The 71527-nt window shown below is 44.5% G+C and overlaps 2 protein-coding genes across 3 annotated transcripts; one reads left to right on the top strand and one right to left on the bottom strand.

The window, feature by feature from the left end:
* The first annotated feature begins 23527 nt into the window (after positions 1 to 23527).
* MPEG1 (macrophage expressed 1) lies at positions 23528 to 28391 on the top strand. The gene is made up of 2 exons (XM_055270437.2): positions 23528 to 23659; positions 23929 to 28391. Exon 2 carries the CDS (start codon positions 23989 to 23991, stop codon positions 26137 to 26139), a length of 2151 nt encoding a protein of 716 aa, XP_055126412.1. The 5' UTR covers positions 23528 to 23659; positions 23929 to 23988; the 3' UTR covers positions 26140 to 28391.
* Positions 28313 to 63987, bottom strand: DTX4 (deltex E3 ubiquitin ligase 4). Of its 2 annotated transcripts, XM_055270574.2 has the most exons (9): positions 63491 to 63987; positions 53826 to 54549; positions 48122 to 48183; positions 47594 to 47755; positions 45755 to 45816; positions 44675 to 44827; positions 41545 to 41706; positions 37141 to 37230; positions 28313 to 32230 (listed from the first exon to the last, which is right to left on the bottom strand). In XM_055270574.2, exons 1-9 carry the CDS (start codon positions 63699 to 63701, stop codon positions 31997 to 31999), a joined length of 1860 nt encoding a protein of 619 aa, XP_055126549.2. In that variant the 5' UTR covers positions 63702 to 63987; the 3' UTR covers positions 28313 to 31996. The 2 variants fall into 2 exon arrangements, with proteins under 2 accessions (XP_055126549.2, XP_055126644.2); XM_055270669.2 differs by lacking the exon at positions 47594 to 47755.
* Positions 63988 to 71527: the final 7540 nt, after the last annotated feature.

Here is a 71527-nt window from a genome sequence, read left to right as displayed (position 1 = left end):
GTCGTAGATAGCTCTTATTATTTTGAGATACGTCCCATCAATACCTAATTTATTGAGAGTTTTTAGCATGAAGGGTTGTTGAATTTTGTCAAAGGCCTTTTCTGCATCTATTGAGATAATCATGTGGTTTTTGTCTTTGGTTCTGTTTATATGCTGGATTACATTTATTGATTTGCGTATGTTGAACCAGCCTTGCATCCCAGGGATGAAGCCCACTTGATCATGGTGGATAAGCTTTTTGATGTGCTGCTGGATTCTGTTTGCCAGTATTTTATTGAGGATTTTTGCATCAATGTTCATCAAGGATATTGGTCTGAAATTTTCTTTTTTGGTTATGTCTCTGCCAGGTTTTGGTATCAGGACGATGCTGGCTTCATAAAATGTGTTAGGGAGGATTCCCTCTTTTTCTATCGATTGGAATAGTTTCAGAAGGAATGGTACCAGTTCCTCCTTGTACCTCTGGTAGAATTCAGCTGTGAATCCATCAGGTCCTGGACTCTTTTTGGTTGGTAAGCTATTGATTATTGCCACAATTTCAGAACCTGTTATTGGTCTATTCAGAGATTCAACTTCTTCCTGGTTTAGTCTTGGGAGGGTGTATTTGTCGAGCAATTTATCCATTTCTTCTAGATTTTCTAGTTTATTTGCATAGAGGTGTTTGTAGTATTCTCTGATGGTAGATTGTATTTCTGTGGGATCGGTGGTGATATCCCCCTTTTCGTTTTTTATTGCATCTATTTGATTCTTCTCTCTTTTCTTCTTTATTAGTCTTGCTAGCGGTCCATCAATTTTGTTGATCTTTTCAAAAAACCAGCTCCTGGATTCATTAATTTTTTGAGGGGTTTTTTTGTGTCTCTATTTCCTTCAGTTCTGCTCTGATTTTAGTTATTTCTAGCCTTCTGCTAGCTTTTGAATGTGTTTGCTCTTGGTTTTCTAGTTCTTTTAATTGTGATGTTAGGGTGTCAATTTTGGATCTTTCCTGCTTTCTCTTGTGGGCATTTAGTGCTATAAATTTCCCTCTACACACTGCTTTGAATGTGTCCCAGAGATTCTGGTATGTTGTGTCTCTGTTCTCGTTGGTTTCAAAGAACATCTTTATTTCTGCCTTCATTTCATTATGTACCCAATAGTCATTCAGGAGCAGGTTGTTCAGTTTCCATGTAGTTGAGCGGTTTTGACTGAGTTTCTTAATCCTGAGTTCTAGTTTGATTGCACTGTGGTCTGAGAGACAGTTTGTTATAATTTCTGTTCTTTTACATTTGCTGAGGAGAGCTTTACTTCCAACTATGTGGTCAATTTTGGAATAGGTGTGGTGTGGTGCTGAAAAAAATGTATATTCTGTTGACTTGGGGTGGAGAGTTCTGTAGATGTCTATTATGTCCACTTTATGTAGAGCTGAGTTCAATTCCTGGATATCCTTGTTAACTTTCTGTCTCGTTGATCTGTCTAATGCTGACAGTGGGGTGTTAAAATCTCCCATTATTATTGTGTGGGAGTTTAAGTCCCTTTGTAGGTCACTGAGGACTTGCTTTATGAATCTGGGTGCTCCTGTGTTGGGTGCATATATATTTAGGACAGTTAGCTCTTCTTGTTGAATTGATCCCTTTAGCATTTTGTAATGGCCTTCTTTGTCTCTTTTGATCTTTGTTGGTTTTAAGTCTATTTTATCAGAGATTAGGATTGCAACCCCTGCCTTTTTTTGTTTTCCAGTTGCTTGATAGATCTTCCTCCATCCCTTTATTTTGAGTCTATGTGTGTCTCTGCACATGAGATGGGTTTCCTGAATACAGCACACTGATGGGTCCTGACTCCTTATCCAGTTTGCCAGTCTGTGTCTTTTGATTGGAGCATTTAGCCCATTTACATTTAATGTTAATATTGTTATGTGTGAATCTGATCCTGTCATTATGATGTTAGTTGGTTATTTTGCTCATTAGTTGCTATAGTTTCTTCCTAGCCTCGATAGTCTTTACAATTTGGCATGTTTTTTTTTTTTTTTTTTTTTTTTTTTTTTTTTTTTTGAGACGGAGTCTCGCTCTGTCACCCAGGCTGGAGTGCAGTGGCTCAATCTCGGCTCACTGCAAGCTCCGCCTCGCGGGTTCACGCCATTCTCCTGCCTCAGCCTCTCCGAGTAGCTGGGACTACAGGCACCCACCACGACGCCCGGCTAATTTTTTGTATTTTTAGTAGAGACGGGGTTTCACCATGGTCTCGATCTCCTGACCTCGTGATTCGCCCGCCTCGGCCTCCCAAAGTGCTGGGATTACAAGCTTGAGCCACCGCGCCCGGCCTACAATTTGGCATGTTTTTGCAGTGGCTGGTACCGGTTGTTCCTTTCCATGTTTAGTGCTTCCTTCAGGAGCTCTTTTAGGGCTGGCCTGGTGGTGACAAAATCACTCAGCGTTTGCTTGTCTGTAAAGTATTTTATTTCTCCTTCACTTATGAAGCTTAGTTTGGCGGGATAGGAAATTCTGGGTTGAAAATTCTTTTCTTTAAGAATGTTGAATATCGGCCCCCACTCTCTTCTGGCTTGTAGAGTTTCTGCTGAGAGATCAGCTGTTAGTCTGATGGGCTTCCCTTTGTGGGTAACCCGACCTTTCTCTCTGGCTGCCCTTAACATTTTTTCCTTCATTTCAACTTTGGTGAATCTGACAATTATGTGTCTTGGAGTTGCCCTTCTCGAGGAGTATCTTTGTGGCGTTCTCTGTATTTCCTGAATCTGAATGCTGGCCTGCCTTGCTAGATTGGGGAAGTTCTCCTGGATAATATCTTGCAGAGTGTTTTCCAACTTGGTTCCATTCTCCCCATCATTTTCAGGTACAGCAATCAGACGTAGGTTTGGTCTTTTCACATAGTCTCAAATTTCTTGGAGGCTTTGTTCATTTCTTTTTATTCTTTTTTCTCTAAACTTCCCTTCTCTCTTCATTTCATTCATTTCATCTTCCATCAGCGATACCCTTTCTTCCAGTTGATCGCATCTGCTACTGAGGCTTCTGCAATCTTCGCGTAGTTCTCGAAACTTGGCTTTCAGCTCCATCAGCTCCTTTAAGGCCTTCTCTCCATTGGTTATTCTAGTTATCCATTCTTCTAATTTTTTTTCAAAATTTTTAATTTCTTTGCTATTGTTTTGAATTTCCTCTCGTAGCTCAGAGTAGTTTGATCGTCTGAAGCCTTCTTCTCTCAACTCATCAAAGTCATCCTCCATCCAGCTTTATTCCATTGCTGGTGAGGAGCTGCGTTCCTTTGGAGGAGGAGAGGTGCTCTGTTTTTTAGAGTTTCCGGTTTTTTTGCTCTGTTTTTTCCCCATCTTTGTGGTTTTATCTACTTTTCGTCTTTGATGATGGTGATGTACAGATGGGTTTTTGGTATGGATGTCCTTTCTGTTTGTTAGTTTTCCTTCTACCAGACAGGACCCTCAGCTGCAGGTCTGTTGAAGTTTACTAGAGGTTCACTCCAGACCCTGTTTGGCTGGGTGTCAGCAGCGGTGGCTGCAGAACAGCAGATTTTCGTGAGACCACAAATTCAGCTGTCTGATAGTTCCTCTGAAAGTTTTGTCTCAGAGGAGTACCCGGTTGAATGAGGTGTCAGTCTGTCCCTACTGGGGGGATGCCTCCCAGTTAGGCTGCTCAGAGGTGAGGGACCCAGTTTAGGAGGCAGTCTGTCCGTTCTCAGATCTTCAGCTGCGTGCTGGGAGAACCATTACTCTCTTCAAAGCTGTCAGTCAGACAGGGACATTTAAGTCTGTGGAGGTTCTTGCTGAGTTTTTGTTTGTCTGTGCCCTGCCCCCAGAGGTGGAGCCTACAGAGGCAGGCAGGCCTCCTTGAGCTGTGGTGGGCTCCACCCAGTTCGAGCTTCCTGGCTGCTTTGTTTACCTAAGCAAGCCTGGGCAATGGCGGGCGCCCCTCCCCCAGCCTCGCTGCGGCCTTGCAGCTTGATCTCAGACTGCTGTGCTAGCAATCAGCGAGACTCCGTGGGCATAGGATTCTCCGAGCCAGGTGCGGGACACAATCTCCTAGTGTGCCGTTTTCCAGGCCCGTTGGAAAAGCGCAGTATTAGGATGGGACTGACCCGATATTCCAGGTGCCGTCTGTTTCCCCTTTCTTTGACTAGGAAAGGGAACTCCCTGACCCCTTGCACTTCCCGAGTGAGGCAATGCCTCGCCCTGCTTCGGCTCGCACACAGTGCGCTTCACCGACTGTCCTGCACCCACTGTTAGGCACTCCCTAGTGAGATGAAACTGGTACCTTAAGCAGAAATGCAGAAATCACCCATCTTCTGTGTCGCTGGGGCTGGGAGCTGGAGACCGGAGCTGTTCCTATTCGGCCATCTTCAAGAATCCACTTTTCTCAGATTTGTTAATTTTTTGAAGGGTTTTTCATGCCTCTATCTCCTTCAGTTTGCCCTGAGCTTGGTTATTTCTTGTCTTCTTCTAGCTCTGGAGTTTATTTGCTCTTGGTTCTCTAGCTCTTTTAGTTATGATGTTAGGGTGTTGATCTGAAATCTCTCTAGCTTTTTGATGTGGGCATTTAGTGATCTAAATTTGCCTCTTAACACTGCTTTAGCTGCATCCCAGAGATTCTGGTACATTGTCTCTTTGTTCTCATTAGTTTCAAAGTACTTCTTGATTTCTGCCTTAATTTCATTATTTACCCAGAAGTCATTCAAGAGCAGATTCAATTTCTATATTGTTGTTTGGTTTTGAGAGGGTTTCTTAATCTTGAGTTCTAATTTGATTGTACTGTGGTCTGAGAGACTGTTTCTTATGATTTCAGTTCTCTTGCCTTTGCTGAGGAGTATTTTACTTCCAATTATGTGATCACTTTTAGAGTAAGTGCCATGTGGCACCAAGAAAAATGTATATTCTGTTGTTTTGGGGTGGAAAGTTCTATAGCTATCTATCAGGTCCACTTGGTCCAGAGCTGAATTTAAATCCTGAATATCTTTGCTAATTTTATGTCTTGATAATCTAGTACAGACAATGGAGTATTGAAGTCTCCCACTATTATTGTGTGGGGGTCTAAGTCTCTTCTCAGTTCTTTAAGAACTTGTTTTATGAATCAGGGTGCTCCTGTATTGAGTGCATATATATTTAGGATAGTTAGCTTTTCCTGTTGAATTGAACACTTTACCATTATGTAATGCCCTTCTGTGTCTTTTTTGACCTTTGTTGGTTTAAAGTCTATTTTGTCAGGAACTAGGATTGCAACTCCTGCTTTTTTCTGCTTTCCATTTGCTTGGTAAATTTTCCTCCATTCCTTTATTTTTAGCCTATGTTTGTCTTTGCACATGATGTGTGTCTCTTGAATACAGCACACCAATGGGTTTTGTCTTTTTATCCAGCTTGCGATTCTGTGTCTTTTAATTGGGGGCATTTAGCCCATTTACATTTAAAGTTAGTGCTTTTATGTGCAAATTTGATCTTGTCCTCATGATGCTTGCTGGTTAATTTTGCAGACTTGTTAATGCAGTTGCTTCATAGTTTCATTGGTCTGTGTATTTCAGTATCTTTTTGTAGTGGCTGGTATTTTTCTCCCTGCCAACCATGTTTAGTGCTTCATCCAGGAGCTCTTGCAAGGCAAGCCTGGTGGTGATGAAATCCCTCAGCATTTATTTGCCTAAAAATGATTTTATTTCTTTTTCACTTATGAAGCTTAGTTTGGTCACATATGAAATTCCAGGTTGAAAATTATTTTCTTTAGGAATGTTGAATGGCCCCCAATTTCTTCTGGCTTGTGGGTTTCTGCTGAGAGGTCTGCTGTTAGTCTGATGGGCTTACCTTTCTAAGTGTAAGCCTTTCTCTCTGGCTGCCCTTAATATTTTTTTCTTCATTTTGACCTTGGATAATCTGAAGATTATGCGTCTTGGGGTTGATCTTGTGGAGTATCGTATTGGGGTTCTCTGGATTTCTTGAATTTGAATGTTGGCCTGTCTTGCTAGGTTGGGGAAGTTCTCCTGGATGATATCCTGAAGTGCATTTTCCAATTTGGTTCCATTCTCCCTGTTTCTTTCAGGTATTCCAATCAGTCATAGGTCTGGTTTTTTAATGTAGTCTTGTAGTTCTCAGACATTTTGTTAGATCCTGTTTTTTTTCTTTTTCTCTAATCTTGTCTGACTGCCTTATTTCAGCAAGATAGTGCTCAAGATCTGTTATTCTTTCTTCCATTTGGTTGATTTGGTTGTTGATACTTGTGTTTGCATCATGAAGTTCTCTTGCTGTTTTTTTTTTTTTTTAGCTCCATCAGGTTATTAATGTTCCTCTGTAAACTGATTATTCTAGATAACAGCTCCTGTAATGTTTTATCATGGTTCTTATCTTCTTTGCATTGGATTAGAACATAATCCTTTATCTCAGCAAAATTTGTTATTACCCACTTTCTGGCACCTGCTTCTGTCAATTCATCCTTCTCAGCTTCAGCCTCATTCACTTGCTGGAGAAGTGTCACCAATCATTTGGAGGAGAAGAGGCATTCTGCCTTTTGGAATTTTCGGGAACTTTGCACTGGTTTTTCCTCACCTTCATGGATTTATCTACCTTTGATCTTTGAGGCTGTTGATCTTTGTATGGGGTTTTTGTGGGGTCTTTTTTGTTTGATGTTGTTGCTTTATGTTAGTTTGTTTTTCTTGTAACAGTCAGGCCCCTCTTCTGCAGGTCTGCTGCAGTGTGCTAGGGGTCCACTGCAGACCTTGTTCACCTGAGTATCACCAGTGGAAGCTGCAAAACAGTAAAAATTCCTGACTTTTCCTTTTTCTGGAAGCTTCATCCCAGTGGGGCACCAACCTGATGCCAGCCAGAACCCTCCTGTATGACGTTTCTGGTGACCCCTGTTGGGAGGTCTCACCCAGTCAGGAGGCACGGGATCAGAGCCCTGCTTATGAAAGTAGACTGGCTGTACCTTAGCAGAGTTGGTGCACGGTGCTGGGGGAATCCCCCTTGTCCAAATTACCCAAACTCTTCAGAGCCAGCAGGCAGGAAAGATTAAGTCTGCTGAACCTGAGACTGTGGCCGTCCCTTCCCCCAGGTTCTCTGTCCCAGGGAGATGTGAATTCTGTCTGTAAACCCCTGGATGGAGTTGCTGGAATTCCTGTAGGGAGGCCCTGCTTGGTAAGGAGGGATGATGGATCCGGGTCCCACCTAAAGAAGCAGCCTGGCCACGATCTGTCACAGCCACTGTGCTGTGCTGTAGGGTGTACCACCCAGTCCAGACCACCCAGTGTCCCTAGCACTGATAGGGGAAAACTGCCTGTCATAGCAGTCACCCCTCACCCTGGGAACTCAGTCATCTGAGGCAGACTCCAGGCTACTGTGCTGGCCAGCAAAAATTCCAAACCAATGGATCTCAGCTTGCAGCTTTTTTTTTTGTATTTTTAGTAGAGACGGGGTTTCACTCTGTTAGCCAGGATGGTCTCGATCTCCTGACCTCGTGATCTGCCCGCCTCGGCCCCCCAAAGTGCTAGGATTACAGGCGTGAGCCACCACACCCCGCCATGAATTTCTTAATGGAGAAATTTTGTAAATTTTTTTCATAAATGACCATAAAACAAGGAGGAAACCAAAATGTTAAAACATAAACAGAATTGAATTAATAATGAATAAGTCATGCTTTCCAAAGTTAATGATAGCAAGGAGGCTCTATCCAGCTTACAGCCCCTGTCTACACTTAGTGAAAGGACTGACCAGCTGTGCTATAGGCTCTAGCAAAGGAAAACAGTCTTGAGCGTCCATGTACCAAGTATCAGGGGTTGGGGGAGCAGTTAATAAAGAGAGGGATGGATGTTTTAAAGTCTACCCCTGGATTAAGCCACGTAAGAAGAGACTGCCACACAGCATTGCATCAGAATCCACAAAGAATGATTTATACTGAAAAACTCTAGAAGAAATAGACTCTCTGACAACTGTCTTCTTCACTACAATTTTCCTGTATTCATCCTATTAACAATCTGTACTGTATCATTGAACATGGAAACATAAACTCTTTCCACATTGTCCACTAAGAAGTTTTGAGTGAAATTTGTGGGACATCTGTAGCAAGAAGTTTAGTCACTCTGGGAGCACTTTTTTTTTTTTTTTTTTTTGAGACGGAGTCTTGCACAGTTGCCTGAGCTGAAGTGCAGTGGCACGATCTCGGCTCACTGCAACCTCTGCCTCCCAAGTTCAAGCTATTCTCCTGCCTCAGCCTCCTAAGTAGCTGGAATTACAGTCACCTGCCACCACACCCGGCTAATTTTTTGTATTTTTTAGCAGAGATGGGGTTTCACTATGTTGGCCAGGCTGGTCTCAAACTCCCGACCTCATGATCCATCCGCCTCGGCCTCCCAAAGTGCTAGGATTACAGGAGTGAGCCACCGCGCCCAGCCTTTTATTCTATTTTTTTTTTTTTTTTTTTTTTTTTTTTTAGATGGAGTCTCGCTCTGTCGCCCAGGCTAGAGTGCAGTGGCGCAATCTCGGCTCACTGCAAGCTCTGCCTTCCGGATTCACGCCACTCTCCTGCCTCAGCCTCTCCGAGTAGCTGGGACTACAGGCGCCCGCCACCATGCCCGCTAATTTTTTTGTATTTTTAGTAGAGATGGGGTTTCACTGTGTTAGCCAGGATGGTCTCGATCTCCTGACCTCGTGATCCGCCCACCTCGACCTCCCAAAGTGCTGGGATTACAAGCATGAGCCACCGTGCCCAGCCCCTTTTATTCTTATTACTGGCTCTTCTCTGCATCTCTGTTTTTGCTTTTATCATTCTTTAATTTTTTTTTTTTTTTTTTTTTTGAGATGGAGTCTCGCTCTGTCGCCCAGGTTGGAGTGCAGTGGCGCGATCTCGGCTCACTGCAAGCTCCGCCTCCCGGGTTCATGCCATTCTCCTGCCTCAGCCTCCTGAGTAGCTGAGACTACAGGTGCCTGCCACTACACCTGGCTAATTTTTTTGTATTTTTAGTAGAGACGAAATTTCACCGTGTTATCCAAGATGTTCTGGATCTTCTGACCTCATGATCTGCCCGCCTCGGCCTCCCAAAGTGCTGGGATTACAGGCCTGAGCCACTGAGCCTAGCCTAAATTTTTTATTTTGTATATTTTATATATCTTTGCAGGAAGCTTGCTTAAACATTTTGGAGCAAAGTAGAATATAATGAAGTCCAAGATTTTGCTTTACCCAGAAAGATGATGCATTAGAAAGAGAATGTGTCATGGTTCTTTTGGTAACAAATATCAGAAATGTCAATCCACTGCCACCAGAAGAAAAGAAATAACAAATGCCCACTTTAGAAAGTCAATTAGGATAGGAATTCGAAGAATTGTGCTTGGTTTCTTGCTCAAATTGTGTGTCTTTTTAGATAAAGTAGACATCCCACTGTCTTCATGTATATAATGGAAATATTAATAGCTGTTCTTCCATCATATAAATTACCTGTACAAGTTTGAGTAAGGGTCAAACTAAATAATGTAAGTAAAATAAATTTTGTGAACTATGAAATCAATGAAACTTCTAATACATGTAAAGTGAACCCTCAAGTGTGTTTTGAATCTCTCTACATTTTGTGGTTTCTTGGATCCAATTAAAATAAGAAGGAAAATCATTTTTTAAAAGAAACCACAGAACAGCATCATAACCTAATTTTTGGTAACTCATCCATGTAATGTGGAACCGCCCCCTTTCTATCAGGATGATGACTTTAGTACTTCTATTTATGATCATTTTAACAGGACCACAACTCCCTTTATGTGACAAAAACTGCTAAAACTGCAGGGAAAGATAGACTGCTAAAAATCTGAAAACCTATGGGGATAACTCCTAATGAAGATGGTCTCTAATATCTGCTCAAAAATACTAAGTCCTTTAACCCGTCCCTAAATCAAAGCATAAAATCAAATTGTAAGGGAGCAAATGAATACCCTCTTCCCTTTACCAATTGCTCAATGGCAGTTTAAGAGATTTTGACAAACACTTCGACAAATACTTTTACCTTCAATGAAACCAACACATTCTCCTACCTATAGAGATGTGGAGTAGAGTCAGGAACAAAAGAATAAAACAATAGTAAAACACACATGTTTTACTACTTTTCCATGTGCTGAGATATAAATAACATATCGTACTACTGTTCTCACTGACAGTTTGCTGAGGAAGAGAATATACCAGGTGAAGGTGATTATTATTTGAAATGGAAAACTACATACAGTGATAGTCAACAATACAGTATGGGCTCAATAAACAATGTGGAATGAGTTGGCAGATCTTAGAGGACATTCCAGGCAGCTTTTCATGTTTATTTTTACTGTCAAGTATTAGCACTGTTATTTGTAAAGAATCACAGGAAATCCTACCATCCACCCTTCTGAGGGCACTAAAGGGCCTATGTGTTTGAAGCTTTGACCATCGCCTTTCAATAATGATTGTGGTCAGCTGAAAAATAAGCCCTCCTCTCCCAAAGATGTCTACATTCTAACCCCCAGAGCTTGTGAATGTGTTACCTTATGTTCTATAAAGGAGTTGGTCATGAGGACATGATGACAGAAGCAGAAGTTTGGAATGATATGGAGAAGGGGCCACGAGCTAAGAACACAAAAGCTGAAAGAGGCAAGAAAACATACTTTCCTCTGAAGCCTCCAGTGGGAATGCAGCTCTGAAGACACCTTAATTTTAGACTTCTGACCTCCAGCACACTGTTGTGTGTCAGACTTTTCTTACCTGGCTTAATCCAGGGGTAAACTTTAAAACATCCATCCCTCTCCTTATTAACTGCTCCCCCAATCCCTGATACTTGGAAAATAAATTTGTGATAATTTGTTGAGACAGCCATAGGAACCTACTGCAATGATACACAAAATGATTCCAACCCACCCCCATGGAATATCCTGAGGGATCTTATAAAAGAGAAATTGTATCATTTTACTCTCCTGAATAAAACCTTTTATTAACTGATGAAGTCCCCAATTCTTATCATATACAATGTACAATAAAATCCACTCCTATACCTGTCTCTCCAGCCTCTGCTCAAACCACAGCCACCTCTGTAATCTGTAGTCATCCTAGACTTCCCAACATTATCTCCATTCCCTTTCAGTATGTCTCAGTCTCCGTCTCTCTATCTGTGATATGGTTTGGACATGTGTCTCTTCCAAATCTCCCTTTGAAATGGGATTCCCAATGTTGGAGGTAGGACCTGGTGGGAGGTGACTGGATCATAGGGGTGAATCCCTCATGAATGGAAGAGCACCATCCCCTTGGTGATAAGTGAGTTCTTGCCCAGGTAGTTCACCTGAGAGCTGGTTGTTTGAAAGAGTTTGGGACATCCACCTTCTCTCTCTCTCTCTCTTGCTCCCACTCTCGCCATGTGATGTGTGATGCACCTGCTCCCCGTTTGCATTCTGCCACGATTCAAAGCTTCCTGAGTCCTCTCCAGGAGCAGATGCTGGTGCTGTGCTTTGTATAAAGCCTGCAGAACTGTGAGCCAATTAAACCTATTTTCTTTACAAATTACCCAGCCTCAAGTGTTCCTTTACAGCCATGCAAAACGGACTAAAACAATCTGTCTCTGTCTCTGCCTTTCTATCTCTCTGTCTCTATTTATGACTCACTCTGTCTCTCTATCTCTGTCTCCCTGTCTCTGTATCTCTATCCATGGTCTATCTCTCTGTTTCTTTTTTCTCTCTCTCTTTCTGTTTCTCTGTCTCTATGTCTATCTCTTTGTCTTTCTGTTTCTGTATATATCTCTGTCTCTATCTCTATATATGTGTCTATTTCTGTCTCTGTCTCTGTCATTCCTCTCTGTTCTTCTATGTCGCTATCTTTCTCTCTGACTCTGTTTTTGTCTCTTCTTTCTCTGTCTGTCTCTCTCTTTGTGTCTGTTTCTGTTTCTCTCTGTATCTCTGTCTGTCTCTCTCTCTCTCTGGTTCTCTGTCTCTGTCTCCATGTGTGGCTCTCTTTGTCTCTGAATCTCCATCTCCCTCTCCGTCTGTCTTGGAGGGCCATGCTGATCCCCAGGGCTACATTGAGTTCCCTGCTATGTTCTCTCAGCATCTTGAACTTCTCTTTCACATAGTGCATCGTGTTCAATGTCTGTCCTTGAATGACTCTATAATCTTCATGACAAAGCAACTGGTGCCTGACTCAGTATTTGCTCAACAAATTTGGGGAAGAGTACATTATTAATTTGACTGTACCTCACAACATTTTTAGAGCTATCCGTGATCTCCTAGTGACTACTCTACCCACTCTCCTCTGTTTACAAGCAAATAACTGGAGCTCCCAGTGGGGAAATAATTTGCTAATGTCTCACAGCTGGTTAATGAAAGCACTCTTTTCTGGCCCAGCAATCTTTCCACTTATCACACAACAGCTGAGTGTTGCTTGTTGACAACTTACCCAAGAGGAGGTGAAAGGTTCTAGAAGGAAGAAGGCAGTACGGTCTGAAAACCCTTGCTCCACTGTTTGGCGACTCTAATTTCCTGTTTTCAAGGAAATCATGCTACTTCAGCTCTATCCCATGAATCCGGTGGCTTGGGAAACTTCTTCTTCTCATCATAATTATCATGCCTCAAATGGAAGAAACCATAAGAGAATATACGGACTGGCAGTTTTCAGATTGTGTTCCAGGTATCCCAGGCCTGCTCTGAGAGGTGCGGAGGAAGTGAACCTCTGGGCTTTGGCACCCTGCTTCCTGCTCAACGGAGGGAGCTCCTCTTTTATATGTTTTATATTTTTGGTTTCCATGTAAGCTTACATGGGAAAAGAAAGGCTCTACAGCAGAATAATGCTTATAATCCACAAATTTAATATAATCCTCTAATTTTGTAAGTGAGAAAATGAAAGCCCAGAGACAGGAGGCCATTTGCAAGATGGTGGCAGAGCTAGGATTCACGCCGACTGCTCCTGACTCCTCATGTGCTGACCATAACCTTTCCTCTCCATGAAGAATTCCTTCATATTATCTCACCCACCATGAAAGTAAAGGAGAAGAACATTGCAGAGATCTGGCTCTTGTTAACATCCCACTGCCAGTGAAGTTAGTCTCCAGACCTTACTCCACCCTAAGACCTCAACTCTCTTTGTCTTTTTCTCTCCCCACGTCACTGATGCAATCACCAGCTGCTCTTTTGCCCTCTCCTGACTCTCAGGGAAAGTTCTGTTGTCATCACTTGGTGAAATAGCAGTTCTTCATCTTTATTCTAGTGGTTCAGGGAGAGGGAAGGCAGATTACGTTTGCAGCCTGAGCTCTCCCTATGGAAAGAAAGTTGTTACTTCCAGAACAAAAGGGTTTTAGACTTCTGTGAAAGTATTATTTTATTCAGGGCAGGGGTGTGACAGCAGGAAAGTTTGTTTCCCACAGCCCTGAAACCACAATACATGCATGGCCACCTGTTATATCTATGAAAAAGTTAACCATTACAAAATAATTATAACAAAAGAGAACTTGGCTGGGTGAGCTGATGCATGGAAACCCCGCCATGCATACACTCAGGTATAGACACATTTCTTCAAACACAAAGATTCAAGCTCAAAACCAAGAAAGGGAAATACCTGAAGGCCAAAAAGAGAGAACGCAAAATTAGAGCAGTAAGTGGGAGTTGAAGCCCTGCGGCTAAGGAGCTTGCTGGGCCTTACACAGACTTAATGGCAGAGTCTTGGGGCTTTAAGGGCTTTGGGTGGGGATCCAGGCTGCTGGTCCTGTGTACAGTGTTCAAGGCGGTGATGGAACTGTCTTGGGAGTCAAGAAGCCTTATGACCACATAGATGTGACGTTTTTGTTCACATTTATCCCAAACCAAGAAATTACCATAAACACAGGTTCGGCATAAGGCCTCATATACTCAGCATATTCAGTATAAGTTTATTCAGTATATGGAGTCTAAGGCCTCATATACTGGTAGAGTAGGCCTCAGCAGAGGCAAAGCTAAAACCATCTTGGAGGGACAGTTCTATAAACCAGAGCAAACCAGCTTCCCACAGCAAACAACCCCAGAGGAAATGCAGCTCAAGACTCATAAGTTACAAACCACACAAGGAAGCAAGTCATAAGGGGGAAGTATCAGCAGAAACAAAACACGGGAAAATTTCCACACCATGACCTGGATTCAACAAGATATTCTTTTTTTTTTTCAAGTAAAACATCATGGTCATAATTTTTAGTTGAAGAAGTTTGTTATCACTGGATTGCAGAATCCTAGACCGTGTGTCATTCAGATGCTGGAGAGAATCTCAAGCTTTTTTATTTTCCAGATGGGGAAACAGAGACTCAGAGAGGGGAAGTGACTTGTCTAAAGTCACCCTTAGGTTAGTGGGAGAATAAGGAATAGAATCAAAGTTGCCAGGTTTCTAGCCCTGTGCTACTTTTTCTGTCCCATGAGGCCCTAATTTCTCAAGGTAAAAATTAAAAATCTAGCTTCAAGAGAGGACCAATGGAAAAGAGAGACAGAAAGACCTATCAAGGATCCAGGAAAAGCTGGAGTGAGGACCCTAGTTCTAATTAGCAAAGCTCCTATTTGGCTCTCTGATAACTAGAAATTTTAAATAAATGTCTCCTGTCTTGTATTTGCGTTATGCTGACCTGGTTCTCTTTCCTAGTTTTCCCCTACTTAGTCCTTCTCTTGCTGTTGGCATAATGAAAGTGTTATTACAATTGAGGCAAGTCAGGTTCTGTGATAGTTTCTCCTTCCTTCCCAACCTCTGCCCCACCCGGCTTCTATATCTATGTAGGAGGGTTAGGAACAGGGAGAGGGGTAAGACCAGGTGCATTTAGGACAGCCTCATTAGCTGCAGATATCAGGCAAAGATGGCAAGCAAGGTGGGTATGGAACTGGCTATGGGTTCAGCCTTGCAGGGTCAGAGCCTTGAAGACCAGATCAGATGTAAATAAGGCCAAAGCTTTTGGCATAGAGGAGCACTGTCTTTAGGCTTTGTAATTGATTCATTATATAAGACATCAGGTTTACACCATCCCAGGTTTACCAAGGATATAACTTCAGACCAGAAAACCAATTCTTTTATAGTAAGAAACACAAATAGCACAAACTGGACCCAGGGTAACTGTTCAAAAATATTGAAGTAAATTGAGATAAAAATTTCATAATAATGTTACTTAAGCTTGAGTATTCCATCTCAATGAGTCATGGCCTACTTTTCCAGGGAAACGTTTGAGAAACACTGTCAGATTTGTCTGTTTTATTCACGTCTTTATTCATTCAATATAAGCAAACTATGTATCAAACACTGCTACATTCCAAGAAGAGAATGATAAACCAATGACACAGTCCTCTGCCATTAAAGAGCTTACATTCACTAGAGGAGAGAGTCAAACAAAAAGTCAATTGAAATACAGACTAATAATGCAAGGGGTGCTATTGGAGCATGTAAGAGGAAGATTCTGGTATTATTTAATACCCTATCATTTAATAACACTTTATTGGGAGGTGCAATCCAAGGGCAGCAAATGTGAGGGAGCAAGGGAGATAAGGTAGAGAAGGAGAGGAAGCAAATCTAAAGGGGTGTATTACTGAGCTGATCACAGCTCAGTGAAAAACACAGGTGGTTAATATCTTTAACCAGACCATATGTAACCACCAGGGCTCGGGACAGTCCGTTGGAGGAAGAAAGGAGAGGAAATTGTCTGCTGGATCTCTCCTGTATCTCAGCTCTAATTCATCAATGTTCACTGCCCTGTGGAATTAAGTCCTCTTAACTTCTGGGCTGTGCGGCACCTCTGGCCAGCCACTGGAGAAGCCAGATGCCACACGTGATGACTTGGTGCTTCAGTGGAGTCCAGATATGATGAGAGGAACCAGAATCTCTTTGAGGTCCTTCATGTTTAGGGTCTTCAGATAAAGTACAGGCTGCTCAGTTAAAATTGAATTTTCGATAAACAATGAATAATTTTTTTATTCCCCAAGTATTACATGAGACATTTTATACTAAAAAACATATTCATTGTTTATGTGAAATTCAAATTTAATTGGGTGTCCTGAATTTGTATTTGTTAAATCTAGCAACCCTACTCTTGCTGGACTTGCATAGGAACCACTGGAGAGGGGGAGACGATGCCAGAGCCCAGGCCTCTTCCTGGGAGAGAGGCAAGTAGTTTTGGAGGTGAGGGGATGGAGGACAACCTGGGAATCTACACAGAGGGAGTAGCCAAGGGCTTGCGAAGCTTGTGCTGCTGATGGAATCTAGGGAGGCACATAAATTGTTATCTTACAACAGAGGCCTATGGATTCAACAATGGATTCTAGGAAGAAATCATGTTTAAACTGAAATATGAGGACAAGCAGAAATTAGCCTGGAGAATTTAGGAAGTAGCCCAATCTAGATAAACAGCATGCACTGCCCAGGCGCTAGAGAGAGCACTTCAGGTTTGAGTCACTGTCCCCACCCATCTTTTTGCCTGCCCCTGAAAAGATAGCTCTTCAATTGAGGTTGCCTTTACAACCCTTCCTAATGCTCACTGCAAAATTTTCTTACATATTTAATTGTCCCTAAGTTTGTAAATATTTCCCACTTATGTTAGGTTGAAATTGAGGAAAGCCTCATAGCTCTCCCAGGAAATTGGGCATCTCCTGCCTCACAGTTATCATGTAGGGCAGGACTCTCCTGGGTCATATAAGACCTCTTCAGAAAAAAATCCCCACATTGAGGGATTGTGGAAATATTGAAATATTTTCTTCTTGAAAGTCAACTGGTGCTTCTTCAAGCACATTAATTGCCCTATTCATATTGATCTCTGACCTGAAAACCACTGAAATTCTCCAGTAACAAAAAAAATAATTGACCCAACAGGAGGCCTCTGGAACCCTTGCATTGTGGTCCTCATTCATTCCAATTAGTCAGTAAACAAGATAGATACAGTCACATCCTCACAGGACCTCTAGGCTCATGGCCATCTAAAGCTACCATCTTATTATGCTTGGATACGATATACAGCATCACTGCCAAGACAGTCACAGCATAGAAGAAGAATGCGATCAGCCACCAGAAGATCAAACAGACCATCTGAGATCAGTTGAAGCAGGAGGGTTTTAAGATCAGAACTGTCTTCACAGGAGCTAGGGAGCCGCCATGCTCTGGATGCATCCAAGCAGAGGTTGGATGACCACTTTGTCAGACTTTATTGGACGATGTTAAATCATTTGCTGGCAGGACACGTCCTTTTCAATTATGGGATTCTATAATTCTATCATTCTAAATTGAGGGTCAGTAAACTACAGACTATAGTCCAAATCCAGCCTTAACTTATTTTTAAAAAGATTGATTGGAACACACTCATGCTCATTGATTTTCCTATCACCTACTTTTGTACTACAGTGGCAGAGCTAAGTAGTTTCCACAGAGACCATTTGATTGCAAAGCCCAGAATATTTACTAGCTTCTCATTTATAGAAAAAAGTTTGGCAACCCCATTGTAAAGCACTCCTAAAATGAATTTTTTGATAAAGCAACCAATCACTTCTCATTTACCTACATCATTAATTCAGATGACATTGCAACCACATTGTTTTTCTTAAAGAGATTCATACCTTTGTTTAGGATATTAGTAAACAATAGTCAGGTGGTCTGTCTGAGTCAATATGACTTCTCATACTGTCAAATCCATAATTGGGGAAGAAAGTCAAGCTTCTGAGATGCTCTAACATGCCTTTCCCCCCACTCCTATCCTGAAGACTGTACAGCAAGCAAAGCTGAGAGCTGGTATACATTGAGCTCCTGCCTGCACCATGTTGAGATTTACATGGATGATTGTAGTCAGTCCTCTTAGCAGCTTCATCTACAGTATAGAGGAAGCTCATATTGTTTGTGTTTCACGGTTGGTAAGATGAGGGATTAGGGAAACTCCAGGACTTGCACAAAGTCATCTATTGAGCCAGAATGTTGCCTGTATCTCAATTCTGAAACCTCTATTTTCCATCTATATTTGTCAGTCTAGCAGTTGAGATATTTGAGTGACTAGCAAAGCAAGAACAAAGCTTAGGGACTGAATAGACTCACAGTCCAGGCTTTGCTCTTAATCTCATATTAAGATTACCAATAAATAGAAGAGGCAATGTGAACATTTCAATAGAGGACCCAAAGCTCCAAATTCTTTATAATTCTGTGATAGAAGAATCACCTCATGTAAATTGCTTGTTTTCACCTTAACTTATTCATGGTTATTTCAGGCACAAAGAAAAATGGTGGCAATTTTGCTTTGCTTCTTCTCAAAGTTTATCTGAATATCCCAGCATAAAAGAAGAAAAGATTGAATGTGAGACTGGTTTTATGTTACCTAATAATGAAACAACTTTAGAAATATGAAGTCTGACAGCAGTTAATCCAGAGAGACTGAATGCAACTCCATAACTCCATCACTGCTTTTATTCACATCTTCCTTAAGAAAGAAGTTACATGAGAGAGAAGAAGTGGAGACAGAGAAATGAAGATATAAGAGAAATTCCACTGTGTTTCCAGTCCTGTGTGTGCAAAGCTCTTCATACTAAACTGTTTTCAGCTGAACGATAATGCAAGAGGTACTTTTTATGTTAGGCTAATGTTATTTGGAAGCCTGAAGGCAGATGGGCAGGGGAAGTGAGTTGGTCCTAACGCTCAATCTTTGTAGAGCGTAGCTTGGAGGATAGATGGAGAGGAAACAGTGGCTCTCAGGGCTTACTCTGCCTCCTAGACCCTTCAAATGACCAATAACAGATGCTCAAGGAGTATTTATTTAATGGATTGATGAATTAGGCTTTCACTAGAATGTCCTAGAGAACTGTGTTGATAACGATGTTGAGGCAACCTCAGGGCTCAGTGGAAATCAAGGGTATGACTGCTCAGTGGTGTCTGCCATGACATGGAATAGGAGTGTGGAAGCCTACAGGCTAAAAAGGCTAAGCTTTTGCCACATGAGGGTGTCCTTCTTATTTTTCTTTTCTTTTCTTTTTCTTTTTCTTTTCTTGTCTCCCCTCCCCTCCCTTCCCCTCCCCTCCCCTTCCCTTCCCCTCCCCTCCCCTTCCTTTCCCTTCCCTTTTGCTTTCTTGCTTTTTTTTTCAGTGTCTCACTATGTTAACCAGGCTGGCCTTGAACTCCTGGGCTCAAGGGATCCTCCTGCTTCAGCTTCTTGAATAGCTGAGACTACACGCTCACACCCTCAAACCAGCTCCTCTTTAGTCCAGTGGAAGTACCACCTCAAATCACTGACATGTGTCCTCCAAATCTAAATTTGCAAATGCCAAAGAGAAAAAAAAGAGGAGAAAGGGAATAACTGATGATGAGAATATGGATCAAGAAAAGCGGAAGAGAGAGGAAGAAAAAGAGTGCTAATAGAGAACAGAAATGAAATGGCTTAGGCCATCAAATTCTGGCCTAGCTTTTAATGGGAATATGCAACATTTCACATGGGCCTTCTGTTTTCACCCTCCAGATTAAAAGGAGTCATGAAATCACTATGTTCTTAGTTTTGTGGTCAGATCACCAAATGATCCTGGTGGAAAGAAGAGCCTCTGAGGGGAAGAAGCTGACAACGCAACTCTTAAAACATCAGACTAGGAATCAACTGTTCAGAAAGGAAAATACTGCCACTTTGTTCACTGATACTTTCCAGATTTTCCATAACAAAGTTTACTCCAAAGTCTATAAAAGCCATAGTTCTCTGATCTACTTAGTGATTATTTAACTATCAGTTTTCACACTGGTCTCCTAGATTCCCGCTGAAAGGGAATTGTCCCAGCAAATACAACTAGACTTTCCTCCCCATTTTAGACCACAGGTGAAATGCAGAAGTAGGAAACACCTGGACTAGTTCCAAGCCCACACAGAAGCGAACCTCAGACATGAATCATGGTTTGGCTCTGAATGAGATGGTGTCAGAAGGTTGCACGGGATCAAACAGAGAAAGAAAGCAGATGTGGGACTTCCTTCTTGCCTCTTTTTGGAGGAAGTGAAATCGCCCTTCAGCAATGCAGATGCAAAGTTTTTGTAGATGAGATGCCTCTCTCTTTTAGAGATCAGTGTTAGCCACAGGCCATTATTCCCCAAGTGTGGCCATCTGGGGAGGTTATGTGACTGCATATGTATTCTAGTACAAGAAAAAGCAAAGGAAATTTCTGGTGAACAGAATAAAGCAGAAAAGTTGTGGGTAAAGCGCACTGGTCACCACTTCCTCATATGTGACTCTTATGAGCAGTTCTTCTGCTCCTGGTATGTAAAATTAAGTTAAGCCAAATTTCCCATCATTTGCACTTCTTTCACTGTTTCCCAGAGAATTGGAAAGAGAACTTCCTTGAGCACAGCAGTCACAGAATCCATAGGCTTTGGGTCATTTCAGGAATATAACAATTCCAGAACTAAGGTTTTTTGTTTGTTTGTTTGTTTGACAGTCTTACTCTGTCTCGCAGGCTGGAGTGCAGTGGCACGATCTTGGCTCACTGCAACCTCGGCCTCTTAGGTTCAAGCAATTCTCCTGCCTCAGCCTCCTGAGTAGCTGGGATTACAGTTGTGTGTCACCACCACATCTGGCTAATTTTTTTGTATTTTTAGTAGAGATGTGGTTTCTCCATGTTGGCCAGGCTGGTCTTGAACTCCCGGCCTCAAGTGATCCATCCACCTCGGATTCCCAAAGTGCTGGGATTACAGGCGTGAGCCACCCTGCATGGCCTGTTTCTTTTGTTTTTTACATGGTTGTGCATTGGTTATTTTCCTGAGCACAAAAGTGATGATTACCCAATACCCATCATTATTTGGTACTTAATAGGGTTTGAATACAAATTTCTCAAGTTAATAAATACATGCTCATTGTTGAAAACTCAAAAAACACAGAAAAGAGGAAAAAATTAAAATAATTTAGAAAAACCTCTCAACTAGATGTAATTACTGTCTATGCATTGGCGTACATCCCTCTAGTTATGTACATAGTTGGGGTCATGCTGAATGTTTATCATTCTTTTTTTTCGTAACATTATTGTCAGAGACATTTGAACCAGAATAACTCCATCTTGAATAGGGGCTGGGTAAAAGAAGGCTGAGACCTGCTGGGCTGCATTCCCAGAGGGTTAAGTATTCTAAATCACGGCATGAGAGGAGATCGGCATAAGATACAGATACAGATCACAAAGATCTTGCTGATAAAACAGCATGCAATAAAGAAGGCAGCCCAAACCCACCAAAACTAAGATGGCCACAAGAGTGAACCCTGGTCATCCTCATTGTTCATTATACACTAATTATAGTGCATTCGCATGCTAAAAGATATTTCCACCAGTGCCATGACTGCCAATTCCAGAAGTTACCCTGTATAGTCTAAAAAGGAGAGGAACCCTCAGTTCTGAGAATTGCCCACCTCTTTCCCAGAAAACTCATGATTAATCCACCCCTTGTTTAGCATATAATTAAGAAGTAACAATAAGTATCCTTAATCAAGCAGCACATACTTCTGCTCTGCCTGTGGAGTAGCCATTCTTCTGTTTCTTTACTTCTCTTATAAACTTAACTTTCACTTTACTCTGTGGACTTGCCCTGGTCCTTCTTGCACAAAGTCCAAGAACTGTCTCTTGAGGTCTGCATTGGGAACCCTTTCCAGTAACATTATGGCATAAGAATTTCTCATGTTATTAAAATAGTTTTAAATAATTGTGATGGCTATAAACTATTTTGTCTTATGGGTACAACGTAATTTTACCCTTGTTGGCTCTTTCCGCTATTTTCAATTTTTTTTTCCTATGATAAAATGAAGACAAAGGCTATAGAACAAATAAAAAATACAGTGACTAGAGGTCTGGAGACATAGGAACACCTGAATATAGAATTGTCTGTATTAACCTTGCTTGTATTCTCATTTCAGGAGAGTGAGCTCTCAACAGGGTCTACTAAAGAGAAAGCAGAGGGTAACAAATTGTCAGCTTGTCTCCAAAGCAGTGTGAGAGTATTCTAATTTTGATGAACCATCCCAGAAATAGTTTGAAGAGAAGTATGTAGGTATTTCAAGAGACTTATTGGAAGTAATCAAGGGCATTCAACTCTCATTTTTCTAATTCTGGGATCATGTTGCTGAGGTATAAATTTATGGCTAACTGATTTATAAATTAACTAGAACATCCTGTGCAAAGGTTTGGTCCTCTAGCCAAATACAGACTAGGCACTGGTTCATAAATTAATCCCTCTTGGGTGGCTGGTGTCAGTTCCCAGAAGCATGATAACTGTGGCACAAATAGACCCAGAATGGCCAGGCGTGGTGGTGCATGACTGCAGTCCCAGATTCCTGGGAAGCTGATGTGGGAGGATTGCTTGAATCCATGAGTTCTGGGCTATGCCAATTGGGTGTCTGCACTAAGTTCAGCATCAATATGGTGACCTCCTTGGAGCAAATCACCAGGTTGCCTAAGGAGGGCTAAATGGGTCCAGGCTGGAAATGCAGCAGGTCAAAACTCCCATGCTGATTAGTAGTGGGACCATGCCTGTGAATAGCTACTGCACTCAAGCCTGGGCAATAAGCAAGACCCTGTCTTGGAGAAAAAATAGACCCAGAATGCAGTATTTCTAGATTTACAGAACGCCATCATGGTTTTGATAATAACTTGTGAAGCCCAGCCTGGGAAGCAAGGTAACTAGCCTCATTCTTTCTAAAAACACTTCTTAGCTGCATTAATAACCAACAGAGGAATTCAATTCCTTGGAACCTTCCTTCCAGGATGCATACAGGTGATGGTGTAGTGATACCTGTGAATTGCAACATGACTTTTTCAGTCTCAGTACTGCATCTAGTTTATGGTATAATCTTGGGAATGTTAAGGATGCAATTGGGAGCTTCATTAAGTCCTCTGGATTCCCTGGCTACCACTAAGTGTACTAAGACACAGCCTAATTGTCCCAAAGAATTAGCAGAGTTGGGTTTCAATCAAGCCTGGCACCATTGTTTTAAATTATGGGCTCTAATACAGCTGGCATTGGAACTTGAAAAGAAACTCATGTAATTATATTCTTCTAATGATATAGCAAATGAATTTTTGCTTTTAGAAAAGATATTGGGTAATGAAGAGCCACATTCTTTTTTATGCACCTAAACTGATTACACACACTTAGCAATGGAACAAAAAATTAAAGGTATAACAGATACCAACTTCAAGGAAACTGGACACACACAGAGGATATATAAATGTGTGTACACATACACATATATTCCTTGGCCCCTGTCTGCTGTTGATAAATCAAAATCTAGATAATAGTGTGGTTTTGTCTTGAACATTTCTATCTGAATGAAAACAACACAGTGTAGGGGTTCCTTGCCCTAACTTTGAGTGCTTAGGACAATACAAATTGGGGTTTCCCAGCATATTGCAACCAAATCCTCTTCAGGCCCTGTCAGTTGTGCTCCAGACAATGCCATCCCCAAAGACAGAATTGCTATGGCTCATAACAGTGAAACCCACAGGACAAGTGTCCAAGAATTTCACTCCTTTCTTTTGTGGAAACAGTCTCCACCCTCAAGCAAAGGGGAAACCCAGGGTTGGCCTTGACTAACAGCTTGCACAGGTATGGTGGAGCCAGGGTGTTTCAGTAAGGATGGTGTGGTCATTTGCCTCTGCATTTATAGTAAAAGGAAACTGACATTGGAGTCCCAAGAGACAGCAGTCAGGGAAAATATGAAACATCAAGTCCAAGAAAATGAGCAAAAAGCAAAGCCAAACTTTCTGGTGGAGGAAGCAGTAGGATGTGGGGTCAGGATTTTTTTCTAAGTGCACACCCCTGCAGCAGAGTAACCAGCCAGAGCTGGGGGAAAACTAGGATAGTTACCTGTTAGGCACGTAGGGCTGTGTTTGCATGTTTAGTATGGCATAAATTCTTCAAAGACCTGATGGTCTTTAATATTCCAACCAACTCTCGTTTCCCCATTTTGTAATTAAATTAGCTTAAAGAGGAACTGGTAGCTTTTAGAGAACTGATGAGTTTTCTGCTTCATCATTTGCTTTTGTTTTCTCCATTTTAGTTTGCCTAAAGCTTGCTGGCTGCTGTGTAGGACTGGTGAGTGGCTGGGGTTGTCTGAGCCATGAACAGCTTCAGGGCCACCATCCTTCTCTGGGCAGTGGCAGCATGGGCTAAATCAGGCAAGCCTTTGGGAGAGACGGATGAAGTTGGAGTTCAAAAATGCAAGAATGCCTTGAAACTACCTGTCCTGGAAGTCCTACCTGGAGGGGGCTGGGACAATCTGCGGAATGTGGACATGGGACGAGTTATGGAATTGACTTACACCAACTGCAGGACAACTGAGGATGGACAGTATATCATCCCTGATGAAATCTTCACCATTCCCCAGAAACAGAGCAACCTGGAGATGAACTCAGAAATCCTGGAATCCTGGGCAAATTACCAGAGCAGCACCTCCTACTCCATCAACACAGAACTCTCTCTTTTTTCCAAAGTCAATGGCAAGTTTTCCACTGAGTTCCAGAGGATGAAGACCCTCCAAGTGAAGGACCAAGCTATAACTACCCGAGTTCAGGTAAGAAACCTCATCTACACAGTCAAAATCAACCCTACTTTAGAGCTAAGCTCAGGTTTTAGGAAGGAGCTCCTTGACATCTCTGACCGTCTAGAGAACAACCAGACAAGGATGGCCACCTACCTGGCAGAACTCCTAGTCCTCAACTATGGCACCCACGTCATCACCAGTGTGGATGCTGGGGCTGCTCTTATTCAGGAGGACCACATCAGGGCCTCCTTCCTCCAGGACAGCCAGAGCAGTCATAGTACCGTGACCGCCTCTGCTGGACTTGCCTTCCAAAACACCGTGAACTTCAAATTTGAGGAAAACTATACCTCGCAGAATGTCCTCACCAAGAGCTACCTCTCAAACCGAACCAACTCCAGGGTGCAGAGCATCGGAGGGGTTCCTTTTTACCCAGGCATCACCCTCCAGTCCTGGCAGCAGGGTATCACCAACCACCTGGTGGCCATCGACCGCTCTGGCCTGCCGCTGCATTTCTTCATCAACCCCAACATGCTGCCTGACTTGCCAGGCCCCCTGGTGAAGAAGGTGTCAAAGACGGTGGAAACTGCTGTGAAGCGCTATTACACATTCAACACCTACCCTGGCTGCACAGATCTCAATTCTCCCAACTTCAACTTTCAGGCCAACACTGATGATGGCTCCTGCGAGGGGAAAATGACCAACTTCTCTTTCGGTGGGGTTTATCAGGAATGCACGCAGCTCTCAGGGAATAGGGATGTCCTCCTCTGCCAAAAGTTGGAGCAGAAGAATCCACTCACTGGTGATTTCTCCTGCCCCTCTGGCTACTCCCCGGTGCACCTGTTATCCCAGATCCACGAGGAGGGTTACAACCACCTGGAGTGTCATCGAAAGTGCACCCTCCTCGTCTTCTGTAAGACAGTGTGTGAAGATGTGTTCCAGGTGGCAAAGGCTGAATTTAGGGCTTTTTGGTGTGTGGCCAGTAGCCAAGTACCTGAAAACTCAGGACTGCTTTTTGGGGGCCTCTTCAGCAGCAAGAGCATAAACCCCATGACAAATGCGCAGTCATGCCCAGCCGGCTACTTTCCACTGAGACTCTTTGAAAACCTCAAGGTATGTGTTTCTCAGGACTATGAGTTGGGAAGCAGGTTTGCGGTCCCCTTTGGCGGGTTCTTTAGCTGCACAGTTGGGAACTCCCTGGTAGATCCTGCTATATCCAGAGATTTAGGGGCACCATCTCTGAAAAAGTGCCCCGGGGGCTTCAGCCAGCACCTAGCCCTCATCAGCGATGGATGCCAAGTGTCCTATTGCGTCAAATCCGGGCTCTTTACAGGAGGGTCCCTGCCCCCTGCCAGGCTCCCACCTTTCACCCGGCCACCCCTCATGAGTCAGGCTGCCACCAATACTGTCATAGTGACCAATTCTGAGAATGCGAGATCCTGGATTAAAGACTCCCAGACCCACCAGTGGAGGCTGGGAGAGCCGATAGAGCTGCGGAGGGCCATGAATGTCATCCATGGGGATGGTGGTGGTCTGTCAGGAGGGGCTGCAGCTGGAGTCACAGTGGGGGTCACCACCATTCTGGCTGTTGTTATCACCCTGGCCATCTACGGCACCCGGAAGTTCAAGAAGAAAGCATATCAGGCAATTGAGGAAAGGCAGAGTTTGGTTCCAGGCACTGCAGCAACTGGAGACACCACTTACCAAGAGCAGGGGCAGAGTCCAGCTTAAATCTCTCCCCAAAAATGGTTTCTCTCATCTCCAGTGTGATCATTGCTGGCCACTCTGTTTTCCTAAGCATTGAAATGGCAAGTGCAACCAAAAGTAGGTATATTTGTGACTTCTTGTTTTACGTCTCTGGGCCAGGAAATTCATATTGTTATATGGATAAGGGTGGGATTGGGGAGAGGGAACAGTTGGGACTAGAAGCAAAAGCGATTCTGGGACTAAAATAGAAAGCAGATGTCCTTTCCCAATGTGTGTTGCTGTCTTCACCTGAATGCATTTGTGTAAAAATAGCGGAGGGAGAATGTGAACATTTGTATTTGGAAGCTATGAATTTACTCTGAAGTTTGCAGTTGTTTCCAATTTGTGAGCTCTAAGAGTTTCTGCCTGTAAGAACTACTCGCCCTTTATTTTGATTTTTAAAAAGCTGTCTGAATTTCACACTCTTAGAGCCTGGAAGAGCCCTGAAAAGACATAAGTCTTGCCTGGCTACTGCTTTTTAACTTTGAGGGCTCTATGTTGACAGACTGTTATCTCCTCGGGGTGACCTCAAACATCTGAAAAGAAAGATGTTGCCTGTGCCAATTCCACTTTTTCCAGCTGCCCCATGATGAACACTCCCTTATACCAGACCACTCTTGGACTTCTGACTAGTGTCATCAAGTCCTCAGAAAAGATTTTAAGTTATAAACTTCTATTAGTGGGTCAAAGAGGAAGGGATGATTTGGAGACAAGGAGTAATGAAAGATGGGTAAAAGCTGAAAAAGATTCTGGTGCTAAGTACTACCCCTTCATCTTCCATGGATGGTCATTACCTTTCCTGTACTCCTGTTCTATGAACACACACACACACACACACACACCCCACATTTCAATAAGTCTTCATTGTTCTAGGTCCTTACCTTTCCTGTCCCCGTTATATGAACACACACACACACACACACACATACACACACACACACACACACTTCAATGTCTGCATTGTTCTAGGTCCTTACCTTTCCTGTCCTCCTGTTATATGAACACACACACACCACATTTCAGTGTCTGCATTGTGCTGGGGGTAAAAAAGGCAAGAAGTAAGACCATATTTGAGTATTACTTACTCTGTAGAATCAAAACAGAATAGTTAACACCAATTATGCAAGCTACTTTTTTTTCCAGCAGAAAGGGAGCTGACATGATCAAATCCACATTTTCAAATGAACTGAAAAAGGCATCCAGCACACTTATAACACATTTATTTCAGTTCCAGGATGAGAGCCCTGGGGCATCTAGCAGGATGCATAATTGTCATCTGGCAAGTGTTGCAACTTTGCTCAATTTTAATACCAATCTCTCCTGATTGTAATTACCTCCACTACTTTCATGATCCCCCTACAATATTTTTTTAAATGATATATTTATTCACTGAATCAAATGTCATTAATGAGTTATCTTCTGTGGAGGATGACTGTTCCCTTTGTTAATGTTCACAATCAAAATCTTGGGCTGAGAAGAGGCCCTTCACCCAAGGAGTTTGAAGCATCACAGCGTGTGGGAAGGTGGGAACCAGGATACCCATTCATTTCCAACTGAGACACAGAGAAGTGAGTCACAGAATTTGAGCCCTGCTCTCTTGGCTGCCCAGCCAGAGACACTGATTTCTATAACCTCTTCACTTGATCCTGCCTCTTAAGCATTAAAACATTCTCCTAAACCTCTAAGTGTTTTGTGGGTTCTGGGTGTTTTGTACGTTTTAGCCAAGCTAACCACTTGTCTGCAAATACTGACTTTCCTATGAATTCTTAGAAGATTATTGAGTCAGAAAGGCAAAATATAGCCCCAAATTCCCAGGATTTTAATGCACTAACTGCGTATTGAAATGAAAAGTTCCTTACAAACTTATATTCCTAATAACAAAATTGCACATAAATATGCAGTAAAATATGAACTAAGTAACTCTCTGTCCAACAGCTCATGCATATGAAGTTAGAACATGGGAGTTTGCAGGTTGCATTCATCAAGTTGTTTTGCAGAGTCAGATCCCTGATGGAAGAGCTCACAGGCTCTGCCTTCCAAGTCCTGGGTCCCTAACTGGTGACCTTAGGCTGGGGTCTGTGGGGAGACCAACCCTGGCTTCCAAGAAAACCACATTCCATGGACTATCAGAAATAGACACAGATTTGGGTGACAAAGGTGGCTCTGTATTTGCATTTTATTTTTGTGTTCTTGTCAGTTTGGGGATGATTAATATTAAACATTTATTTGAGAAACAACAGACTGTAAATGATTTAAACACACACTATATTGCAGTCAGGCAAAGAGACCTTTAAAAGTGAATATTCGTGATTCTAAAAGTGCTTTTTCTCCCACACGTTCACTTACTCATTTTCCCAGCCATGTGGTCTGTTCCTTTAGGCAAACAAAGAGTGTAGCCAGGTCAAATGTGTGGGTGGGTAATATGTGGAAAATTTGTTTTTAAGTGGTTGGGGAGGGACTTCCCCCACCCAGTGGCAGGGCTTGTGGTTGCTTACAGACTCAGGGAGGTAACCCAAATCCCTCACAGATAGGTGTACTAACCTACAAACAGCAGAAGGCCAACAACAGCAACAATTTTGTGGTTGTTCATTTGCCATTTATTGTTCTGCACAGACACCTCATGAGCACCAGGTGGCGATGTCCTCTCACGGAGCAACACCAAAGACTTCAAAAACATTCCAGTTACAAACAGAACAATTCACTTAGCACATTCACCTGCCTCTCCCAGAACCCCCAATCTAATGCTGGGGACCACAGAGAAGGAAAGGGGTCAGGGGTCCTTTTTTGTACCAGTGAGCCTTCCCTCAGTTTTCTCATGCACACAACAGTGCAATACCAAGACGAGTACTTTTGACCAAGTATAAAACCACAGAGAAGACCAAAATGTACAAAAATGGGAAGAGAATGAAAACACAAAGGCACACGCAGCCACAAATACACAATTAACCTTTTAGGGGATGAGCATCTGACGAGGTTTGTCTCCAATCCAATTTGCCATCCCTGGAGACTCTTGAAGGGAGAAACTAGGCTGCTGGTGCTAAGACCATGAAAGGGAAGGGATGGAATCCCCTACTTGGGCCAGGAGAGCACAGCAGGACTTCTGGCGGGAAAACACCCTGTGTCAAGGTAGTGGATGCACAGGGCTCGGCTGGCAGGGTTCTCACTGAAACCCAGACCACACCTTTCCAGGTTGGCACAAGAGAAAGGGCAGAGGAATGTTCCCTGCCTTGCCGGGCACAGTGTTAGAAAGGAAATTCAAGATCCCTACTGTCCAGAAAGCCACACAAGAACAGCACGAGGATGAGGTAGCCCCTACTGGGCATCTGCAGAGAGGACAAGCAATGGGGCACAGACACAATCAAAAGCCCAGGGAAAAAGGCTTGAAGGTATGAAGTCGACCTCTCCAAGTGGTATTGCCACGGGCACAGCGGCTCCCTTTCCATTTTGAGTCCTCTTCCTTCTCCTCCTGGCCACCCCCTTCCCCACCTTTACCTTCTTCTCCCTGACGTGGGGAAACTGATCTCTCCCCAATGCCTAATTCCATTGTGAAAGTCTGTCTTCTTTCCTTCCCCACCTCCTACTGCCTCATTGTGTCTTTCTTCCCGTGGACACTCAGCCTATTTCTGCACCCTTGTGGCCAAGAAGCTCAGCAGATACTCGACCAGTGTGTGAAGGCAGAGACGGCATGAGGCTCTCCAAGTAATCTCTGGTACATGGTAACCTGACAAAGGGCACGGGTGCGACATTAAACACCGCAGGGATGTCTCTTCCATTTAGTTCAGGTGTTTCCTTCCTAACTATGGCAGGAAATTGCCCTGTGGTGCAGTAACCTTGGAATCAGTCTCCTGGTCTGCTGGTGAGATACAATGGCTGCCTGGCGACAGGAGACGCAGGGTCAAGGATGGCAGAACAATTCCTTCCATCAGAGCTCCCTCTGGTGGAGCTGATCAACATCCCTGTAGCCATTTGGAAAGGGAGCAAAGGCTCAGCACCAGCACATCCACAGAAATGGGTGACAGGCAGGTGAATCGACTGACAGGCAGGTGAATCGACTATCGACCCCAATGTCAAAATGGCTGGAGGCCTAACAGCAAGCAGCTATGGGGCTGGCTTTTATGAAAGAATGGCCTCCGGTTCCCATCTAAGTACCATTTTTGAAGGCTCTCTTGTTTCCATTTTTCTAGCATCAAAAACCTTCCAAATATTATGAAATATATATGCATATATATATATATATATATATGTCAAACCTCCAAACATGAGGTATATAAATTCAAATTAGTATCCAGAGGAACTTCCCCCAAACACACAGTTCAAAGAACCCACTTTCAAAGGGGGAATTGGGTTTCCCTTCTTGATCCCCCCTGTTCTCCTCCCTGGCCCCCAATTCATTCCTTACTGGGAGCCAAAGGCAATAAGAATGTTCAGGAGGAGATAGGGTCTTGGGACACAACCAAGATGCAGATTGGACCAGACCATATCGTGATCCCAACCCCATTAGGAATGAGCTAAAGAAATTCTCTCCCTACTGTAAGTCAATCTATAACAGATGAGGGAGATGAGGGACCCAGCAGCTCTGCGCTCTGATTAGCAAATTTGCATGGAAACAGATTGAAGCCTTCATAGAAACAAGACTGGATGGAGATGAGCTCTGATCCAATCTTGAAAAGAAATATAAAAGGATGAGTCCAGCCCTCACCTCATTGCATCTCCCCAGGCACAGTTCTGTCTCCATTGGGGTTTCAGTTAACTACGGGATAGGTTGGCAACAGGTGAGGAATGCCAAAGGACCACAGCCTGGCTGTTGGAGCCCCATCAGAACTTGGGTTTGGCATCTTGCAAAACAGAGTGCAGGGACATGACGGGCCTTCCCATCAAGCTGGCCCAGCAATGCACACACGCCCACACACACACACGCATGCACAGACACAGAGGGCACAGAGCCCAGCATGGGCTCCACTCACAGTGACTTGATGAAACTCATGGAATCTTCGAGCTGGTCTAGAATGAGTTGGGAGGAAGGCTGTGGGCTCCTCTCCCTGAGGACAGTTCAGATGCTCAGTGGGATGCAGGCTCTGGTTTGATCAGAGAGGGGCTAGAAACAGCATCATGGGATGCCACCCCAAAGAGGAACCCCAGAGTCCATCCATCCACATGAGAGAACCAGATGCCTCTTTGGACAGGTCAGAGCTGTGAGGAGGAGAGGAGGGCCCAGAGAAGCCAAGGACTGTGATGAGAGCAGAATGTGCTCCCAGAGGCTTTTCCTTCTCTGACTCTCTTGGGAAGAAGTGCTTCCTCGCTCTACACCAAGGCATCAGTTTCTGATGTCACAGCAGTTTAGTGGTTCACCCCTTTGCCCACCCCCCAACCTTACACAGTGAGAGCTCCCTGCCTCCAGCAGAAGGAGAATAGCAGAAACTCCAGTCTCAAAGCAGAGTGGAAGTAGCAAGAAGCCGGCTGAGGCAAGAAACCCTGGCTTCCCAAAGCCAGGATATGGAGTGCCTAGGCACTGCCCACACCCCAGGTGTGCTGACCATGCCCCTACTTGGGAGGTGGGGTAGGGAGGGGATTCTTGCCTACCCAGCACCAAAAACTCCATGGGAACAGACCCAGGATGGCCCTCATCCCATCTCCCTTTGTGTTGGATGAGATTTATGAATGATGTCGCTATATTCAGTCTGGCTCCCACTGTGGTTGGGAGGGATGAGGGATGGACACAGGGCAGGAGGGGAGGATAGAAAGTTGGGAGGGCAGGACACCAACTTCTTCTACATCGACTCACTCTCCTCACTTCCTGTCCTGCAGTCTCCACGGGCCCTCCCACCTCAAAGCTCTTCTGGCCTCAGTCCTTCTCCTGGGCAGTGCTGTCCTCAGAGATACCCTGGGCAGCCAGTTCAGCCAGCACATTATCCAGGTAATTGGCATCTGGGTAGCCATGGCCAGTGAGATTAGAGCCAAACTCTGTCTTGTGGTGGACCTCATTCCAGATGACGGTGTCTGACTCGCCCGTGGTGCTGGAGGTGCCAATGGCAAAAATGAGGCGGCGATCCCAGGCCACGAGCAGCAGCTTCAGGACCTAGAGGGACAAAAGTGGGACATGAAAGGCAGATATTATTTGGCGGTCAAAGACTATCCCTTGGATGGTAGAGAATCCTCCCAAGGGCCCCATCCCTTCCTGCATCATGATAACCTAAGCAGCCCAGAGGAAAGAAAGAGATTTGGACTTGGAGTTTGGGAGCTACAGGCTGAGTTCTGGCTCTGTCACTGAATAACTGTGTGACCTTGGAGAAGTTATTGCACCTCTCTGAACATTAATTTTCTTATTTATGAAATGGCAATGGTACAATCTGGCTCTAAATGTTGTGAACATCTTACTGGACACTCCGTGAAATGTATTTTCACAACAGTGCCTACAACGCATTAATTGATAAATGTTATCTGCCAACATAACGGCTGCATTTTGAAAGATAGGATCTAGGAGTTGAAGGCGCTTATGATCTGAGAACTTCTGAAGTTCTGCCCTTCATTACCGCCACCACTACCTCAATGTAGTATTAATTTATCCAAAGCTGAAGCTGTGCAATATTTTTCTAGTGACATCTTGGAGCACTCTGACTTTCTTGAGGTGAGAAAACTGAGGCTCAAAGAAAGTTTGGGGGCCTGCAGAATGTTCTAAATCAGTTAAAGTTAAAAAAAAAAAAAGTTTGTTGAGCAAGACTAGTGGCTAATGCCCTGTTCCAGGCCTTGGTCAGAGTAGTGTCCAGCATGAAGAAAAAGCATCCAATGAAAATGTCTTGGGTTGAAAACTGAACTACTGTAAACATGGTATGAGCTGGAGGAGAGGAAACCATAATAGTATTAGTAATAAAAGCAGACATTAGAAATATGAGCTGCTATTTCCTTAGTGTTTACTTTCTCAGTGTTGGGCATTGGGACATATAATCATTACAGTAATCAGATGATACAGGTATGGCCACGTGCCACACATAGTGACATTTTGGTCAATGACTGAACACATATGCAATGGTGATCTCACGAGATTACAAAAGAGCTGAGAAATTCCTATTGCCCTGTACTTAACTATACTGCACTGTTAATCGTTATTGTAGAGTGCACTCCTACTTATTTACAAAAAGAAAAGTTAACCGTAAAACAGCCTCAGGCAGTTTCTTCAGAAGGTATTCCAGAAGAAGGCATTGTTATCATAAGAGATGACAGTTCCATTCCTGTTATTATCCCCAAGGCCTTCCAGCGGGATAAGATACGGAGGTGGAAGACAGTGATGCTGATGATTCTGCCCTTAGTATGTCAAGGCTAATGTATATGTTCGTGTGTTCATTTTAAACAAAAAGTTTCAGAAGTAAAAAAAAAAAGTTTTAAAAATAAAAAAGCTTATAGAATAAGGATTAAAGAAAATATTTTTCTACAGCTGTACAATGTGTTTGTGTTTTAAGCTATGTTGTTACAAACAAGTCAAAAGTTAAAAAAGTTAAAAGGTTTTTAAATGGAGAAGTCACAATAAGCTAAGGTTAGGTTATGATTGAAGAAAGAAAAGTAGTTTTAATAAATTTAGTGTAGTTTAAGTGTACAGTGTTTATAAAGTCTTTAGTAGTGTACAGCAATGTCCTAGGCCTTCACATTCACTCACGGATTCACCCAAAACTACTTCCAGTCCTGCAAGTACCATTCACGGTAAGTGCCCTATACAGATATACCACTTTTATCTTTTATACTGTGTTTTTACTATACCTCTTCAATGTTTAGATTCACAAATACTTACCATTATACAACTACCTATAGTATTCAATAAAATAACATGGTGTACAGGTTTGTAGCCTAGGAACAATAGGCTATACCATATTGCCTAGCTGTGTAATGGGCTATTCCATCTAGTTTTGTGTAAGTACACCCTGTGATGTTTGTATGATGATGAAGCTGTCTAATAAGCTGTCTAATAATAATGATATCCCTGTCATTAAATGACAGAAAACTGGACTCTCATTATCCCTTTCAAGGAAACAAAGGCTCAAAAGGTAAAAGACTTGCTAGTAAGTGGCTGGGGGCGGTGGGGTTAAGGGATTGATTTCAGGACTGCCTGACTCCATAGCCCATGGTCTGAATCACCATTTTGTTGACTTTCAGATGGGTATCAGTCTAGAATTCATGGAGGAGGTTGCTTCTGAGCTGAGTAGTAAAGGAAGGGAAGGATTTGGGGCATATCAATAGAGAAGGATGTATAGACATAGTAAACAAATATAAACCCAAGGCACAGATAAATTACAATTGCTGTCACTATGCTGTGCATTTTACAAATGATATTTTCATTTAATTTTTCCAACATCCTGTCCATACAGATGGAAATCATCACCACTATTTTACAGATTAGGAAACTGAGACTTTAAGACATGAAGCCAACTAGTTCCCACAGCTAGTAAACGGCAGAAATGGGACTTGAACCCAGGCTGGTCTGGCTTCAAAGCCCATCCTCTAATTATACTTCAATCTACAATGAAGCCCAAGGTTAGGGTCCTGGAACAGCAGATGTGAAGGATAAGGATGAGAAACTGGTGTGAGGAGAAGGTTTAACTCACACTGTAGTAGGTCTTACATGTCAAGCTGAGAAGACTGCACTTTGTTGTTTCTTCGTTTTCTTTCTTTCACACACAAAAAGCTTGATTCTAGAAACTGAGATAACTAACCTTGTAGCAGGTAAAAGATGATCTAGTTGGCAGTGGCAGGGTTAGAAGAGGAGTCTAGTGGTTTGGAAGGCAGTGAGTGCAGGGAGGAATGAGCTAAACAGATGTGGTGGATAAGAACAGGAGTCCAAGAAGGTTAATGTGCCCATCTGGGTACCAGGGACTCTGAGTATGTCATTAACATAAAAAGGGGAGGCCTGGAAGAAAAGCAGCTCTTGGCAACAGGATACTAGTTTTAACTGCAGGACTTTACAGTGGAGATATTTTACCAACAGTTGGGATGTAGCTCCAGGGCTCAAGCACATAAATCTGGCTCTTCAAGGTAAACAGTATCAGGGATGGTCCTGACCCCTAATCTGGGGACACTGCACTCTCACCTCAGTGTGGTTGATTTTCCTATTCTTCCAAAATACCTGCTTCCCACCTGTAGGGGAAGACCATATCCATACCGTTTGACATGAAACCCAAAGTGCCTCCCTGTAGAAAGGTCACTGTCCCACCCCTTATCTGGCTTGCCCAGGACTTGCTGGGGCCTGTGAAGGGTGAGTGGAAGTAACAAGCATCCAGGAGCTCTAAATGCGATTACACACTTCCGCTTGGGTTCTCTGTTTGTCCTCTGCCCCCTTCCATGGGGAGGACATGGGCCACTGAAGGGCTGCTCCTTCCACCTGGCCTCCAGAACAGGAAGCCACATGGAGCTGACTGAAGCTGCTGCTATGGTCTGAATATGTGTCCTTACCAAATTGCTATGTTGAAATCCTCACCCCCAAGGTGACAGTATTAGAAGGTGGGTCCTTGGAGAGGTGATTAGGTAATGACGGCAGAACCCTAACGGATGGCATTAGTGCCCTTATAAAAGAGGCCCCAGAGAAACCCCTTGCCCCTTCTACCATGTGGGGACACAGTGAGAAGGCACCATTTACGAACCAGGATGGGTTCACGTGAACGAGTCCTAGCCAGACACTAAACCTGCCTGCGCCTTGATCTTGGACTTCTCAGGCTCCCGAATTGTGAGACATAAGTGTCTATTGTTTATAAGCTACCCCATCTATGGCACTGTGTTATAGCAGCCAGAACAGACTAAGACACTGACCCACAGCAACAGCATAGCCATAGCTGCTGACATGCAAAGTGTATGACAAATAAATACTTGTTGAAGTAAGCTGCGGAAATTTGGAGAGAAAGCTCACTAAAATACATCTTGTCCAATATTCCCCCCAGTACTCCCTTTAGATCAATGGTTCCTACTCCTTTTGAGATCGGGAAAGATTTTGAAAATCCAATGATTTTCTGGCCTCATCCATAGAAATACAAACATAAATTTTTTATTCTAATTTTAGAATTCATAGAACCACTGAAGCCTAATCATGAATCACTAGGAATCCAGAAACCAATGATTGTTTTCTCTGCCCTTTTGGGAAAAAGTCAAATAATATGAAAGTATATAAAAAGAAAATAATCTACATATTAAGATCCCTATCCCAGACCAGTGTTTCTCAAGCTTCAATGTGTTGTCAGATCAGCTACGCATCTCGTTACGATGAAGTGGCTTCTGGTTCTGCATTTCTATCAAGCTTCTATATGGTGCCACTGGTGCTGGTCCCAGGACCAGCGTTTAAGCAGCAGGGCTCTAGACACAGGATCTTAAAATAGATGAATTATTGCCACTAATACCCGAGAGAGGAAACAAACTGATATGGTTTGGCTGTGTCCCCACCCAAACCTCATCTTGAATTGTAGTTCCCATAATTCCCACATGCTGTGGTAGGGACCCAGTGGGAGATAATTGAATCATGGGAGCAGTTTCCCCCATACTGTTCTCGTGGTAGTGAATAAGTGTCACAAGATCTGATGGTTTTATAAGGGGTTTCCCCTTTCACTTGGCTCTCATTCTTTCTTGACTGCCACCATGTAAGAGTTGCCTTTCATCTTCTGCCATGATTGTGAGGACTTCCCAGCCACGTGGAACTGTGAGTCAATTAAACCTCTTTCCTTCATAAATTACCCAGTTTTATTTGTGTCTTTATTAGCAGCATGAGAACAGGCTAATATACAAACTAAATGTCCCACTCCCACCCAACTGCAAAAAAAAAAAAAAAATTCTAATTGTAGCCACCCCACCTATGGTTGACTCAAATTTGACCTTGTTACTGTGTGCATCTAGAGTTAAAAGAGACACAGTTCTCTTTGGTCTGTGCATTGTAAGAAGCAAAACTTTGGGCCTTGACATAGAAGTAAACTGCCCGATCTATTCTAAAACCTAGTTCTATGTGGAAACCTCCAGTCTTACTTTTCTCCCTTTCTCGCTGTCTGGAAGGTAACAGTGTCGTGGGAAGCCTCGGGCGCTGAAACTCTTCCCAGGATTCGGGTGTTCTGGTCCCTGAAAACAGAAAGCAAGCAAGCAAATGGCATTTTTCAAAATATTTCTGACAAGAGCGGGGTTAGGCTGTGACTAATTTCAATAATAATGACAATAATAATTCCCATAGAGCCTCAACAGAGAACGGACCCAAAAAGCACTGTGACTGGTCATTTAACATGTGTTTCTGTGTCCTTAGACCTGGGTTTGGATGCAGAGCTGCTACCTCCCACTATATTAGCTGGAACCCTGTCTTGGGGCTTTTGTTCCCCGTCTCTCTAACAGGAATGAAGCAGAGTCCTTCCCTTATGGGGCTATTATAAATGTTAAGTGAGCGGTGCCTGATGAGTAGTAAGAGCTCAGTAAATGTTTAACATCATTGTCCGTCATCTTCATCATCTATTGTCTTACAAAAGAAGAAATCTGCAGTGCAGAGAAGATACGTGGCTTCTGTAATATTAGCGGCTCTGCTAAAATTGAAGCCCAGGTTTCCTGAGGCACACTCTGGATTTTCAACTACTCAGGATAAAGAAAGTGCCTCCAAGCTATGAGCTATGCCAACAGAATTTTCTGAATGATTCTTGTGGATTTTCTCCTTTGTCCTCATGGGTTTTTGTTTGTTTTCTTCTTTAACAATAGGAATTGGGATAGTCAGGACTAAAAATCTTCTAACAGCATTTCAACTATCGCCACCCAATACCCTATTAAGTAGGCAGTCTCAGGCCACTTGGCGAGAAAAAAACTGAAGCATGATTGAGTGAGAACAGGTTTTCTAATCAGTGCCCAGAATGTGTCCACAGGCCCCTTTGAGAAGCTCATGAAAAGCGGCAAATTTTCTCCTGGTAACAATGACCAAATCCCCTCCTCCGCATACAAAGGTTTGTCTATAATTTCTGAGTATCCCTGACCCCCTGAAGGATGGAACCCTCTTTAAAAACTCCTTCTAGATTCAACCAGTATAAAACTGATACTTCCATGCAGCTCTTGGCACAAGTTCTCACATAGATGATCAGCAAATATGTCCTGCCTGAATAAATGAATGAGTGCGGAAGAAAAAATGAATGAAAAAACTGCAAGAAAAAAACCCAGATTTTTCTTTTTCACTTATTATGGACCATGGTTCCAAAATGATAAGAAATTCTGTGGCTTTCCATTTTCTTAAATAGTTAACATGATTCAAGATCACCTATGGTTTGACATGGTAAATGCAGTGGGGTCTCAGAGAAGGGAGGGGTCACCGTGAGCTGAAAGAAGCAACGCCTTCTCGGAGATGCAGAATCCAACATTTATTAATTTGACATTCATAGGAAATCACTACAAATTTACAACCTTCCCATGGCCCCGGCTGTTTCTAAATCAAGTTGCCTGACTGAAAGGCCAATTCTAACCATGGCTCTGACTGCTCCTGATCTGCCTTCGACTGCCGCTTGTGTGGCCAACTCAGACGCCTGCCTGGCACTGACCCAACACGGCTGTGCCCTCCCAGCTCGTTGCTAAGTGGAGCAGTCACGACTCTGCCTCAGCCCAACCCAGAGTTTCTCCCCAAGGGAATGGTTCTCTGCAGTGAATGCAGAGCTTGAAGGTCTCGACTCCTCACAGAAACACATGCCTGTGTGGTCCCCGGAAACTTGACTGACATGGCACTGAGTGTCCTGTTACTTACACTCAGGGATGAATGTAGATCCTAACAGTGGAGAGCTGCATTTCCCTTGATATGAGCTTGGGTTTTTCAGGAGGAGCCACCGCGGCACCCATCAAGGCAGCGTGCGCCACCTCTATCCCCCAGTGTGGGCTCTCTGCTTTTTAATCCTGGAGGAAATGGTAGCCCCACGTTTGTCTTTGCAAGCTTCAGTCTGTTCTACTGCTCACCAGAACATCGGCTGTTTCTCCCAAGTCCTGTTTTTTCATTCATGTCTGTATCACCTTGACTCACTGCCTCTGAGACACTCCAGAAGTCTCACCTGACCCCATATCCAACCATATCTCTCTCTTCCTTATCCCGGCCTTCCCTTGTTCGAGCCCCATTCCTAGGGCCTGGACTGTGGCAGTTTGTCTTTTAATTGGTCTTCTTTCCTCTGGCCATCCCCAACTCTTTGGCCTGACTAGCCTTCCTAGAGCATAATTCCATTCACACAATGGTCCATATTCCTAACTGCATATCCAATAACTGATGATTAAAATCCAGGACCCCTGCCCTGGTATTCAACGCCTTCTATGATCTGGCTGCAACCTCCCTCACGGCCTAGTCTTCTCCCTCCACCTCCTTCATGCTTCCTCCCTCTACTTCCTTGCGAGTCTTGAGCCCCAAATTAAACCCTTCCTTCTTGCCCTTTGATACTCAAATTTTTCCTCTACAACCCTCTTACCTCCTCCCACTAAAAACATTCTCCTCCATTTTTTTTATGTCTTTCTAGACTCAACTAGACAATTCCCTGCACTAGAAAGTCTCCTCTAACCCTCCCAGACAGACAGACAGATATAAGCCCTCCTCTTTACCATGACAAGCAAGACCTAAAATGATGTTGACAACCAGGCATTGAGCACCTTGGTACTGTGCTCACCCTTCAATGCACATAGGCAAACGTTATCTCCCATTCTCGCCAAACCTCTGCCAATTGGGCTCCTGGCTGTGCAGGTGAAGAAATCAGGCTCCAAAAGGTCAAGGGTCTGTTGTTTAAAACAGCTGTCCCCAACCATTTTGGCCCCAGGGACTGGTTTTGTGGAAGACAACTTTTCCATGGACCAGGGTGGTGGGCGGTGGTTTTGGGATGATGCAAGAGCATTACATTTATTCCGCACTTTCTTTCTATTGTTATTACATTGTAATATATAATAAAATAATTATACAACTCACCATAATGAAGAATAAGTAAGAGACCTGAACTTGTTTCCCTGCAACTAGATGGTCCCATCTGGGGGTGATGGGAGACAGTGACAGATCATCAGGCATTAGATTCTCATAAGGAGTGCGCAACCTAGATCCGTCACATGCACAGTTCACAATAGGGTTTGTGCTCCTATGAGAATCTAAGGCTGCCACTTATCTGGCAGGAGGCAGAGCACAGGTGGTATTACTGGCTCACCCACCACTCGCCTCCTGCTGTGCAGCCCCTTCTGTGGCCTGAGGGTTGGGAACCCCTGGGCTGAAGGCACCAGCTAATAAAGACTCAGCCAGGAAGGGGAACCCAGGTCTGCTGGACTTTGAATGCCTGTGTTCTCACTTTGTCTACATTGCATCTCAGAGGTTTTATTAGTGATGTACATTTATCTTCCCCTGACTGGCTGGTAAGCCCCTCCAGGAAGAACTGTGATTTATTCACTTCTTTTACAGGCCATCACAACTTCCTGTTTTATTTCCTCCACATCGATGATCACCATCTGGAAGTACCTTGTTTATTCATTTGTTTCCTTTATGGCCTTCCTGGCCCCACTAGAATAGGGGCTTCAAGGAGCAAGGATTGCGTCTACTTTGCTCATTGCTTCTCCAATGTCTAGAACATGTCTGGACCATAATCCACACTCCATGTTTGTTCAATAAAAGACAAAATGGAAGAAGAAAACTAGGAGGGAGGAAAATAATATAGAAGAATTAATATTCGCTAAAGAAATGCATACAGTGAATGGCCCAGAACACTCAGAAAAAGCTTCATTGTGTGAAGGAAGGTGCCACATTTGTATTTACTGGCAGGAATAGTGTTCAGATTTGTTCTTCAGGACTGTCTTTCAAAGAATCAAAAGAGGAAAGAAATGCCCACCAAAATCAAAGCCAAGTATAGCTATCAAATTACAAGTGCAAATACCGTTTGATACAGAAATTCCCCTTCTGGAAAATTATTCTACAGATATATTCACATGTGTACAAGGTTATTCATTCCAGCATTACTTGTTGTAGCCAAAGATTGGCAACAATCCATATGCCCATCAAATGGAGACTGCTGAATGCAAACAGTGGTACATTTATACAATGGATGATTACACAGACACAAGAACGAGGACGCTCTCTCTATACTGATGTGGAAAGATCTACAGACTATATTGGTAACTGAAAAATGCAGGGTGCCAAACAATGTGCCTAAATGTCGCTGTTTGTGAAAAAAAAAAAGGGAGGGGTGGATGCAATTTTCTGTTGCGTGTGCACAAAGAATCCTGGAAGGATACATGGGAAAGTCAGAACAATAGTGTTGAGTCGGGGGATGTAGTGTCAGCGGGCGAGGCTGGGTAGATGGGGGAAAAGTGTGGGAAGGAGACTCTTCATATGTAACACTTTACCTACAAACACATAAAACAATAAAATCCAAGGGCTGAGGGAAAGGCTCAACTGAGAGAAAGGCTCACCTGAATGCCAGGGGGGATGCTATAGATGATCCGGATGGTTTTGCAGTCTGGGTGGCCAGGCAAGGAGTGGGGGATGAGGTGGTACTCCATCTTCCCTGGAGGTTGGGTGCCTGTCTTCACCCCATAAATGGTCTTGCAGGTTGGACACTGCAAACTCCCATCCTGAGGGGCCAAGGCCAGAAGAGCCAGATTGGGAAACAGTTTTGGTAATAACTTCCCCACCCAGTCCCAAAAAGTACCAGAGATAAAGGGCCAGGGAAACAAAATGCGCCCCGGTGAGTGATAGATCTTAGTTGTTCCCTCCCAGCCCAGTCACCTAGGCTATTTCTGCTTTCTCCAAAGTAATAGGAGGTAAATTCCACAACTGGTCCCATGCTCCATGCTGAGGGATATGTAAGAGAAGCCCCTGTCCCTGAGGAGGGACCAGCTCTCTAGGGCAGGAGCCTACACAGGGAGTCATTATTCAGCCACTCATTACCAAATGGGTGGAACAGACAGCAAGACCTGGAGAGCAGCAACTGCCCAGTTCCTGAGCATCAGAATCACCCACAGAGCTTGTTAATCACACAGATGCCTGGGCCCCACATCAGGTCCACTGAGTAAGAACTGGGAAGCTGCAAAGCATAATGGTTCAGGCTGTAAATGCGAAAATCAGACTGCCTAGACGTAATTCTTAGCTCTGCCATCTGCCTGCTGTGTGACCTTGGACAAATTAATTAACTTCTCTGAGTCTCAGTTTCCCTTATAGGAGAAGGATAAAAAATATCTGTCTCACTGGGTTGTTGGGAGAATTAAACGAGATAATCTATAGGAAGATTTTAGCATGTGGTATATCTAAATGTTATTAGCATTTTTATAATTTCCGTGGAAAGACTGATGCTCATACAGGTTTGGAAACTACTGCTATGAAAAGAGAAATTGGCCATTAAGAGCTAGAGTAAATGAGGATAACTTTAAGAAAATAGTCCTTGAAGAATAGCTATGAATTTGCTTAGAAGGATAGAGTGTAAGGTCTGCACAAATACCTAGAAGAGAGAATGATGCCAGTAATTATAGTGCTTTAAATCATACTATAAAGAGAGTTTAACATTTCTTGTTTCATTTAGGCCTCAGCTTCTGACACTGGCCTGGAAGAAATTATCAGCCCCTTTTTATAGAGAGGAAAATCAAGACACAGCAAGATTAAAGGACTTCCTGCTTGTCAGGGTGTGGGGTCTGTTTAAAGCCCCAGCTTTGCATTGCAACTCAGTGGGCTCCGTTCGTGGGAAGAGGCAGTTCTGGATGCAGGGGTGTACAGGGTTACGGTTTCACTGCAGGACCTGGTGAGGTGCTGCCTGGAGGAGGGCCTGGACACCAAATCCTATTCCCAGGCTTGCAAAAAGGAGGCATAAAGAGAAGGAGGGCGCACGGGCTGGGAGCAACGTGTGTAAAATGTGCTGCTGCGCAGCTGGGATGAAAGCTTGCCAGGACATCCCCAACTCCTCAGGAAGACAGGGATCCTCTGCTGAGCTATTTAGGGACTTCTCCAGTCTACTCACTTAAAGCAATAGCTCGTATTTAGGGTGACTATTCTCTGAAACCAGGTTCCCACTGTCTGCTTTGGCCTTGACTTGCTTCATGACCTAGGGTGAATCACTCCTTTCTTCTTGGGCCCTTTTCTCTCATGTGTTTGATAAAATAAAAACACATGCTTCAAAGTATTAGTGCAAAAGAGAATAAAGCATAGACTCTTGAGAAACATTTTTGAAAGCCCCACGGAAATAAAAGTAGAGTTACCATATTCTTCTTGAATATAGACATCAAATAGGGAACAAATGTGCTAAGAAACCCCTTTAAGCCCAAAATAACTTCTTGAAATGCAAGATTCCAATGAAACCTTTTAGCCCAGGGTTGGGAAAGTGAGCAAGTGATCCAGATTTGCATCCCCCATCAATGACTGACCACCACTATAAGCATGTCTCTCAGGGACACCAAGAAAGTACTTTGGGAACTTCAGTCAAATAGGCTACATGAAGATGAAGGAAAAAATTACAGCCTTTAATACAAAGGTGATATCAATTTGAATAATAATAGCATAAGACCCCATAAAGTAGGTATAGTTTTTATCTCCATTTTCCAGATGGAAAGTGAAATCTCAAAGAGATTGGAAAACCTTGTCCAAGGTCATTCAGCTAATAAGCCAGGATTCAAGCTCAGGTCTCCCACCTCTCTTGCCTCTACTTCTTTCCCACAGTAAGAGACGTATAGACCAGACCAGACAGACGTATAATCCAGACATACTTTTTGCTTAGTGAGAGGTTGGGAGCTATCAGGGATATCTCAGACTCTGATGTAATCTAAGCTTGGCCTGGAGAAATAAGTAGTATTCAAGCTCATGGAAATAGGGAGTAAAAGTTATCTCAGGTACATGAAAGAACATGAGTCAACGACTTAGGAAATGCTCAGACATTGTAAGGAGAGAATTATCACCTATGGAGCCTTCCAGATTCCAAAGAACCAGCTCTAATGAGGGGATACCATTGCATTGTCAGATAATAGACAAGACAAGCATCCCAAACAGCCTTCCCCTCTTCCAACAGTGGGATTCTAGGGCAGGGATTACCAGGTGTACTTTGGCAACAGTCTTTAGTACCTTTGAAGGGCCAATCAAGGGTGTTTTGAAATTGTCCAAAGAAAATTGTAGCTGAAAATCACTGTTGCTGGAGAAGAAACGGTGATTGGGAAACCCATTTACAATGGTATGAACGAATACTCACCATAGGTCTAGCGCTGTGATAAGAACTTCCTTCTCTCTCACTGATGGGAGCACACTCACCTAGCAATGGGCCATGACAATGGGCCACTCCCCTGAGAACCCTCATGGGCAAGACCTACCCCACTCTTAGACCTGACTGAAGATGGAGAGTTAGATAGCACAGCCCAAAAGGGAAGGTGAAGACGAGTCTTACCAGCACTGTAATTTAGTAAAGAACTGATCCTGCTGAGAACAGCCAAGATCATCACTCTTGCCTAGGGGTAACCTCTAAGACTTCCCAGATCACTTGAGCAAGAGCCCTACAGGGCCTTCACCATCTTGCTACTCCATAGCCCAGTGTGAAGGGTGGCAGGAGCCCTACAGGCTGGCACTGACCTTGTTCCCGTTGTTGTACATGGCAACCAAGCAGTAGATGTGGTAGATGTGGCCGCATCTGGACAGCTTCCCTACCAGGTCAGGTTTTACTGTAGGCTGCGGACCCTTGTAGCCTGAGGGGGCCGTGAGGCGTTCCATACAGATGGTGCAGTCCTGGGGAGGGAGGAGACACAGCAGAGAGGCCGTCAGCTGTCACCCAGCCTGGGAGATTTCCACGTGATCTCAGAGGTCAGATGAGCTCTTACCACTTCTCTTCTAAAACACCCACAAATAAGGGTGTATGTGCTTTCTGGAATCTAAATATCGTTTTGTCTTACTTTACACAACAACGTCCTGAAATAATTCCTGGTACTGATTAACTTGGGCTCATCATCTAAATTATCATAATCGTGAGGGCTATGACAATGCACTGTCCTTCTGTTTTGTCCTTCAATGGCTTATGGAGGAAACAAATGCTGGCAACAAGCCCACTGAGGAGCTTTACTTAAGGTGAACTTGTAAAGAAATGTAAAAGAATTGTATTTTAACTGTACCAGAGGGACTGCTATTGAAATAAATGTCTAACAGGGTTTCTAAACCTCAGAACTATTTACATTTTGGGGAGGACAATTCTTTGCTGTGAGGACTGTCCTGGGCATTGTAGGACGGTTAGCACCGTCCCTGGCCTCTGCTGTACTCACAAGGTCCTGAGAATAATGATGACCAAAAACGTCTCCAGACATGGCCAAATGTTCCCTCAGGGTCCAAATTGTCTCTGGTTGAGAACCACTGTTCTGTATCAAACCCATTTTAAGGTGAGTTCTTGTGGCTTATCACATTGTTTTTCTTAAATTGAGACTGTCATGTTAAGGTAGCTTGAAAACAACCAGCACTATGCTGAAGGGGGAGGCGGGAGAGATTGAGGTGCAGCTGCACCTCTGGCCCATGGACCTTGAACCCTCAGTGTCAGTTCTGACCAGTTCTGTACCCATGAGAGCTTGGAATGCAGCCCCTGCCATATCCTGTAGAAACCAACAACGGAAGAGGAAATGCTTGTGGGTGATGGAGAGGTGAATCCCGCTCTTCTAATCCTGAACTCACCTCATCTGGTGGGTGCCGGACTTTCTGCAGATATTTTTTTAGCACTTCCTCCGGGGTTTTACCTGCAGAGACAGGAGGTTCAGTGGGCCACCAAGGCAGAGGTAAGAGATCAAACAGCCTTGTCGTGCTAGACATGGCAGAGGAGGAAGTTATCAGGCAAGTTAAAAGCAAAAAGGGGAGGAATTCCTTCTGCAATTTAAGAACATGGAAGAGAGTATGGATTGTGGAAAAGCAAGTGAGATGGTTTGACGAGAAGCCTTTATTTCTTGCAGTCCCTTTTCTGCCATCTCTGTGCCTATTTTCAACAAACCCACTTTTTTAATTGAGAAGAGTTGAGTGGGTTTCTCTTCCTTATAATCAAATGATTTGATAACAGCACTTTGTAAACTGTTACACATTAAATAGATGTTAGGCAGTCTTACTACCTTCATTTTACAATTTGCTAAGTGTAGTCTCAATTTGTAATGTGGTGTCAAAGTGTGATTATTTTTACGGGAAACAAGGAAGTTATGACCCACGACTCCAGAACAATCTTTCCTGGCTGTGGATGGCACTGTCACTGCCAGCCAGCACAGTCCTGCAGCAGGGGAAGGGTGATCCTCTGGGAAGCCTCCTGATGGGCTGCAATGATTTAGGGATTTTTTGGGGGGGACTGGACTCTTAAAAGGTAGCCCAACCTGAAGGTAGTGGATGGGATGATACAACCTGAAAAATGATCAGTGCTACCTTGGGCCACTCCCTTAATTTCTCTAAGCTTCTGTTTTCTCACCTATGAAATGGGGATAAGCAATAGCACTACCTCAAAGGGTTGCTTTGACAATCGAATGAGCAAATGGATGTACTGCCCTTTAGCTCTCTGCCAGATAAGGCCCTGATATGCACTATTAATAATAACAGGAAGAGTGGGAAAGTGTAAAATGCTGTTATTTCCGATAAGACTATGAGCAAGGCAATTGAGCTCATTTAAGCAGGGAAATCTTGATGGACTGGAAAAGTAGGACAAGGGTTTCAGGAAGTGGATCATGCAACAGCCAAAAGCTTCGATGCAGGCCCTTTCCTCCGGTTGCCCTGCTTCTCTTGTAAGAATTAAGCTCTAGTAATGAAGAGCCTATTTCTTGCCAGGCCCTGGGCTAAGTGCAACACACACATGATCCAATTTAAACTTCACAAGCCTGCAAGATTGGGGCTTACGGAGATGGTCAAATTTAACAACTAATGCCAGTGACCAGAAAGACCAGCCACAGAGCTAAGCTGGGGTCCTGCAGTGCTAGGAAGGTACCGATATTGACCCCTTACTTGCCGGATTGTGTGCAGGTAGGAGGGGGTTCCTAAAGGAGGATTTCAGAGCATCTGTAGGTTCTAGGGAGAAACAGGACAGGGACTACTTCCTGTCATCAATGCATTCCAGGATATACCTGCTGGATACCAGTTATACTAGTTGTGACTATTTTTACTTCATTATAAAGATGAGAAAATAGGGGCTCCATGTGGTCACACAACTTGCAAGAAACGAAGGTACGATTTGAATCCAGTCTGTTTTGGTTCCAATGCCAAAGTTATCTTTCTCTTCTAACATATTTTCTTTGTACCACACCTTATATTTTTATGTTTCTATACTTTTGCATTGTATATTTTTATTTCTCAAGGTGTTTCTATCTGATCCATACACATCAGCTTTGGTATAATCGTCAAGATTTACTGGTTAGGCCCACTTAGCAGATGCAGAAATTGAGGCACAGAGGGTGAAGCCGTGGCTATGACCCTTGGAGGTGGAGGCAGACTCAGGGCTGACAGCCAAGTCTTTGACTCTCAGTACCCCATGAGACAAGAGGCTGGTACCTTTCTTGGCTTGTTTTTTGGTGGTCTTGCGGCTTGTGTTGGAAACCCCTGGGATGGATTTTATTTCACTCTTGCTGACGGGGGGTGGGTGTAGGACCAGCTTTGGTGGCCTGGTGAGACACACAGGCAGCCCCGCTGCACTCATGAGGATGCCAGTGATTCCTGGAAGGGGCAGGGCATGGGTGAGGAAGGACTGGAGACTTAGCTCTCAACATTCCCCAAATTCCTCTTTCCCCATTAACCTACTCTCCTCCTTTCCAGCAGAAAGTTCTCATAATTCCTGGATTCTCTACCCTGTACTTTCCCCAGAAACTTATTCATTCACTCACTTATCTTCAATTGCATGCTTTCCTTTTAGTAATCAGTTCTCTTCCAAACTCTTCATACCATTCCCATGCAATTCCTAAAATCACCATTTGCTTTCATTAATATCCAGATTCTCTCCTTTTTTTCCAGAAATGCTCACGACCTATTTCATCACTCTGATTTCTCTACCTTAACCCAGAGCATCCTGGGGGTTTCTCTTACCTGCCAAGGCAGGGTTGACAGGACTTGACCCATTTAGGTTCTTCACTGGGACTGTGGGGACCCTGTGAAAGGAAAGAGCAGATACGATGTCATTTTGACACATGGAACAAAATGGACCAGTATTTAATTCTAATAAAATGCAGTAACTGCTTAACACAGCAGACAGCAGGAAGTGATATCCTCAAAACCTAAGTCAGGCCATGTCACTCCGCCACTCAGAACCTCAGAACTATGTTCCTCAGTTCACTCAAAGTTAAAGTCCTAGCAAGGCCTACGGAGCCCACACGATCTGCCAACACTGCCACCCAGCTTCTCTTATTCATCTTGCTTCCTCTCATATCACTCAGCTCTCAAGGAGCCAGGTGCACTCCTGCCTCAGAGCCTTTGCATATGCTGTTCCCTGTACCCAAAATGCCCTTCCACCAGACAACTGCTTAGTTTCCTCCTACAACTCCTTCAGCCCTTGGTTAAATCCTACCTACCAGGTGAGGTTCCTGAGACCATAGTATTGAATATTGCTACCCACCCCTCCATCCCACGCCAGGACTCCTGCTCTACTTAGGATCCTTTAAAAGAAATTATTGCTTATTATGCCCCCTTCTAGAATCTAGGCTTTACAAGGGCAAAATATCTTTGTCTGTTTTGTTCAGAGCCAGGCACTAGTAGGCATTCAATTGATATTTGTTGAAGGAATGAAAAAACAAAGAAGCAAGTTCAAACCAGGGTGTACAAAAGAGTCACCTAAGATGCTTTTAGAAGGACAGGGTCCCAGATCCAGACCAGAATAGCCACCTGTGGAGCACGAGAAGCTCATTTCCCAAAGCTCCTGAGAGGCTGCAGATGCGGCAATCCCCAGTCTAACATTTGGAACCACTGCTAGAACAGCTGTCACTTCTCCTTTTCCCTGAGACATATATAAATATTAGGCAAAGCCTCCTCCCCTTTCTGTCCTTCTCCCCAGCAACTCCAGCCAGGCTGGAGAGGAGATGGCGCAGCTGCCTGGGAAAGGCGCGGCCCTCCCACAGCGCTGACTCGGAAAATATGGGACACATGGGTCTGGGTCTTGCGCCATCCTCTCTGCCACCCACACTCCTGCAGCTGGGCTTGGAGAGGCTAATGGACCCAGTCACAGATGACTCCAGGGTGCAGACAGCCTACAAAGCCAGCAGCTCTGCTGCGGGGGCAGGATGGTGCTGGGTAAGCAAGAGGAGGAAAAAAATATTTATGTATTGATTTATCCATCCAAAAAGTGTTCATTGAGCCCTACTTTGTGTTGTTTGCTATTCCCGATGCTGGGGGTCAGCAGTGAACGCATGGCTCATGGCTCTTCTTCACTCACATGTTATAGTTACCAACATGCACAGAGCTCACCTCCTCCCAAGAGTGGCTCCAACTGCTCACAGCATATAAACCTGTCTGATCCTTCCAACATCCTATGCAAGAGGTGCACTTACTAACACCATTTTAGAGACAACTACATTGAGGTACAGAGAGGTTAAGGAAACTTGGTAAGATCACACAGCTAAGCCAGAAAATCTGGCACCAGAGCCCATTTACTATGCCACGATCTTGTGTTTATGTAATCCTTATAACATCCCACACTGCAAACATAGACCAGAAACTCAGAGAGCGTAATGAATAAACCCACCACTAGGAATGGGGAAAGCTGCAAAGGGACCTCCATGCCAAGCAGTGGGGTCTGTCTCTGCCCCTCATGCCTGTAAGGGAGGTGCTTCCCCAGCTCTAAGCTACTTTGAGCCTGCCTGGGGCTCTGTCCCTTCCCAGGGATGACGACATGTGCACCAATGCTGGGAGATGGATGTGAAAGAACAGATGTGGGAATGGGAATGTCTGTGTCTCACCAGGCCACCCAAAGCCACTTTTCTTCTGAAACTGTCCCCAGGATAAATCAAACCAGGATGAGAGGATGGAGGAGAAAGCTGAATACAAAACAAGGGCCACTGGGCTAAGAAAAGAAGAATGGACTTGTTTCTGGACTCTGTGACCTGCTCCCCAGGGCCAGGCATGGTATGGTGGATGGGCAGTCAGGAAAATCAGGTTCAAGTCCCATCCCTGCCAGGAGTTTCTCCCTAAGGTAGTTAACTTTTCTGAGCCTCAATTTCCCCATCTGTAAAACTGTGAGGGTCTTGGGTTAGAAGATGCCATGGAAACTGGCTGACAACTTCCCACCAATATCGGAGAACAAAATGGCCACCCAAGCCCTGAGTCCTCTCCACTTATGGCAGATTCTCCTCGCCCAGCCCTTTCTAGGGAGGTTTGGGGAAAAGACCCGGCTTCCTGTGTCCTGCTCCCATCTCCCCAGCAGGGGGCAGCGCTCAGGGCCCAGCCCTGCACCTACCTTCTCCCTCGCCATCTTCAGAGCCCCCACCTCAGCTGATAAGTAGCTGTGATCTGGGTGACAAAAGCCACCTTTGTTCCCATAAACTGGACTGGCAGGTTTCCATACCCAATCTGGCCAACCAGGAAATAATCCAATCCCCAGAACACCACACATTTCAGGCAGCTCAAGAACTCAGGGGCAAGGTGTGGAGAGAGGGAGGGAAGGGCCCGCACGTGGACCTGGGACACACAAGAAGATTGTGGGTTCAACAGGTGGGAGAGATACACGTCCCTGCCACTTGAGGAGAGGAATGACATGGCGGGTAGGCTTGTCACTGGGCTCTGGGAAGGAGGGGTCTGGGGAGAAGGGGGATATTTGCTTGTGAAATCCAGATCTTTGTAATGGAAGGAGCTCTGCACTGGAGTCAGGGAGTCTTTGTTTTAGCCCTGCTCAGCACTGACCTGCTTTGCCTTTGGGAGAGCCACACAGCCTCTCTGCGTTTTGTTGACCATATCTAAGTTACCACAGCTGTGAACAGGGCATCCTAAATGTCTGCCCCATGGGGTCCCTGTGAGGATTTAGGAACTAGGTCAAATCACTGTAAACAACTGAGTCCTGTGCAAATTTGGGTGATTGTTTCTGCTTTTACCTCCCAAGTATAAAAGGGGCATTGGGCTGAATAAAGACGTTTTCTGCTCTAATATTGCAATTTTCTGATTCTTGAGGTCATGGGTATCCAGCATAAAGTTGAGTCCTGGGCAGTACTTGAGACGGTTGAGTTGGCAACACCTGATCTCACCTCCCCCACTATTACTGGTTAAACCTTGGAGAACAGCCCATGAAGTTCCAGCTGGTCACACCCTGTTGGGGCCCCAGCTTCAAAAGCCTGAGCTCTCCCAGAAAACTGCAACCCAATGGCAGGCATGCATCTCACATCCTTCAGGCAACTCCATCAGCCAAAACTGTCTGTCCTAACCACTTCTTGGCCAATCATAAGACACCCCCTGCTCCCATTCAGTTGGGCTGTTCCCTGATATGGAGGGTCTTTTGTTTCTGTCGCTAAAACATAAAACTAAGACAAGAGAAGAGAGCTGGCAAGGTGGCAGAGAAAGGAGTTTTGAGGGAGGTGGGGAGGAAGGATATCTCTGCAAGCACCATGATGAGAAGCAGTGTTTTTCTCGGAGTTATGCACCAGCCCAGGAATCTTCCAGCAGGACAAGGATCTTGTCTCTACGGCAACTGAGGCCTAGCTGGAGACAGAATCCTCAGCTCCAGAGGAGGGGGCTAGAGGGGTGACGCTTGCCTCCACTGCACAGCCCCCTTCTTGCTTCCCTTTAGAAACCCCCTGCTTCTGTCTCTGAATAATTCACAGGATCTTTTGTTCCTGCCCCCAAACCTTTCTCTTCATCCCACTCCTCCCGCCCTCCCTGGTCTTCCTTTTTCCGTGGGAAAGTTGCTGGAAGAGGTCATGGGCAGAGAGAGGAGGGGGAAAGGGGCCCTGCAACGACAGAAGGTCGATGGCAATGCCAGACAAAGGGAATAAACACGCTAATTAAATGGCCAAGAAAGGCTGGAGGAGAAGATGGGATTGGGGGTGAGGGAGGTGGTAAGAGGTGAAAAGCAAAGGGCTGGAAGATCGAGAGGAGTAGGCAGGGGCCTCCCTCGTCAGGAAAACAGAGTAGAGGAAAAAAAAAAACAACTTGTTTCTATAGCCCTTTTGAAACTGTACTGCCCGGACCGCCACCCATTCTCTAGCCCCAATTCTATTAGCGGGCAGAGGAAATAAAGAAGATAGATAAAGCTGCTGACTCCACTTCCTCATCTAGATTCAAAGCCACCTGGGTGCCTCTCCCTCAGTGATGGCATGAAGTCACTTGGCATTTGTCAAGGGCACCAGAGACAAGGTGGGATGTCAGACCCTACTCAGCTTTGACTTCAACTACATGGATACCTATTAACAATAATAACAGCAATCACAATGACAGCAGCCTATACTGACTGAACTCTTATTACGTGTCAAGCACTGTGCTAAGTCTATACACTTAGCATGTCATTTGATCCTCAAGACAACTGTAAAAGGAAGTTACTATTACTATCCCATCTTACAGATGAGGAAACTGAAGACAGAGGATGCAAATCTTGCCCCAGCTGACACAGCAAGGCACTTGGGTTCAAGCCCAGACAGTCCTAGTTTCTGGAGGACGGGTTCTTACGCAGCACAGGAGCCGCCCTCCTCCATGCTAGCAATCACCCTGGAACTCTGTTAGAGGCCCCCAGGATGGTGCTGTGTGAAATCGGGGAGAAATTAGGCAGCAGCAAGGTTTAGCCATCCATTCTCCACTCCCAAATACTTCTGCCATCTCAGGGGAAGTCATGAAAATCTCATGCATCTCACCAGCATTTTGCCTTTTATAAACTGCCTTTGTGTACAATGAGGAGCTGGGCTTTAGCCAAAAGAACGTGGATCAGGAGACCAAAACCTGGGTTCCACAACCCCTACCGCATAACACATGAGCTCTGTGTTTCTCCTTGGGAAATCAATTCTGAGCAGGATGTCTGTGCTTAACACTTAGATCACAGAGGAAGAGAATGCACTGCCAAGGGGCCAGCTCCCTTAGTGGAGGTTCCCTTAGTGGAGGAGCACAGCAGAGTCAGAATCTGGGCTCTAGTGTCAGATGTCTTAAAGTCTGAATCCCATTCTCTGCCAATGATTAGCTATGTACCCTTGAACAAGCGAACATCTACTGTCTTCATCTGTAAATGGGATAATGCCTACTTGCCTACTTCATAGAGTTGTTGCAAGGATTAAATGAGATGATAAAGCCCCAAACTACAATATAGAGGGAGTTCAATTAATGTTATTAATGTTGCCTATTATTGCTTAGTAGGCACAATCTCATTCTGTCACCCAAGCTGGAGTGTAGTGGTACAATCACAGCTCACTGCAGCCTTGAACTCCTGGGCTCAAGAGATCCTCCAGCCTCAGTCTCCCAAAGTGCTGGGATCACAAGTATGAGCCGCCACGCCTGGTCACAATCTTCTTTAAGCCTCACAGCCACCCTAACAGGAGTATTACTGCCAGCATTTACAGATGAGAAAGTTAGGACTCCATGACGTTAGGGATCTGGTCCTAAATCATATGGCTAGTAAGAGCCAAAGTCTCAATCAGAGTCCAGATCAGAGGCCAAGCATCAAACCCTCCCTTATCCACCACACCATGCTGCCTTCACCTGCAGCCAGGGGTCAGCACAAGATGAGGAGAAACTTAAGTCTTGGCAGCCCCTCCTTCTTCTGATCCGAAGATCTGCCGTAGCCTATCTCTACTGTGAGTAAATGCTCTGAGGCAGCTGTGGAAGCACCTACCCAGAGGCGATCAGCACCCGGGACTGGGCAATGGCCAGTCGCTGCAGGTTGGTACGATTCAAGGTGGCCAGGGCCACCCTTCCGGTCTTGCCGTTGGGTCCTGGGGGGCTGGCAGGAGAGCCCACGGTTGTCCCAGTGGGCATGCCGGAGGCTTGTCTCCGGATCACCTGCGATGGGGCGGTCTTCAGTGGGCCTCGAATGGTGCCTGTGCTGTCCAGTGGCTTGGCCCCAGAGCCTGGTGGTGGGGGCAGCTTGACCACTCCAGGAAGGGGCATGTTCTTGCTGGTCACCGGTGGCTGTAGGGGCCCAGTGCTGCCACTGACCATGGCTGCCTTAACACTCATCACCAAGACACACTGGGGACACGAGCAGGGGGACATGGGGGGCGAGGTGGCTGGCCCAGGGCTGACTGGCCAGGACTGAGCCTTAGGCAAGGTCCCCGTGACCATGGGGTAGATGAGGTCGAGGCGCCGGCGGACGCGGCGTTGGCGCTGGGTCTGACGGTTGATCTGGCCCATGGTGTTGAAGTCAATGACGTAGCTAAAGCCAATGGAAGTGAGGTCGATCCAGGGGTGCTGCTTCTCATAGGCATGCTGGATGGTGATGCCCACTTCCATGTCGTAGGGCGTCCAGGAGCCATTGTCGTTCTCCCACTCCCACACCACGCCCTTCCCAGGGGCTGAGGAGGGGTCGTAGTAGTTGCGGCGAACTGGGCGGAGAGTTCCTGCCAGGGTGGGATAGGGGAGAGGTCAGAGTCAGCATGCGATTACACTGAATGGCATTACATTAACAAGTCATGCCATTGCCATAATGGCAAACATAAAACAAGTCCTACTGTGTACTGGGAATGATACTGCCTGAAGTGCCAGCTTTGAATGAAACTCACTTCTCCCTTTAAGATGTCTATAGTCCAACCAGGGTAGAAGCAGATGAGTTACGACATGAAGGATATGGATGGCAGTGTAAGGTAAGGTAGCAGAAAGACTGCCTCCTGGTTTGCAGTCGGGACATCTCGGTTTGCAGACAAATTCATTCCATTTACTAGCTAATATAAAACCTCTCAGCCTCCCTTTCCCTCCTGGGGAACAGGATAACTCCTTCCTAGAGTTTTTGTACAAACTAAATATGACTCACTTATCTATTCAGCAAATATGCACTTGTACATGCCAGGTTCTGGATTCCATGTGAACCCTATGAATGCACTAAGGCATGTAAAGCCCTTGACATACAGTAGGTGCTCATAATGATCATATTCCTTCTCCTCTGTTCCTCTAAATGCTCTTGCGCCAAGAGTCATGAGGAAAAGAATACAAGGCTGTGGAAGCCTAGAAGACTGAGGGAAGACTGCCTCCATGCGGGAAGGCTGCCCAGAAGTGGCTGTGAGGGAGCTGGATCTCTATACATTTATGAATGCTGTCCAAAAAAAATGGTGTGTTACTATGAGAAGAAGGGAAATCAGGTTAGGAGAGCTCTCTCATATTTCCCAACATTAAATCTTATATCAGTAGCAAAAGTAACATTCTCAATGGTCATGAGAATAATTTTATATTTATCTGATGTCTTTCTTTAAGAAGCTAAAACCCTCCTAAAGATAGGATTGTCTTAATTTTCAGAGTCTCACTTTGGGGCCGGGAAGAGGTCAGGTTTATTACAGGGTAATGGTACAGCAAATATGAACTGGCAGGACTGTAAGGGAACTGAACCTGTAACTGTTGCCGCTTTCTCCTTCACTCAAAACCTGAATCCTGACCCATCCTCAACCAGGGCTCATTTCATGGTATCAACATTAAGGCTAAAGATGTCTGGCTCAGGGCAGGGTGGGGAGGTCGGGGAGGGCCCCTGTAATGCTGGAATCTCTGCATCTGTCAGCTTAAGCTCTATGCATCAAAGTGGTGAGAAAAGGCTCTCTTCACCAGCCTCTGACCCACCCCTCCTCCAACCCAGAGGGATACACCAAGACTGGGGACAGAATCCCATTCAAGGGGGGAAGAAAAGAAACAATGGCTATTCAGGCCTTTGCCAGGGTCATAACCCGCCCCCCCACCCCATCTCCAAGCTCCTTAATGACCCAAAACATCAACATTCAGAGGCACAAGGGAGAAGCAGAACAATCCCCTATTCATCACCAGGGCCTCTGCTGGGGAACACGGGGGTATTGGGATGGTGGGGGCAGGAAAGGGGGAGGCAATAGTTCCCTGGTTTGCCTCCATTTCCTTCCTAAGTGCACAGCTTGCTGGGGAACAAGGAGTACGGGCTTTGGGGCCAATAGGGGTGGTTTTGTCCCTTCCAGCTGTGTGATTAAGCCTCAGTTTCCTCATCTGTTTGGGTCCTGGGTAGCGACTTCAAAGGGTGGATTTGAGGATTAAATGAAGAAATGAATGTAAAACTCAAAAATAGCACCTGTCACCATGGCAAGAGCTCAGTGAAAAGTGGTGATTATTTTTGTAATTTATTTTCTATTATATGTCTAAGCAGGATGGAGAAACCACGGGGAAGATTTAGCCCAGGGTGTGTGAGGGTGTGTGTGTGTGTGTGTCTCTGTGTGTGTGTGTAGGGTGGCAGGGGGTGTAAGAAAGAGAGAGAGAAAAAGTTTCTATATAACTGACACAGGATTTTCTTCTCAGTCACTTTGCAAGCCAGGGACCTCTGGCTGGCAACACCCTGCCTAGGCCTCACTTGGCCACACAACCTGCTGCAGGAGATGGCAGGAGATGACTTGCCCACTGCCCACCTGGGCCAAGTTTGGCTGCACACCAGTTCCTAAGTTCTTGTCCCACATCCAAGAAGAATGAGGATATGCTGACAATCGAAGAGTGAGCAAGGTGGGGAGTTTTATTGAGTGACGAAACAGCTTTCAACAGAGAGGGGACCCAGGGGTGGTGCCCCTACCCAAAAGTGGGAAAGTCCCTGCAATGTGGCTGAGTCTGGGGCTTTTATAGGCTCAGAATAGGGGAGGGGCAGGCTGTAGGTAGTACTGGAAAAGGCAACATTTGATTGGTTAAAAGGCATTATTCAGAAAGAATCAATTGGGAAAGGGTAGAGAAACAGGAACAGAAGTTCTCACTCTGGGTTGCGGGTTTCATCCTGGACAAGCAGTCCAGTCTTTCAGCCTTCAGGCTGTTTTTGGCTTAAAAATGGGGTTTCACTGGGGACCTGCCCCTATCTGCCTAGTCATTTGGCTGCCTTCTGCTGCTCTCAAATTGGTATTTGCACAATCTTTATTACTTACAAAGCACCTCACATATCCCATGTAAATTTCATAGCAATCCTAGAAATACCTTTCACAAATGAGGAAATTAAGTTTAGAGAGTTTAAATGGCACTATTTTATATTCTCTCCAGGGTGGCAGGGACAGTGCAATTAACCCCCTCACAGATGTGCCTAAAAGACTTTTTTTTTTTTTTTTAACACAATACCATTATCAATCCTGGAGATGCCTAAGAGTTGTCCCAGAACTTCTGGAAACTATGCCATGGATCTATAATATACCTTTCTAGGTTTGTCTTCCTCAGTCTCTGTGTTTTCTTCTATTCCTGCCTGATAGAGGCCCCTTTTATCCTCATGCATTCCCCCAGAGTTGTGACTCCCTTCCCCACAATTTGTTAGGTCCCTTCTACTGAAATGGCCTCCTTTGCCATTTTTACCTATTGAAATTCTCCTTACCATTCAGGTCTTAAGCCATTTTCCATCCATTTCTCAAAATGTTCTCCCAGCCCAGGCCCCACCCTCAGGAAGCCTGAGCTGTGCAGCTTGACTATGCTGATGTGCACCAATGTTTCAGCAACAATTTTCATACCATCCCGCCTTAAGTTGGGGCAGGAATGCCACTGTGGAGCTCTTTGCATTCTTAGCGCCTAATGCAGCGTCTGGCAGTTGCAAGGGCTCCAGAAACTGCTGTGACTGATTGAAGACTTCTGGCTACTTCAATATTTAATCATTTATCACATATCACTGAGCACTCATTAACTGCTATGGGGAATGCAGATTCAAGCATTCCTCAAGTAGCTTTCAGTCCAAAACAGGGTTAGAAGACAAGTGTGTGAATGACTATTTATGAGGCTGAATGTATCCCAAGGAGAATGCCAACAAAATGCATGTTGGCAGGAAAATCGACCATGTCCCCTCCCTGCGTAAATCCCTTCCATGACTTCCCGTTAGGTTGAAATCTAAATCCTCCCTACCCACCAACATACATGGCCCCCTCATAGCCTAACTCTGCCCACATTTCAGCTACACTGGCCTTCAATCTTTCCTCGTTGCCAGGCTTCTCTGATTCTGGGCCTCTTCACAATGCTGGTTCCTCCCCAGAACTCTCTGGTATTTTTCCATAGCTCTTCCCACAGGAAGAGCTTATTTCTTCAAGGAAGCGCTTCCCTGGGCAGTCCTGGCCAGGTGAAATTCTTGTTCTTTTAAAAAAATTTTTAATAGCATTCATCTCAATGTGCAGTTACATATGTATTTGTGTGGCTAATTTGATGAATATCTGTCCCCTTCACTAGAGAGTGAATCCCATGAGAGTGGGCATCAAGGTATGTGCTCATGGCTGTATTCTCTATGCCTGCATGTCCTAGGCACTCCAAAATATTGATTCAATAAATGAAGTAATGATGGTTTGGAAAGCATTTCAAGGTGTGGGGAATGTTTTAAGAAATGAATAACAAATGGCATGGACTTGTATAACAAAAAGAATTTTGACAGGTAAAAATGGCAAAGGACAGTGTTTCAGAAGAAGGGATCTCAAGGCTAGTTGGGGGGTGAAGAGTGTCAGAGAACTCTAAAGGAATGCATGAGGATAGAGGTGGCCTCTGTTTGGCAGATTGGAGGGAAATATAAGGCATAGAAGAAGACAATCCTGGAAAGATATGTTAGAGCCAGAGAGGGTACGGAAGGTCTGAAATGTCAGGCAATGATAGATTTAGTTGGTAATCAATGAAGAGCCAGTAAAGTTTGTTAGGAAAAGAGGGGCAAGACCAGAGCCACTCTGTCCCTTGGTTCCAGGTGAGTGGAAAGGTGTTAGCATAGAAAATGACAAGAAGGTGACAAACTGGAGAGACCTTACAGAGAGAAAAATGGGTAAGACTTGATCATGAGTAGCTGAATGCTTTCCAAGTGAGGTTTGAGGATCGCCTCCATCAGAATCTCCTGGGGTATGAATTTAATCAGCAGTGCCCTTGAGAGACCTACAGGCCAGCATCTCCAGGGCCTGGGCATGGGAATCTGCATGTGAATGGCCACCTTGAGTGGTGCACGGGTACACTCAAATTTCAGCCATTGGGCTACAGGGTCTATGTGCCTGTACCTATTAGGTGCCCAAATAAGATTCTAAATGACAGAATGAGTCAAAGAATCCTGGGTTTGGACCATGGGGAAGTGGTGAAATGGTGCCAGAGGGATGTCAAGAGGAAGAGCTGGTTTTGGAGGGAAAGTTGTTGCGTTCAATTCAACGCTAGAGGAGAGTCAGAGATAGCATGCAGACCTCAGAACCAAAGTGTTGAGACAATAGACATGGTGGGATTTTACTCTCTGATTATTTTCAGAGACCACCCTATTTTGGATGTGCTAGTTCTCGACTTTTCTAGAATCAGGATTATAAACCAGATAATCTGTAAAGTAACCCAAGGAAAGGGGCTCCAGTAGGATAGGGATTGAGGATGTTTATAAACTAAGGATGAAGAAGGGGAAAGAAAATCAGTTTTTTACAGATTTTCCACCTGCATTACAAAGCACCCAAAATCTTTCAGCTTCTGGGAAGTGGAAGGCAATGCCTTCCAGGCATGCACTGAGGTCTCTGGGGCATGTTACACATATCTATGTAAGTGACTCACTGCCGTTAGGGCATGCACTATGTCCAAGAAATCCCAGGCTGCTCTTACCAGCATCTCCCATGCCCACCAGAATATTCCACGAGGACAAAGAAATATTTGGATGCTCTATTATTGCTATATCTCACATGTCTGGAACAGTGACTGTGCTAAATAGCCACTCCATAACTACTTACTGAATGAAGAAATACGACGTAGGGCACCTAATTCAGAATGTCAGCCCTGCCATTGACTAGCTGTAAACCCTTGAGCAACTTAATCACTTTCAATTTGTTTCCTTACTTATAAAATGGGGATAATAATAGGTTCTTCATAAGATTGTTGTGAGGATTAAACAAGATAGTGTGTGCAATGTGCTTGGCATGATGCAGACACATGGTGCATCCTGCACATTGTAATTATCATGTGGTCATCATGATGCCTGCCTCCTTCACTTCTACGCTAACATAGGGTAGAGGGTTTTGTGGGGGGGCTAAAACTCAGCATCTGTCAAATCATTTAATTCAGCCCACTCTCTTTCTCTCCATCTGACACTTCTCACCACTTTAAAAGACATAAAGAAGGCACAACTTGCACAGAAAACTCAGAGCTGGAAAGAACGCTCCTTCACCCTGTGCTTATCAGTGTCATCACTGGCACAGGGGCCAACCCATTCACCTGTTGATCTGCATGATGGGAGGAAATAAAAAGAGGGAAAGAAGAAATCTTAAGGCTGCTCTTCATTCTAAAAAAAAAAAAAAAAAAGATGCCTGACCATTTAGAGACTTGCTCAAGGTCACGGAGTAAACAGTGAGCCTGGAATGAGAGCCACAGCTGTTTCTCTCCACTCTCAGCCTGGATCTTTCTCATCCTGCTACTGAAACCCTGGAGTTGGTAGGGTCAGGCATGTTGAAAGGTACAGGGGAAAGTGATGCTGAAGTAAAGCTCTTCAGTCACTGCCCTACAACAGAAAAAGGGCAACTTAGTCAAGGTAAATGATGGCAGGTGGAGAGGGCCCCACCGAGGCTTTTGGAAGTGGCCAAGAGCCAGTCCCATCTATCTCACCCCATCTCTTCCCTTATTCCAGATTCTCTAGCCCAAAATGTCTAGAGGAGACTGGCACAGAATGCAAATAAGATCAAACCCCTAGGCGGTCTGGGGAAGGAGAAGGGCCCAGGGCAAACAGAGGCGGGCAGACGGGTGTCTGCAACCTCCCAGCCATCTCCCTGGAGACAGGCTGGATGAGGTCAGGAGCCCAGGCGAGTGGAGAGCCTGAGGACTCTCTCAGCAGCAGAGCAAGCAACTTCTAAAAAGACAAAGCTCTCATGTCAGGAAATGTCCCCATATAGAAGAGGCAACAAAAAAGGAGAGGAATCGCCTCTGGGCAGGGGACTTCCAGCTCTCTTTTGTTTATGGGGATGTTTCTGGTTCCCAGCTTTGAATTATGGCTTAAGGATGGTGGGCAATTTAATTAAACATTGCAAGGGCTTGGCTGAGGTTGCCTGGGAGCCACTGGTTTAAAGTTCCTACCCTGTCATGGCCTCATCAATGAGATTGAGAGAAACTATGTGTGTGTTGGTGGAGAAGGGAGAGGAGGGGGCTCAGAACTCAGAAACCCAGAGATTCTTCTATTCTTCTTTGACGAGCGACCTGACAGACCCAGCTTTTCTGGGAATTCAGCCCAGTATCTGCAGCACCCAGCACAGGGCCTGGCGCACAGGAGGGAGGTATTCAGGATGGCTGACTGACTCTAGCAATGAGCGGATGAAACCACAGCAGTCTGATGATAAACACACCCTGAGGCAGCCTTTAAAATGATTCAGGGCAAGTTCTCTGCCTGAGGTTTAAAGTCCAGGGAGCGCCATCCTCTGACTAAATTGCTCACCACCAGGCAGTCCTCAGGTAAGAGTGATCAGACCTGGGAAATGTAGCTTCTTTCCTCCCACCCAGTTTTCTCTACAACTTCACTTCTGTGGAAAGGGTCATGAATCTTTGCAGATACCTTGCCTATCCTAAGTATCCCCAAACACAGATTCCACCTTTGCCCTTCCCAAATGTGGGAAAGGGGCTGAGACCTTTCTGTCACCAGGGTGGTTTTCCAAATGCTGCAGAGATTTCCTCTGAAATAGAAAAGCTAACACCTGCTTTTTTATATTTATTATTATTATTATTATTTTTGCAGGACTGGAATCCCCTGTCAGGTGCTTTACCTGCTGGTCTCTCTCTCTCTGCTCCCACCTCCATGGCTCAGCTTCCCCCAACACACACCCCCTCCACCCTCACCTCCTGACGCCTCCACCCTCACCTCCACAACCTTTACCCAAGTTGCACAATGACATTCTCTCCCTCCCCGTCAGCCACACTTAATCCTCTCAATCTCCCCACATTCCTCTCTATTCTCTCCTCCTCCCAGTCTCCCTCAGCTCCACACAAGGTTAAAGCCCCTCCAGATTCTAACACTTCCAGAATCCTCTCCCCAGAAAGCTCTCCTCAATCAGCCAGTGTCTGCAGAGTCCTTGGCAAAGGGGTTGCTGGGAGTTATGACTAAAGATGGGGACATGAGGGTGGAAAGATACCCCTTTCCCATGACAATCCTAATTAGCACACAGGATGTGGGGGCTTTCCAAGGAAGCAGAGAGACTCTGCTCAAACAGCTGTTCACTGGGGAGGGCCTTTCCGAGTCATCTTCTCTACTTCCTCCCCGCACACCGGCTTCTCCAGGCTCCTGGGTTGCACTCTTGGGAAAGCTGAGCCAGAATTCCAGAAACAATGGCCCCCTCCCCACCTGTCACTGACGGAGGCAGAAACTCTTCCCAGGTCATCGATTAAGCAAGGACCGAGCAAAGAGGGGCAGTTCTGCTCTCCCTCGGCTAGCACCCCCACTCCCCACCCCCCACGGCCCCATCCTGGAGGCTCCCTTCCTGGCTCTGACCTGGAAAGGCAGGTCAGCTGGGAAGCAGGTTTGTGCTGGCTACAGTGACAACTTGATTCTCATGAAAAGATAGGAGTTTGGCGCTCCAGGAGACCATGTGTTCCTTACAGGTTATGGTTTCAAGAGGAAGCCTGGGGACAGTTTCTCCTTAGGAATCTGCCTCCTCCTCCTCCGCAGACAAAGGGAGCGGCTTCCCTGCCTTGCATTCCGAAGCCCCGAGCCTCGCCCTCTTCTCTCCATCTGCTCCGGCCTGTTGCTTCCGCGCTTGCAGTGTGTAGCAGAGGCATTCGCCAATACCACGGCGTCCAGGGTACCCCAGCCCCAGTCTCTCCTCCCAGGCAGCCCGGCGCTTCCCTTACCCGACTGTAGCGAGAACCTCCGGGGAATCCCTTCTTCCTCCCCTAGTTCCCACACCCAGGACCCAGCTGCGAGGAGGCATCCCACACAGGAGACGCAGAGGCAGTGAGATAGGCGGTGAGGGGATGTGTGGCAAGCCCCAGCGTGCCTGAAGCAAAACAGGGTCAGGTCAGCCAAGGTGCCAGCCGCCACGGGATGAGGGCAGGAAGCCTTTGCGAAGGGCTGGGATTGCCTGTAGTCTGGGGCGGCCCTAGAATTTCTACATGGAAAGACTTAGGGCCACCAAGTGCTGAAAAGGGGGGGCATGAAAGGGGTGGGGAGTGGATTGTTACCGGCTAGGTTGAAGCTGGGTTTGCAAAACCACAACACTGATACTATTTGCATGGATGTTTAAGGGGGAGGGAGGATCCTGCGAGGATCCAGGGCAGTGAATCGCCTCCCACCACCACCTCTTGGTGACACTGCTGCACAGAAGTGCCGACTAGGTGGCCAAGGTGGGTTCACAGGGAGGGAGGTACCTTGGCAGGTTGGGAAAGTGGGAGCAGGCGGGGCGGGGTCAGGGGCTGCTGGCTCACCCGTGTCTTGGCGGAACTGGTTCATGGACTGCAGGTCGATGATGTAGGGCGCGAGACGGCTGTCCACCTGGCCCAGCACCACGCTGCCCCCCGCGCGGGGGCCGGCGCGGACCACCGCCTCGATGTGGTGGCTCACCGCTGGGCTGTAGGGACGCCAGCGGCCGTGCTCGTTCAGCCATTCCCAGACCACCACGGCCGAGGCCAGGAGCATGGCGAGCCCGGGGCTGCGGCGCTGCGCGGCCCGCCTCCCGGGCCCCGAGCGCCCGACCTCCTCCGCTTCCTCCTGCGCCGCCGCCTCCGGGCCTCGACCGCGCCCCCTGCCCCGCGCCCCGCCGCCCCGGGCAGCCTCAGCTCCGGCCCATGGGCTCCCCACCAGCTGTGCATCCACTGGGGCCGGGGCACCGGGGCCTCCTGGCTGGGACCGCGCGCCGCCGCCGCCGCCGCTGGGGTCCGCTGCTGCTGCCGCTGCTCCGTGGGGTCGAGTCGCTTCATGCAAATGTCCGGCTCTCTGCAAACAGGCCCCCGCCTTGCAAAAGCCACTCGGCGGGCGCGCGGCCCGAGCCCCGGCGGCCGCGAGTTGGGGCTGACGGCGAGGCGAGGACCCAGCCCTCGCACCAGTTGCGCCTCGGTCTCTGCAGACGCCGGGGTGGGATCTCGCCGCACGGCAGCGCTCGGAATGGCACGCTCTGGTCCCCCCCCCGCACCCCTTCGCCGCACGAATTGCAGTCGCCGCCACTGGGAGAGCTCCCCCTGCCTGTGGCTCTGCTCAGTCCCTTCCAGAATGAACCGCCCCTCCCAAGCGGGGCGCTAAGGCAAACCCGCGCCCGCGTGTGTTTCCCTGGTTCCTTGATGCAGAGAAGCGACCCGCCATGACACGGCCCCGGGACCACCACTGTCGCCCAGCCGCAACTTTGCAGCCTCCTTCCTCAAAATGTAATTTTCTCTCTCTCTCTCTCTCTCTTTTTTTGCCTTAATGCAGCATGATCAGTGTCCGCAGCGCGAAATGGAGACACGCATTGTCTCGGGGCTTGCGCACGCACTGGCACACTCACAGTCGCACACACCCGCGCGCACCCCCACGCCTTCCTTGCCCTGGCTCCTATTACCTCATCCTCTCCCGCATCCTTAGCTGTCCGTCAAGGAAGCAGAAGACCCGCCCCCTGCTGCTCGGGCGAGTGCCCTGGAGCTTACTCGCCCCCTGCTGGCTTAAAGTGTCGTGTGCCGGCCAATGGCCACTCCAACCTCTGCTAATGAGACCCAGTCCAAAGGGATGCAGCAATTTGGCTAAAGATGGATTTATATTACCTATGTAGAGAGCAAATGTTGTTTTTCTGGCCAGATTCAACGCACTAGAGTCAGGAAGACGCATGTTAAATTAATTTTATCTGCATCGTTTCTGTAACTAAAATTATGAAACACTAGGACAAACACAAGCTAGACTTATTTTGATCATCAATAGTTAATATGGAAAATAACCTTAAATAGGTAGGTTCTGAAAAGGGAAGATTGAAGTCAGGATTCTGCATTATCCTTGTCAAAGAACACAAATTTGTTTTGTTGAGATTGCAAACCACATAAAACAACGAATCGAGTCTATCAAGATCCAAGATATAGGATGTGGGAAAGTAAAAATAGATTATGTGTTAGAGAATAGGATTGCGAATCTTTTTGAAATAATCAGTTTTTTCATAAATATCATATGACCCTTTTATGTTTTAGAAGAGTTGCTGTCATTTCTCCCATTCTTAGAATTTTCCATCCTTCTACCTTTATCTTTCTCCCAACAGAGTTCTAAATACAAAGCAAAAGAAAAAGTGTGAAATCTGTTCTTCTTCAGGCCTCTAAAGGCACCAGGCTCAAGGTACCTCTGAGCTTTGTTCTTTCTGGTCTTCTTGCACAGCTTGACCTCCAAAATGCCTAGTCAGCCTCTCCCTTAATTGGGGACTGTTCCTAATCCAACCTAAACAACACCACTGATTAAAATGTCGAGTTTCAGAATTAGAAGAACAAAAAGAAAACAAGTTAAGGATACCTCGACTAATTATATCATAGGCCATTATTATTACCATTTTACAAATGACAGGGCTTAAGGAATTTAAACTATTTGCCCTAGATTACATATCTAGTTAGAGGGGAAACCAGTATTCAAAATTTAGTTGGGCTGACTCAAAAGAAAATGCCTGTTCCATAGCATGTCCTATATGACACAGAGGTGGCACAATACCAGGCAATGTAGAAGTGTCTCAGAGTGAAAGAAGGGAAGGGAGAAAATGGGGGTAGAATTTTCTGGAAAAGCAACAAAAGGCAAACTGAAGAAAAAGTAATTTAAAAATTTATTGGACTACTTTTATTTCTAGTCATAAAAATGGAAAGTATCAAAACTCAGGAAGCTTTCTTATAGTCTTGGTAGGTATGAATCAAAAAGTGAAGAGTAATGATTCAAGGGGATATTGGAAGTACCAGCGAAAATATAGCACCTGACCAGCTAAGCCAGAAATTCCCAGGTGAAAAAAATCTAAACTAGTAAGTGGGCTACTAGCAAATGTTAGATGAGCTGTTTGAAAGACGAATGGAAGGCAGAAGGAAACTGACGCCTACCTGCCTATGTCCAGCCTAGTTTTGTATCTGGTCTTCTTGTATCTTCCATGTTAAACACAACAAGTATTACAGCAGAATAAAAATATCTTATGACATGTGAGAAGGTTTGTATGTAGTCTGATTCATTTGCAAGAGGAAGTGAATACACACATATACACACATACACACAAATGAGAGGGGTCTTTAAAAGTTTATGGAAAATGCTTATTATGAAAAAACTAGGCAGGTAGTTCAAATTGTTTTTTTGCACCCAAATAAACTCATACTAACTTGTTATAACATGTCTGAACAGGATCTAGTTTGAGACACTAAGAAGGGTAAGACAATGCCCTTACTGAAGAGGATCAAGGATTAACAGTCAAAACAATAGCCTACACCATAGATATGTCAACTGGTTCAGCTTACACAATTCTGACCAAGAAATTAAACTTTCCACTCCTTGATAGGTGCCAAAACCATTGCACCCAGGTTGGCTACAGACGAGAGCAGGCCTTTCAATAGAGATTTTACATGGTTGGGATCAGAATCATGAAACATTTCTTTAAAGAATTGTAACAGGAGATGAAACATTACCAGTATAATCCTGAAGACAAGGAACAACCAAAGCAATGGCTATCAAGAGTTGGAAGTGGTCCAGTCAAAGCAAAAGTGCACTGATCAAAAGCAGAGACCATGGCAACAATTTTTTGGAGGTGCTCAAGGCATTTTACTTACTGACTTTCTGGAGGGCCAGAGAACAATAACATCTGCCTAATATGAAAGTATTTTGCAAAAGTTAGCAACAGCTTTAGGATAAAATACCTGGGAACGCTTCACCAGAGTCGTTCTCCACCATGGCAATGTTCATGCTCATTCCTTTCATCAAACAAAGGCACTTTTGTGAGCATTTTGATGGAAAATCTTTTAATCTGCTGTACAGTCCTGATTTGGCTCCTCTGACTTCTTTTTGTTTCCTAATCTTAAAAAAATGTTTAAAGAGCATCTGTTTTTCTATAGTAAAGAAAGACTGCATTGATATGGTTAGGGTCCCAGGACACTCAGTTCTTTAGGGATGGACTAAATGATTCGTATCATCACCTACAAAAGTATCTTGAACTTGATGGTGCTTATGTTGAGAAATAAAGTGTACATTTTTTATTTTGTTTTTTAATTTTATTTTTCACAAACTTTTGGAAGTCCCCTCATATGTTTGTGTGTGTATGACTTGACATTAGTAGTAAATTATAGATGTAAATTATCTGTATTTTAATAATCCATGATAATTTATAGTTCATCATGACCTACTTAGAAATAATTTATAATTGTGTATAAATAATCATTATATATGTATATACATTTCTTAGATCTTCTAACACAATCTTAATTTCAAATAATCTGTACCGTAAACCCTGAAAATCTCAAAATTCCATTTTATTTATTTATTTATTTGAGACAAAGTCTTGCTCTTGTCCCCTAGGCTGGAGTGCAATGGCGCAATCTCGGCTCACTGCAACCTCCTCCTCCCAGGTTCAAGCAATTCTCCTGCCTCAGCCTCCCGAGTAGCTGGGATTACAGGTGCCTGCCACCACGCCCGGCTAATTTTTGTATTTTTGGTAGAGATGGGGTTTCACCCTGTTGGCCAGGCTGGTCTGGAACTCCGGACTCAGGAGATCCACCCACCTTGGCCTCCTAAAGTGCTGGGATTACAGGCATGAGCCACCGTTCCTGGCTGACATTCCATTTTAGTATCCAAACTATGTCTCCCAAATTGCCTCCTGTACCCATAAATGGCATAAAAATCTTTAACCAAATGATATGCCAAATTTTTAATTTGAACATATGATGGCTATAATAAAACCTCACTAATTGAGACTATGAAGCCAGTTTTGAACTGTTCAAAGGTACAATTTGATGATACTTCAAAAAAGGTCGTCACTGTCTAACACAAAGGTTCAGTGAAAAAGCCGCTTGTTTTCTTTTTCTGTGGAATGTTCATAGACAAAGCCCTTTTTTTTAATTACCTATTATTATGTAATAAACCACCCTAAAACTGGTGGCTAAAAACAGCAGCAAGCGTTTATTTTTCAAACACATCTGCACCTTGGGGAGGGCTTCCAAGGACAGCTGGTCTTTGTTCCACACAGCATTAGCTCAAGGGAGCTCTCAGGAAAGCAAGTGGCTGGAATCGTCTGTAGGTTTGCTCATTCATAAGTCTACTGCTTGATACTGGCTGTTATCCGGGCACTCAGCTAGGGCTATCAGCCCAAGTACCTACACATGGCCTGTCCATGTTATTGATGGGCATTCTCACAACACAGAAGTTAGTTTCCAAATAAACGAGAGGGAAGAGAAAGAGCCAGGCAGAAGAGGCATTGCATTTTAATTTTTTATTTTAAAATAATTGTAAGTTCACATGCAGTTATAAGAAACAGACAGAGAGAGCCTGTGTATCCTCAACATCGTATAAAACTATAGGAAAACTATAGTGCAGTACCATTGCTGATATTGACACAGTTAAGATACAGAATGGTTACAATTCTGCTCCTTTATTGATAAAATACCATTGTGTCACAGATTATACAATATATATTTTGTATACAATATACATTTTCCACACCACAAGGATTTTTAATGTTGCCCTAAAAGGTCACACCCACGAATTCCTCCCCACTACCATCCTGTCCATAACTCCTGGCAATAACTAATATGTTCTCCATATTTATGATTTTGTCATTCCAAGAATATTATGCAAATGGATCATAGAGCATTCAATCTTTTAAGATAGGCTTTTTCCACTCAGCATAATTCTCTAAAGATTCATCCAAGTTGTGTGTATCAAGAGAAGTTTGTTTCTTTTTATTGCTAAGTAGTGTTCCATAGTATCCATGGACCACCTTACTGTTCATCCATGGAAGTTCATAAAAGTTGTTTCTAGTTTGGGCTATTATGAATAAAGCTACTATGAACACTCTCATCCAGGTTTTTGTGTGAACATAAAGTATCCATTTCTCTGTGATAAATGCTTAGGAGTACAATGGCAAGGTCATAGGGTAGTTGCATGTCTAGCTTTTTAACAAACTGCCAGTTTTCTAAAGTGGCTGCACCATTTTACATTTTCACCAGCAATATACCCATGATCTGGTCACTACATCTTCACCATCATTTTTTAGTCTGTATATTTTATTTTGGCCATTTTGGTAAGTGTGTAGTGTTATTTCATTGTTTTTAACTTGTTTCCTTATTGACTAATAATGTTGAACATCTTTCCATGTGTTTATTTGCCATATATGCTCTTTGATATCTGTTCAGGTCTTTTGCTGGTTTTTGTTTTTGATTGTTTAAATTAGAGAGTTCTTTTTATATTCTAAATATTGGGCTGGGCACAGTGACTCAAGCTTGTAATCCTAGCACTTTGGGAAGCCCATTCAGGAGTTCGATTGCCTGAGCTCAGGAGTTGGAGATCAGCATGGGCAACGTGGGGAAACCTTGTCTCTACAAAAAATACAAAAATTAGCTGGCCATGGTGGTGCAGGCTTGTAGTTCCATCTACTCGTGAGGCTGAGGTGGGAGGATCGCTTGAGTCTGGGAGGTTGAGGCTGCAGTGAGCTGTGAGTTGCAGTGAGTTGTACTCCAGCCTAGGCAGCAGAGTGAATCCTAGTCTCAAATAAATAAATAAATACTCTTGGTGGATATATAGTTTGAAAATATTGAAAATATTTTTTCTCAATCTGTAGCTTATGTTTTCCATGCTCTTCATAGCGTCTTTCACAAAATAAAAGTTTTTTAACTTGATAAAATACAACTTACCAAATTTTTTTTTCTAAATGGCTTCTGTTTCCCATGTTAATTTTAAGAACTCTTTGGCTAGTCCTAAGATTTGAATATTTTTTTTCCTCTGTTTTGTTCTAAAAGTTTCATACTGTTACAACTTACATTTAAATCTATGATCCATTTTGAGTTAAATTTTTGTGTATGGAGGGAGGTTTAAGTTGAGTGTCTTTTTATGTGTTTGTTTGCCTATAGATGTATTGTCCTAGCGCCATTTGTTGAAAAGGCTTTTCTTCCTCCTTTGAATTGCTTTTGAGGCTTTGTAAAAAAATCAGTCTGGCATATTTGTGTAGATCTATTTCTGGTTTCTCTAGTCTGTTCCATTGACCTGTATGTCTATCCCTTCACCAGTACTGCACAGTGTTGATTAATAAGCTGTATTAATAAGCTATGTAATGTCTTATTGTAAATTGGGTAGATTTATTCATCTCACTTTATTCTTCTTCAAAATTTTTTTAGCTATTCTGGATCCTTTGATTTCCACATAAATGCTAGAATAATCTTGTCTATATGTGCAAAAATTCTTGCTGGGATTTTGATAGGAATTGCATTGAAGCTGTATATCAGTTTGAGGAGAATTGACATATTTTTACCGTGTTAAGTCTTCCAATCCATAAACACGATATGGATATGCTTCTCTATTTATTTAGATCTTCTTTGTTTTATGTGTTTTCTAGTTTTAAGCATACCTATCCAGTTCATTTTTTGCTCAATGTACACTTAAGTAGTTCATTTTTTTCAGTGATTATATTAATAAATGGCATTCTATTTTTAATTTTGGTTCCACATACTTATTGCTGGTACATATAAGTACAATGGATTTTTGTATGTTTATTTAGTATCTTGTAAGCTTGCTAAGGAGTCCAAATCTGGGTCTAAGAGTTCTTTTATAGATTCCTTGGGAGTTTACATGTCATCTCCAAATAGGGACAATTTTGTTTCTTCATTTCTGATCCTTATGCTTTTCTTTTCTTTTCTTTTCTTTCTTTTTTTTTGAGACGGAGTCTTGCTATGTCGCCCAGGCTGGAGTGCAGTGGCGTGATCTCGGCTCACTGCAAGCTCCGCCTCCCGGGTTCACGCCATTCTCCTGCCTCAGCCTCCCGAGTAGCTGGGACTACAGGCGCCCGCCATCACGCCCGGCTAATTTTTTGTATTTTTTAGTAGAGACGGGGTTTCACTCTGTTAGCCAGAATGGTCTTGATCTCCTGACCTCGTGATCCACCCGCCTCAGCCTCCCAAAGTGCTAGGATTACAGGCGTGAGCCACCATGCCCGGCCCATCCTTATGCTTTTCATTTCCTTTTCTTGCCTTACTTAGAATTGTATTACCTGGAATTTCCAGTACTATGTTTAATACAGCTGTGAGAATAGATATTCTTGCCTTGTTTCTGATCTTAGATAACAACTAGTTTTTCACTATGAACTGTAATATTAGCTGTAGGTGTTCATTTTAGATGTTCTTTATCAAGTTGAGGAAGTTTCCCTCTATCCTTATTTTTCTGAGAGTTTTTTAAATCATGAACAGATATTGAGTTTTATTAAATGCTTTTTTGGTATCAATTGATATGATCATGAGATTTTTTTTCTTCAGACTGCTAATATGGTGGATTGCATTGATTTTCAAATACTTAAT

The sequence above is a fragment of the Symphalangus syndactylus genome, chromosome 1 (genome assembly GCF_028878055.3).
Source record: "Symphalangus syndactylus isolate Jambi chromosome 1, NHGRI_mSymSyn1-v2.1_pri, whole genome shotgun sequence".
Taxonomy (NCBI): domain Eukaryota; kingdom Metazoa; phylum Chordata; class Mammalia; order Primates; family Hylobatidae; genus Symphalangus; species Symphalangus syndactylus.
This window is presented reverse-complemented; position numbering and strand designations above follow the sequence as displayed.

Bases quoted from the DNA above. Each gene is read 5' to 3' on its own strand.
- DTX4 (XM_055270574.2), bottom strand. From the start codon at position 63,701: ATGCTCCTGGCCTCGGCCGTGGTGGTCTGGGAATGGCTGAACGAGCAC. The intron at 44,828-45,754 runs GTGAGTTCAGGA...CTCCCTCCCCAG, and splicing joins TCCGGCACCCACCAGATGAG to GACTGCACCATCTGTATGGA. The intron at 37,231-41,544 runs GTGAGCCTTTCT...TTCTGTTTTCAG, and splicing joins GCATCCCCCCTGGCATTCAG to GGACCAGAACACCCGAATCC.
- MPEG1 (XM_055270437.2), top strand. From the start codon at position 23,989: ATGAACAGCTTCAGGGCCACCATCCTTCTCTGGGCAGTGGCAGCATGG.